Source organism: Hevea brasiliensis, chromosome 18, assembly GCF_030052815.1.
Source record: "Hevea brasiliensis isolate MT/VB/25A 57/8 chromosome 18, ASM3005281v1, whole genome shotgun sequence".
Lineage (NCBI taxonomy): Eukaryota > Viridiplantae > Streptophyta > Magnoliopsida > Malpighiales > Euphorbiaceae > Hevea > Hevea brasiliensis.
This window is the reverse complement of record NC_079510.1, coordinates 51,028,503-51,089,450: the sequence shown is the minus strand read 5'-3', so window position 1 is coordinate 51,089,450 and position 60,948 is coordinate 51,028,503. Positions and strand designations below refer to the sequence as shown.

Here is a 60,948-nt window from a genome sequence, read left to right as displayed (position 1 = left end):
TTATCACCAATATGACAAGGAATGGAAAACACACCCGGATCTTTGAGTTTGTGAGGTAACTTCTTCTGAATTATAGCACTACATTGCTCTCCCAAGTTGATTGTGTCATAATCTTCTAGCCTTCTCTTGTTGGAAAGAATCTCCTTCAAAAACTTGGTATAACTTGGCATTTGGGATAGTGCCTCAGTGAATGGCACATTGATATACAATTTCTTTAGCACTTCAAGGAATTTGCCAAATTGTTTGTCTAGCTTGTGCTTGATGAATCTTTGAGGGTAGGGAAGGGTGGGCTTGTAAGGTTCAGGTGGGATGTATGGTTTCTCTCCCTCATCTTGCTCACTTTTGCTTTCCTCTTCTTTTTCATTTTTCTTGCTCTCAACTGAATTTTCTTCTTTTATGCTCTCTTTTTCTTCTCTCTTGTTTTCACTCTCTTGACCAACTTTTTTACCACTTCTCAAGGTTACAACCTTACATTGTTCATGAGGGTTTTGTGGTTGGCTAGGTAGTTTCCCATAGGAATTGCTTCTTGATGAGCTTGCTTGTTGCGCCAATTGAGTCTCCAACATGCGGTTGTGGACTTGTAATTGATCCATGGTTTGTCTCATGTGTTGCATTTCTTCCTCCAATTTGCTATTCATCTTGCTTTGTTCAGCAAAAAATTTCTCCATCATGCTTTCCAAGGTTGGTTTCGGTTCATGAGGTGGAAGGGATTGTTGTGCTCTTGCTTGATATCCAGCTTGTGGTTGCCTTGTGGACTGAAATTGAGGCCTATTTTGCTGCATAAACTGCTGGTTATGAGCATGATTTGAGCTTTGGCCTTGTTGAGCAAAAGTTGCTTGTGGCCTCCATGTTGAGTTGTTCACATTAGAATAAGCATTTCCCATAGGTTTCTATTGATAACCTCCTGCATAAGCAGCTTGTTCTTGCAAATAATCATCATCATAAGAAGAGTAATCAACTCCACAACTTTGGGTTCCATCTGTGAAGGCAACTTGTTGCATAGTTGTAGGAGTTGAGTTTGTTGCCTTTGTGCAAAAATCACTAAGAAGCTGAGTCAACTGATCAAATCTTGCGTTCATGTAGCTAACTGAGTCAAGTTCATAAATCCCGGCTTTCTTTGGCTCAAGTGCTCTAGGATTTCCCCACAAATGGGTATTATGAGCAATCTTCTCTAATAGATCATAGCATTCTTCACTTGTCATTCTCATGAAATCTCCTCCTGCTTGTGAATCAATTGTGTTTCTTATGGTCGAGTAACTCGTGTAGAAATTCTGAACAATCATCCATTTGGGTATTTCATGATGAGGACATTGCCTTTCAAGCTCCTTAAATCTCATCCAAGATTCATACAAAGTTTCATCATCTCTTGGTTTAAAAGCTACCATCAAATTCCTCAAATGAGTGGTTTTCCCAGGTGGGAAAAATTGAGACAGAAAAGCTTGAGATAGCTGCTCCCAAGTAGCTATAATAGCTTGTGGAAGTGAGTCATACCACTCCAATGCTGAATCCCGAAGAGAGAATGGAAATAAGGTGAGCCGAATAACTTCATCTGAAACTCCAGGTTGTCTTTGTGTACCACATATCATCAAAAATTTCTTCAAATGAGAATGAGGATTTTCAAGTGGACTACCTCCAAATTGTGAATTCTGAACCATTTGAATGAGACCAGTCTTTAACTCAAATTGATTAGCTCCAATAATAGGTCTGTTATCTCTCACATCTGCACATCTAGGAAAAGCATAATCCAACATGGATCTTCTTTGAGGATCATTTTGATTAGCAACTGCATTTTGCCCGTTTTGCTCATTTCCTCCATTGTCTCCACCAATAGCTCTATTTTGATTCTCCATATTTTCAATTGTCACCTCTTGCTCAAATCTTTGTTGTTCTTCTTTTTCTGCTTCTTTTCTTCTTTTGTATTCCTTTTTGTTGGCTCGACAGAATTTTTCAATTTCAGGATTGAACAACAATTCAGTATCACTTGTGCTTTTCGATCGTCTCATAAACAAGAAAAGTACCTGAAAAACACAAGGAACAATAGTGAAAATAAAAGAAAATAAAAATTCTAATTAGCTTAAAACAATTAAAATCCAACTTAAAAACAAACAATTCCCCGGCAACGGCGTCAAAAACTTGATACGGTGATTTCCGCAAGTGCACGGGTCACAGTAGTATAGTTTTAAAAAAATGATATCGATCCCACAGGGAATTGTGCTTAAATTGGAAATAAAAGTATAAGCTAATTAGAATGACAAAAATTAAAGATGTAAAATGAAATTTCAAATTAAGACAAAAATTAAAAATGTAAAATGAAATTTGGAATTAAAATTGGTATTTGAGAAATTAAAACTAAATCAAACAATTAACTAAAATTAATTAAACTAGATTACCAAAAATTAATGTGGAATTTCTATTTATGAAATTTGAGAGGAATTAAATCTAAATTCAATAAAAATTAAAGTGATTCTAGAGATTGGATTTAAATTGTATTTAAATTTAAATTGGATTTAAATTGAAATTGCTATTTAAATGATTTGGAGGATTTAAATCTAAATTCAATGAAAATTAAATTGATTCTAGAGATTGAATTTTCAATATTGTTTGCATGTGGTTTATCCCTAATTTAGCCAAACACATGAGAATTGCAATTTTGAGGGAAATCAATTCTTAAATTTTTGAAACATTTTTCAAGCATTTCAAAGTTGGTTTTCATTAAATCAAACCCTGTTTTCACGGTATTTCAAACCTAACAAAAACCCATTTAAAGCTCTAATTGATTTTTGGAAAGTTCCCCTTAATCTTCTTAGCTTATCTCTAATACCAAGAAAATAAAGTTTATTGCAAGATTATCTATCCCTAATATTCACTTTTCAGTCCATTTATTAAGGATTAAAGCTTAACTTAATGAGGGCCCATTCATCAAGCAAGGCAACAAGCTCACAAGCAATAAATCAAAATGTAACAAATCCCATTTAAATGGCTAAATCAGTTCAAAACCACAATACAAATCAATATTTACAAACCCATCTCTAGAATCTCAATCAACTACTCACAAATCATTGTTTAATGACAAACCCAAATGTATAAATGAAGAAATAATGGAAATATACGCTCAAGGGTAGAAAAACCCAGAAATATGCAGCAGAATCTGCTGCAGAAAAGTGCAGAAACGTGATCTGCAGCTGCTGGAAAAAAAATGCAGAAAGTGCTCCCTCCTTCTCTTTCTAATCTTGCCAAAAATGCCTCTCTTGCTCTCTATGGAAAGAAAATGATAAAATGAGGCTTTATATAGGCTAAGGGTCTGCCCTAGAATGGGTAAAAGGGGGAAGGTTCCAGAGAAAGTGAGGTAAAAAGCTGGAGTAACGGAAATGCCACGTCAATTATTTCCAGTAAAAATGACATAAGCCGAGTCAGTTGTGTCGTGGGTTGTGTTGCGGGTTGTGTCGCCCTCGGCCTGAATATCTGACGATCGACACAACCTGCGACATAAGCTAACTCTTTGCCGCAGTTGTGTCGCTCTACCATTTTACTCAACTTCAAAATTTTTGCAATTCGACTTTAATCTCCTCCAAATGGCTACTCTGATCAAAATACATCAAATTTCTCCAAATTTAACCTACAAAACAAATAAATTCCAAAAATTAAACTAAGAAGTGTGAAAATTGTAAAGTTGACTAAATATATACTAATATCTATAATAATAATAATGAACAAGGGTAAATTATGTGCAAAAATTACTCCTAAATGATGATATTAAATGCATGCATCAATACATCTTTTGGGCTTCAAGCAAAAGTTTGAATTCTCTGAGCCAGAGTTCGAATCACATCTTTTTTGGCTTGCCCTTCCAATGCTGTCCCTAGCCTGACTTTCTTTCCTTCTTCAAATTCCACTATTGACACTGCGTCGGCTGGTTCGGGAGATACTTTTTCTAGTTGCTCCAATAACTTGATGGGCAAAGTCATTTGACCGACCAACTTTATTGATTGTCTATAGCATTTCTGTGGGGACTTTTGACTTCCTCTGCAAATGGCTATACCTCTAGCTGCAAGTAATTTAAGACATAACATCCCCCGTGTTGATTGTTATTCCATAATCACTTATTATTGGTCTATTGAGGCTGGCATTGTAAGAGAATGGGATGTTCACTATAACAAATTCAGCATACAATTCCCTCTTATGCTTCTTGTCTCCCAGGACTATTGTAATATTGGCCATCTCTACCACTGGTATTGATTTATCTTCCAAACCGACTAAAGGGTAAGGGACCTTGGATAGATTTTTTACTTGAAGCCCTAACTTCTCATACACATCCAAGGTGAGAAGGTTAACCGAGCTTTCAATGTCCACCAAGTCTCATCTCACTCATGTGGGCGACTAACCTTATCATCTTCAAGACCAAATATGATGGGAGATTGGCATAATTGTTCAACTACGCATCGAAAGTCTAGTCTCTCTTTTTCTCTTCTTTGATCACGAAAGGGCTACTAGTTATCATGTTTATTACGTCGATTAGGTCTTCATTATTAGATTTATTCCTCTCCCTCATTTGGTCTTGCTGTCTTTTGGACTTGCTTTTGTCCTTATGGTTGCATCTCCTATCCTCAGGGCTAAAATATCGGTCATCGTGCCTTGCAAAACACTTAAGTGTACCATCCTTTACCTTCCTTTTAATTTCATCTTTCAACTATCTACATTCATTCGTGGTGTGCCCATAGTCATCATGAAATCTACAAAACTTGATTTGATCTCTTGATTTAGAATGGCAAGGTTCTAATTTTCCAAGCCATCTTACCGACTCCCCATTCTTCTGGATCTACATCAGTACTCTGGATCAAGATTCATTCAGGGGGTATAGTTTTTGAACCTCTCCCTTCCCTTGTTAGTTTAGTGAGACCAACTCTCAGAGATATTCCTCTTTTCCTCAGCCGGATCCTTGCCCTTATCAGGTTTTTGGTCTGCCTCTCTCTCTACCTTTCATCATCGAGGTGGATGTATCTTTGAGCCCTTTCTATCAACTGGTAGTATGTCCGTACAAGGTTTTTTTTATCAAAGAGTCGACAAACTTAACATTGTTGGAACCTTTTTTCAGGACTTCACAAGCAGTCTCATGGTTTAGTTTTTCCACCTATATGGCTTTGTAATTGAATTAGTTTATGTAACTCCTGAGGCTTTCCCCTTCTTTTTGCTAGATCTTTTGTAAGTCAAAATATAGTTTTTTAGGTGGGATGCAAGTGATAAATTTCTATTTAAAGTCACTTGCTAGTTGATTAAAGTTTTGGATGGAATTTGTTGGGAGGTGTTGGTATCATCTTTGTGCTATACCAGTTAAGGTAGACGGCTGCAGAGGACGAAATCATTAACATTCTGGAGTTGCATGGTAGTTTAAAAATTGGCAAGGTGGCTACGAGGATCAGTTTTTTAGTCATATTTGTCCAAACTCGAGAGTTTGAATTTTGCAAGAAATGGCTCAGCTAGAATTTTCTCTGTCAAAGGGGAGTAGTCACTAACCCCAAAATCGTCCTCCTGAGTAATCTCCTTTTGTCCTTTCAATAGCCTAGACCAATCTCTAATCAAGACCTTTCTTGGCTGAATTAACTTCTGAGTCCTCCTTATCCTTTCTCTTTGAATCAGAATTTGGCCTTTCATTGACTCGAACTGTTGCATTGTTTTTTGGGGCCCTAAAATTATCTAGTTATGGCCTGATTTTTTAGGCCTAAATTTCCAACTTTTAATTCTTTGATTCACTATAGCATCTGTTCTAGTGTAAGTTGCACTAAGACATTGTTTGCAACTATAGCACCATTGGTTGTGCCATTGCTGGTGGGTGGTGTTTCAACAATTGGTAGTTCAGTTGGTAGATCTAAAGCCATGATTTGGTGGAGATGATAGCAATCACAAAAAATTATTTGGTGGTATCCCACAGACAGTGCCAATGATGCTGTAAAAGGAATCTCCACGGATATAGATTTGCAAAACAGGAAAGCACTGGGTGGGTTAGTTGACCATCGCTTTGATACCTAAGTCAGTATTGAGAATTTGGAGAATGAAAGTAGAGTTGAGAGAATAAAGGTTAGCCCTCCTCTACTTGCTAATCTTCATATATATGTATATAAGTACTAGTTAGACTCCTATTAGGATTAGGAGTGTTGAGTCATGATAGAGGTTGATCTCCGAATATTTCAATCCACCATGGTGATAGAGTTCTGATTGATTTGGGAGTCATTCTCTTATTGGGATTCTAACTCCTCATGCGAGCACTTCGAATTTCTATCTTTTGGAGAGGGAAGTCTCCTTTGTCTGAGTGTCCTTAGATCAACTGGGTGAGCATAGTCTGTGGACGAGTATTGTCTATGGGGGAGCGCCCTTTTTCCTGCTAAATGGGCAAACGCCCCGTGGGAATGACTCATGGGCCAGAGCCCTTATACTGATTGGAAGAGCGAACGCCCCATAGTCAAGTAGCATCAGAAAAGTTCTTGCATAATTGCATATTACATTCCAAACCTCAATAATTTTAGGTTTAAGATGTTATTGGTAGTCCTTAATCATAGATTTTACCTAAATTTTCGTAATGAGTAAATAATTAAGGAGATAATTACTAATGAAATTAAACGCTAAAGCTAGGAAACATCTCCATCGATCTTCATCACATTTCTCTTGAATACAGCTAGTTGTTGAAGTTTTCCCTTATCATTCTGCAGTCTTATGGCCATCAATGTAATGTTCTCTTGCAAATTTCAAGTGGGTGTGTAGGCAGAAAATTAGTTTGTGTGCTTAAAAGCATTAACACCCTGTTTGGATCATGGTAAGCCATGGTTTATTAATGTAGGGTACGGTTCTCAATTGTGTTTGGGAAGAATAGTAAATCATGGTCATGATATTTCATGATTTTTCTATGGTTAAAAAATCATGAGATTTGTCAAGTTTTTGAAACTATCAAATCAGTGGGTAAGTATAATTTCACTCATTTTTATTTCAAAATTGCTCATATATAATTAATAAAATTATCTCTTTGTCCCATACATAATTAACAAATATAAATTATCAAGTTTAATAAATTATAATTTTAATGACTATTATAAGCAATTCTTTATAAATTAATATTTTTTAAAAAAATATATATTCTAAATTATTTATATATTTAAAACAGTTAAAGAGTATTTTAATAATCTTTCTGTTTTACTTTACCATACTACATTATCGAATTAAATAAAAAAATATTATTAAAATATACTGCAACATATCATCTTTTCAAACATATTAAAAATAATTATTATATTATGCCATACAACATCATATAACACCATATTTTAGTAAACTATTTTACACTCAATTCAAAGGGAGAGTAAGCATCATATACTTTATATTGTAATTTATAACTTATCGTATAGCGCTTTACCAGGTATGGAAGGCACAAATCTGAGACCAAATCAATTTACACAAACAATTTACAAGCAGACATCCAGCATTCCGCATGACAGTGAACAGGGTGGCATGGCCTTGCCGACGGGATATGTGCCACGCGTTAGCCGTATGTGCTAAAAATGAAAAGGGAAGGATCTTTCGGGTTCGGCTTCGGTTAATGATTGAGTGCTGAGAAATTAAACACACGAAATGATCTTCCAATCATCAACAGCCTCAAACAATGACATACCTACTAAGTTAATCCCACCACTCGCTTTGATCCCATTGAACCCATCATTGATCCCATCAAATTTTACCCACTCCTTTTATGACAGGCGTGATTACCAAACTAGAATCTCATTTAGTGCTTTCCATCTTCCAAATATCCATCAATTATTATGAGTTCATTCGTTGATCTCAATCCACAGCCGCCAATGATGCCAGATAAAACCACAATAATTCGTCTACCTTCTATGTTAGATTAATTAATTAATTAATTATTTATTTATTTAATTAAATTTAATTCACTCATCTTTAAAAAAAATCACAGAAGTAAAAAAAAAATTAGTAAAAAAAAGACTGAATATACTCTTGTATTTTTCAGTTAAGTACTAAACAAATTTAAAATTAAGTTTGGTGTTAAATAAACCCTATATACTTTCTAATTAAGATCAAATAAATTCTTATCTAATAAAATATAATTTTTTAAATTTTAAAAATTATTTATCATTTTTAATTAAAATAAAATTTAAAAATAAAAAGAAATTGAATGATATGATTAACAAAAATTATTTAATATTAAAATTATTATTTTTAATATTTTATTATTAAAAAAATAATTTTTTTATTATTTGAGGATTTATTCAACTTTAATTAAAAAATACAAGAATTTATTTAGCTCAAAAGTTTATTTTGAATTTATTTGACCTTCAACTGAAAATATATGAACCATTTGATTTTTCTTTTCCAAAAAAAATTACCATAATTGATCACTTGGAGGGCAAATTCCAATATACATTTTTTAGTGCACTTGTTATTCTCACAAATTTAGTTTTTTCATAAAATTTGAAAAGTTAAACTCACATTAATGTGAGTAACGTATACATACATAGAAAACACACAATAATTTCTTGAAGGAAAAATACATACCTTACGGGCAACTCAACTAATGGTCCATTTCCACCGAAAAGATATGCAACACCACCAACATAGGCCTTCAGCATTATTAAATTTTGAGCTTCCTTCTAACTACTTGTCAAACTTACACCATCCAACCTACTTAGAGTGCGGTGTGTTTGATTGTAGATTTGAAAGGAAACAAAAAATAAATCTTAGTTCTAGGCCAAGTGGGTATTTTCTTAAGTTGTTCGTTCCACATTGGGCCAGACCGGCACTAGGACCTGGGCCAGTTTAAAGCCCCCGAGACCCGTAGTAAGCCTAACTATTCCTCAAATTCATAACCAGGCCCATAATTTAGGCCCAATATGCACATAAAATAATTTAAATTAAACTGTTATACTCATATTTCGGGCCAACTTAGCCCAAAAATTATCAGAAACAAAAATTTGGGGAGCCCAGCTCAACCCTGTTACCTCATTTATAACCATTTAAAACTCATAAAAATTTTTTTCTTTTCATTTATTAATACGAAAACTTGAATTCATACAGTCTCTGACAGGCTTAATGCTACTACTAGCACATGCGGAGTCCTAAATTACAAATTTAGAGAATAATAATACAATTAAGTAATATTTTCATAACCTGAGAGAAAAGGAACAGGTTATTCAAAAAAATGTTTCCTCCTGTAGCCTGGAAAAAAAATATGTTGAACAGGAGTGAGCGTTCGATTCAGAGAGTAAAATATCAATTTTAACCATAATCTCTATAACTATCTAAAGCTAATGCACCCTGTAGAGTGAAATGCAACATCAACAACAATTGCACATCATAACATCAAAAAGGTAATTTTGAGCACTCACACACCCTGTAATATCAATCATAATATATGGGAGCTGATCCCCTATACAGCTGCTCTCTTAAATCCAACTTGGTGCCAGCGAAGAACTCAAGCCGGACTTTCGCTTAATAAACCAAATCGGGGGTCCCAGCGAAGAACTCAAGCCGTGACTACCCCCCGAAGGATCGGGTCCCAGCGAAGAACTCAAGCCGTGACTACCCGTCCTATCCATAGTCCACACTACATCACACGCACGCCAACGCACGCACACTGCTCCAAATTACCACAACAACATATATGGCACTTTCACAGTTATGAATGCAACATAAATCGTGCCTAAAGTTTATCTACATAGATATATGCATATAAGTGATGCATGGGCATGCTTGAACATATAATAATATTGAAATTACAATTAAAATTAATATTTTACTCACAAGATAATCGATGACTATTGTGGCTGCTGGATGCAGGAAAATAGCTGACCTCGATCACCTAATAATTAAATTATAAATTTATTAGTACTAAGTTAAGACAAAACTCTAAAGAGACAATAGACAACCTAATTCATGCCGGAAATCCGGCAGAATTTCCCCTATACCTGGAACCTACCCAACCTGCAAAAAGGCTCAAATAACACTTCTAAATTCTCAATTTCCACAATCACATCTCATCAATATCACATGGCCCCTCCTGGGCCCTCCAAATCAGACAATACTCAAAATCTTAAAAATTACGTTTTAGTCCCTATAATTGACATTTTTCAAAAATCCACTCAAACAAGCTCTAAAAATTCTAAAATTTTGCCCCGCGGTCCTTAATAATATTATAAGGCTATTGCAAAATGAATTGTAATTTTCTAATCACCCATGAATATTTTATTCAAGAATTTTACTCAATTTCCTAAGTTTTCAACAACTAACATATCCTTAATTCAACCCAATTTAATATTCACATATTTAAACCTCCATCCTCAAGCTTCAATCAATCATATAAAATTTAAACATCTTAATTTCAAATAATCTTATATGCCCATATGCTAAAAATCTAACTAAAATCCATCCATATTTCTCAAAAATATTCTACAATCACTCAAAAATTCAACTAACACCATAGAATATCTCCAAATAATTTTACTTTCATCATATATTTTTCTTAGAATTTTTCTCCAATTTTTCCTGTTTAAGAAACACTGTATTTATGCTCCACAGACAGCGAAATAATGTAAATAGTCTTACCCGAAGATTATCTGTGTCTCAAAAATTTCAAAAATTTACGAGGAAGCCTCTGAAAGTTGAATTATCTCCATAGCCCACCGGAGCCACCGCCGGAACCACCGCGCACGGTGGCTGGCTGCCGATCGTCGGCGACATTTGGCGGATCTGATCATACCACCATGTTCCTCTCCTCTTCCTTAGTCCATATGTGGTCTCGGATCGTCGATCCAACGGTCGGATCGTCGTAGATCTGATGAAAAAGCTTGAAAAACCCGAAACTTCTTTCCTCCATATCTCACTCATCCGACCTCCATTTGCTTTAAAATTGGTGTCAAAAGAAAGCTTTCGGAACAAGCTTTCCAACGCCACCGGAATCGCCTCGATCGGACGTCGGACGAAGCCGGAATCTCGCCGAAAAGTCGCTGCCCACTGTGCGCGCGTTTTCTCTCTTTTCTCCCTCTCTTGCCGCCATTTCTGGTGGTCTGGCGGTCGCCGGAGGGTCGCCGGCCGGTGGGGAGCCGCTTCGGAGGTCGCCGGCCGGTCACCGGAGAAAGGAAGAAGAAGAAGAGGGGGAGAAGAGAAGAGAAGGGAGAATGGGGGGGGGGGGGTTCCTCCTCCTGTTTTTGAATATTTTTTTTTTTAATTAAAAAGGCTGCTGTGACAGTGGGAAACCCATTGTCACACGCCAAATCCCATCATTCAATTTTTTTTTTTTTCTTTTCCTGGATGTTACAACACGAGTGAGATTATATAGATTAACATGATTTGATAAAATTATTATAATTTTATCAAGTAGTGTGTTTGCACATTAAAAAAAAAAAACAAAACCTGCTTAAAGTTGGCGTTACAACGGTGTAAAGTCCTTTGAACTTGTCGGTTCATATCTACATAAGGTTTTTTTTTTTTTTTAATAAGCTTTGGCCAATAATTTTGAAAATATATTATAGCTGGGGCTTGGGTTTTTTTTTTTTTTTTTTAAATTTGTATTGATGTTATCATATTTCTCTTATAATGAACTTAGAGTTATATCTTAAGTCTGTTCTCTAATAAATTATCTATTTAAAAAAAAAAACCTGCTTAGTAATTATATGATTGCTGTTATTATTGTTTGTTCTAAAAAGTACTAATATATAGACATTGCCAGAAGGCCATGTTGCCTAATTGAAAAAGTTGTGCGTTATATGAAAAAACGGAGGATTTTTCGTTGTCGATGAAAAGGGAGTAAAGAAGATATTATATCCTTAGAATGATGATACCCGTGTCCTTTCTCCTCAATGCACATGCATTCCCCCCCTTAATTGCCCTTTAAGGTCAACAATGACAAATCTTTGACGTAAAAATTTAGCATGCATAGGACTCTAGTTGCTGCCACGTATGTGCCGACATGGATTCAGCAGTTACAGTTCTTAATGCGGCTGGGGGTAGTACTAATCATGTGCCTTGTTTCTCAGATTTCATTTCACAGTGACACGTTGATACCAATTGGTGTGTATTGAACCAGTCTTTTATTAATTTTACCCAAATTCTTACCATTCATTTAAATCTTACGAGAGAATTTCAATTTCGCCCACTTAAAAAGCTCATTGGTACCCAAAATTCTTTTGTTCAATACAAATATCATTTGGTTCTCATACTTCCAAGTCCGGAGATCATTCATTATCTTTGAATGATGATCTTTGTCTAATTAATATGCTTAAAGAAAGTAAAACGGGTTGATCTTTCACTAGAAGTACGTGTGCTCTTCTCTTAATTAGAAACTCCTTCCTCATTATCCTTTCCCTTAGTCCCTTACATTATTACTCATCATAATAATTATTGATGGGATTGCTTTCTTTTTTTACCTATAAAAGTATCTTCTCTCCAGACTTGACAATACAAGAATCCTCTCTCTCTCTCTCTCTCTCTCTCTCTCTCTCTCAGTTGCCCTCTCTCTCTCTCATTCATGTAAGTAACGATAATTATATTTTCTTCACAATTTATTCTCCATGTATGCTGCTCTGCTCTTCTGCATTTGCATTACAGTTGTATAATATTTTAATTTGCTGCTTTGAAACCCTTCCTCATTTGGAAAGCTTTTTTCTTCTTTCCTATTTTAGGCCGATAGTAATTTTGGTGTGCAAGTTGGGTCATTATTGCATTTCCCATGTCCTAATCTTTTCATTCGTTTTCATGCTTTTGTTTCTCTCCCACCATATATAGCTTTCAATATATATATATATATAGCTTTCAACATGACATTTCCGTGCATCGCTATGCAAACAATTATCTTTTAATTATGTTTCATTCAGTTAATTATGTATAAAATATCTATAAGCTCTGTCACCTCCAAAGTGAAGTGCCATATCAATTACAATAACCATGTTTTAATTTCATTTTTTTAGGGAAAATAAATATTAATTGATTTTCGCTTAATTTTCTTGAGAATTAATGCAGAAGTGAAACCCACCACGAAAAGATCTACATATACATATAGCTGCGAGCCCACGTTCAAAAGAAAAGCATAAATGGTGGAATATAAGCTCAGGGCCAATAAAAACCAGGTAAGAAAATGCATGTGGATGCATATAGATCATGGTTAATTAAAGTGACCATATGCGAACATATGTCCCATCCCATACATTCATATTATCTGTTCTTGATTTTTTTTTCCTCTCCAATACATTGACTGTAGCTTGTATATTTTGCTCCCTGTACTTTTTTTTTTTTTTTAAGAATATGCTCCCTGCATTTTCTTCCATTTTATAGGTATGGCCTTGGCCCCTTTTTTTTCTCATATTTTCTTTATTAACATATCTAAGTCTCACATATATGAAATTTTGCTCCGGTTTCCATGGAATAATTTCTAAGATAAATATTACTTTGTTTCCTTCTGGTTGAAGTTATACCCTTTTCTTAATCTGTTTTCTTGTAATTAATTTTGGTCGACTTAATAAGTTGATTTCAGTTGGAAGATTTTAATATTTTCTCTGCTAGTGGAAATTAGATACTAATTGATTAAGATTGGGTGGGTGGTCTATTATCATGCATATGCTAGCAGTGCTGATGCAAAGAACACAGTCTTGTTTTGTTCTGCTATTAATTTCAAGACCTCAGAAGTAGAACGAAATGGTTTTGGCTTTTGCAAACATCAGGAGACCAAATGATTTCAGTGGGACAAGTTCATGTTGGCCATATGTTTGGACAATACATGAGACAATTCAAAACTGTCCCCCCTCCCCCTTCCTCTATATTATATATTTTTTAGTAATTAAATTCATATATTAAAGTTTAAAATTTCACCGATGAGTTTTAATTAAGTAGTATTGAAGTTGTCTTCAAACTTATAAGATCTTGAGATTAAATTTCAATGGGAACCAATTATAAAAGAAAAAAAAAATTGAATATCAATTTTATAATTTTAAAGATAATATCAATTTATCGAATAAAAATTTATGAATTCATATATATTTTATATGAAATATTGCATGTGTTTGAAAATGCTAAAATACTAAATAGGTTGTTAACAAGAGAATTTGATTTTAAGTAGCAATTGAATGATCCCATATACAAAAGAAGGCAAAAAGAAGAGAATTATACCATCAACTTTAATTATGACGATAATTGTGATGCGAATTTCTTCATCAACAGTCATATTCCAATCAAAGCATGATCGATAAGTTGACATTAAGAGTCCCATAATTACATAATGACTATATATATCCCCATGGATTTGCTCAACTTATTAAATTAACTCATTAAATTAATTGTTTTGATTACCATGCGAAGATGCTCTCTCTGTTAAAAACAAAAGGAATGGGTCTTCCATATGAAGGTTCTGTCGTCGTTTATTAGATTTTATTTAGAGGAACTTAGAATTGTTCACAATATATACTAGTGTTAATTAAGTGCAGCAATTAACTTAGGGCAGCATTAACAAAGCAGATTTTGATGCTCTTAGTTTCCTAACAAGCTGTGATTTCATTTTAAAGATATTTCCATAGTATAACAAGAAAAACAACAACTACCAAAACGAAATTAAGGAGAGAAAAAGGGAGAAGACATTCTCTACTCTTTGAACAAAAAGACAGGCAATCAACTTTTACTCCAATGTCCAAAACGTGAAAGAAAACGCCGTAGCGTTTTCATCGAAGACGAAGGAAGCAAAACCAAAATAGAAAAGGTAAACATCAAAATAGTTTGCTATTGCAGCATTTTCTTCTTTGTCCTTTCCCTTCCAAAAATACCCACTAAGGATTTTCTTTTCTTTTTAAACCCCTTCTCTGCTCTTTATTTATCCCTTTTAACATCTTTCTCTCTTCTCATCTCCATTCAGCAGCCTGTAAGCCTGGACATGGACCCACCTTTCCGTGAGATCTACAAGACCCTTCTAGAAAACACCATCGTCGATGAATCAGAAACCAAGACTAGTTTGGTTGACGAATGTGAGCTTCCTTTTATTGACCTTGGTCGTTTAAGCCTAGATGAATCTGATGAGAAAGACAAGTGCGAGCAAGAGATAGCTAGGGCTTCACAGGAGTGGGGATTCTTTCAGGTTGTGAATCATGGGATTTCACGTGAGATTTTGGAGAATATGAGAAGAGAACAAGTGAAGCTTTTTAAACAACCTTTCGATAAAAAGAGCAAAGAAGACAAGTTCTTGAATTTCTCTTCTGGAACCTATCGCTGGGGGACTCCTACAGCTACTTGCCTCAGTCAATTGTCATGGTCCGAAGCTTTTCACATTCCCATGACTGATATTTCTGCTTCCAATGGATTCACTAGTCTCAGGTAATTTCATTTCCTGTCTTTTTAAACATTTCTTTTTAATCCTTTACCTCTATTTGGTAATTTGGTAGATTCGAAACCTCAACTCTTAAGTTATTATAAGAGTGCCATGGTCTAGGATGGCAACGGGTCGAGTTTTAATTTATGGGTACCGAATCCAACAGAATTTTAATAGGATAGATTTGGGTAATATATAATCGGATTTGGGATGGATTCGGATTTAAGTTTTAATACTCGTGATGGATTCGAGTCGTGTTCGGGTTTTATATAAATATTTAATTAAATAAAAAATATATATTTTTTATAATAATATTTATAAAATTTTATATATTTTATTCTATATAAAATAAAATTGAAATATTTTATGAAATTATTAAATTTTTAAAATATAAATTACTAATAAAAATAATTTTTTATATAAATTATTAATTAAAATATATAAAATTAAATGAGTTCAGGTATTTTTTGGCTAATAACAATTGGATTTAGGATGAGATCAGATAGTTGAGAATAAATTTTAATTGGATTTGTGACGGATTCAAGTTCAAATAGAGTAATTTTCGTGAGTACTCTACTCATTATCATCATCACTGAATTATACCCATACTGACGCCATTCCATTCTATAATTAATGGTATGAGAGAAATTATATACATGTATATATGGCTATATTAGCTCGCGTAAGGAAAATAATGTTGATTTATAAATTTATATTTTTAATTAATTCATGATGTTTATTGTATTTAAGCTAACAATTCAATCAAAATTGATAAATTTTAGATTCTAATTTCATTTATCTAAGTGGACCCCAAATGAATATTATATATATACGCAAATAGTAAAATGAAATCTATCTATTAATTAGATATAAATTTTATATTAATTATTTAATTTGACTTAGTACCAACGAACTTTATATATAATTACTAATGGAATGTTAGGAGAAAACATATTAGATGCAAGTAGTAGAAGTTTCAAATCATCCTTCTTTTCAATTTGAAAGAAACAACAGAAATTGAGGAATCCATTAAGTGGCAAAATTCATTTGCTGAACACAAGAAGCCATTTGATATTTGTCTTGTCAAATCAGGCTTAATCTGTCAATTTGATTTAAGTAAAAAGGGAAAGAATACCATGTAATACTATTTATCTATCTACTTTTAAACCACCATTAATGCTTAACTAAAGGCAATTTACAAAGATTAAGGGGAAATTCTCACGCTAAAATGACTAAAGACAGACGCATTGTTTCTCGCGCAAGACACAACAAATTAACCAAAATAATGCTGGTTTTTATAAATCAAGTGGTCTGGGTGGTGTAGTTGGTTATCACGCTAGTCTCACACACTAGAGGTCCCCGGTTCGAACCCGGGCTCAGACATTTGTACATTTTTTGAAAAAAGTGCATACTTCACGGTGCTTTAGGAGCCACGCCCTGAAAGCTGCTTCCCTTCTTTATCTCCTAGTCTCATGTGTGTTTGAACAATTTTCCCTGCACAAAACCACAGCCTTGGATACAGAAATTAATTAACCTACCTAGTGCTGCAAAAACTTTTACCAAATCAGTTCATGTACGTGTAATTTTGCATGCATGGTCTGGTATTTTCCTCGATCAGATTCTATATACTGCTTTTAATTGTATGAACTTTAAGGCTTAGCCAGTACTTCTCTGCAACTCTATCTTGGTGTGTGGCCTCAGATTAACCTACATGCATGCCATGCCCTCCCTATAGTTGGGACATTAGAGATTGATATATATATATATATATATATATATATATATATATATATTTCAATTGCCAATTTCAAGTGTTTAATGGATTAATTATTGTTAATTATGGACATTTCCAGTTCAACAATCGAACAGTTTGCTACGAGAGTTGCCAGTCTAGCACAAAAATTAGCTGAAATTTTGGCAGATAAATTGGGCCGCAAATCAACTTTCTTTCAAGAAAATTGTGTGCCAAGCACTTGCTATCTTCGACTGAATCGATACCCTCCATGTCCAATCCCTGCAGAAGTATTTGGTCTCATACCACACACTGATAGCGACTTCCTCACAATTCTGCATCAAGATCAAGTTGGAGGATTGCAATTAATTAAAGATGGGAAATGGTTCGCTGTTAAACCTAATCCTGAAGCTCTAATAATAAATGTCGGGGACTTGTTTCAGGTAAATCTATCTAAAAAAAAGAAAACTGAAATTTTTTATGGAGGTTCTTTAGTCTTGATCCTTTGTATATGTAAATGTGAAGTAGGCATGGAGCAACGATGTTTATAAGAGCGTTCAACATCGAGTTGTGACGAATCCTCGAGTGGAAAGATTTTCAACAGCATATTTCTTCTGCCCATCTTATGATACAGAGATAGAAAGTGGGTGCGAGCCTTCAGTTTATGAGAAGTTTAGCTTTAAAGAGTACAGAGAGCAGGTGCAGAAGGATGTCCAACTATTAGGGCGCAAAGTAGGCCTCCCTAGATTTGTTTTATAATTTTCACTGCTACGCCATTTTTGCTATATGGATAAACTAAACTAGGTTTCTGTTTTTTTTTTTTTTTTTTTTTTTTTTTTTTTTTATATATATTATAGTCTTTGTTCATTTGGAGAATGAAATAGTAAAAATAGCAGTTTCCAGTATATTAGAAAACTCTTTTAACTTAGATGATAGATCAGTCAGTGATTTAATTACGTTTTTTTGATAATTAAGCAGTGATTTAACCAAATTAATCGTAGTTTATAGAAGATCAGAAGGTATCTTTGGCAATTAATGGCCAATGGGGGTGGGGATGATAATACTGTTTGATTGCACTGCTCGATTCGTTATCACTTGTTAGATATCTACTAGACCAGTGGGATTCTAGCAAGTAATTAAATTTTTACTCTTTTTTTTCTCTTTTTAAATATATAGTTGATAAAAATTTTAAAATATCAAAAGAAAATTTAAGTGAAATTAAGATAATTAGCTTTCGTTTTATAATTTATTAATTTTTATTTGATTTATTGATAGCTTTTATTTAAAAAAAATTGTGTTTCACAAGTGCTAGCCCAACCCCACCCAAAAAAAAAATCATATATATATATATATATGTTTCAATATCAAAAAATTCTTGTTATGGGTAAGAAATTTCAACGAGGATTAATTAGGGTGAGATAAAAAATTGAAAAAAAAAAGTAGAGGATTTTTTCAATTTCTCTATATTATTATTATTTTTTCATTAATTTTATATAAACTTTGACATCAATATTTAATTTAATTATTTTTAATCTATTTTTATATGAGATCACTTCATATTAGATGGACACATTGATTGAAAAAAAAAATTAAAAAAACCGTAAAAAATGAGAAATGTGGTCCAAAAGTCCAAACTCTTAGATTTGGGGTTAAATTAGGCCGCAGCCCAGCCCAAGATTCGTAAGCTGCAATGTTTTAAGCTAGCAGGGCATTTACGTTTCGCCGTTTCGGTATCTCGGAAACTTGAAACGGTTTCAGTCTTCACCATCACAATCCAATTCGTAGAGGAGGATGACGCACGAGCAAAGATGATTTCTTTCTCCACCTTGAAGTCCCCGAGCCTCCGTCCAACGCCACCACCCTCTTCCCTAAATCAACCTCACCCTAATCTCAAATCTCTCCCTCTACCCACCACCACCACCCCCCAAGCCCTTTCCGCATCAGACCCCGAGCCTCAGCCTCGGAAGCTCAAGGGCAGCTCTCAGCTCAACCGTTGGTCCAGGGCTCGAACAGTCCGCTCTGGCCGTAAATTGGACCGCTTGGGTCTTCGGACCCAGGTTGCAGAGCTCAAGCTCCCATCTCAACAACCCAAAGAAAGCGAAGTGAACGAATATAGCTCTGTAACATCAGGCAACAGAGATGATGAAGCCGTGGAGTTGGAGGTCACTGGTGGGAAGTCCATTTACATGGTTTCTGACGGCACTGGATGGACGGTGGAGCACTCCGTTAACGCTGCCTTGGGGCAGTTCGAGCACTGCTTGGTCGATCGTGGTTGTCCTGTAAATACTCATCTGTTTTCAGGGGTAATTATGGTTTCCGTCCTTTCTTTACTCTTATTGTTTTCTTGATAGTTGCATTGCTATTAGGGAGTTATTTCTTATGAATCCTGCCTAATTGAGTTGCAGTGATGCTGTATTATGTGCGTTTGTTAGATAGATGATATAGAAAGCTTAATGGAGATAATAAAACAAGCAGCTAAAGAAGGTGCAATGGTAGTCTACACTCTAGCTGATCCTTCCATGGCTGAATCAGCTAGACAAGCCTGCAAGTTATGGGGAATACCATCTAATGACATACTGGGTCCAATAACAGAGGCAGTTGCTTCTCATCTGGGCGTCTCGCCCTCTGGTCTACCCCGTGGAGCTCCTGGCAGGAACTTTCCCCTTTCTGATGAATACTTTCGACGTATTGAAGCCATTGAATTCACCATCAAGCAAGATGACGGTGCCCTGCCCCAGAACTTGTACAAGGCTGACATTGTTCTTGCTGGTGTTTCTCGTACTGGAAAGACACCGTTGTCAATTTACCTAGCTCAGAAAGGATACAAAGTGGCAAATGTGCCTATTGTGATGGGTGTAGAATTGCCAAAGAGCCTCTTTGAGGTTGACTCAGAGAAGGTTTTTGGTCTTACCATTAATCCTGTGGTTTTACAGGCGATCAGAAAAGCAAGAGCTAGAAGTCTTGGGTTCAGCCAAGAAGTGAGGAGTAATTATTCTGAGATGGACTATGTGAGAGAGGAGTTGGAATGTGCTTGCAGGGTTTTTGCACAAAATCCTGTCTGGCCAGTAATCGGTAATGTGCTTCAATTTCAAATGTTTTCTATTGCCTTTGTATTATGTAGCAATGGCTTGTCTACTATCTAAAATGTTTAATATAGACATTGACATCCTACCAAAAAGTTTTGGGAATGGGGAAAAAGAAAGATATAATATGGGAAGTGATGTGCAATTGACTGAATCTTGGTCATACTGTTATTTGTTTGTCATATGCAGAAGTGACAGGGAAAGCAATAGAAGAAACTGCAGCAGTTATATTAAGGCTTTATCATGATCGAAAGCACAAATGTTCAATGCCGCGAATCTCCAAACTTTACTAGTATGGGAAGTCAGGTGTTCAGGGATGACTTGCTGAAACAGTGTAAGAGGAAGCTGTTATTGGACCTACCTCAAATTGTTAATAATCAAGGAATACAGTGCAGGAAGAGGGTACAGCTCTTCTGCTTAATGTTTATAATGTAAATATCATATTCCTACAATAATTCTCCTCCTTATTAGCCATATTATAAATCAATGTAAACAGCCATACAGTGCCTCTGCTGAAGACAGGTCTTTCTTTTGGATTCAACTGGATACATGAATTACTTAATGACATGTTAATCTGTAATGAACTTCGATACATTGGAGTTGCGTGTAATGAGATGATTCAGAAAATTATCCAAGAAAAACAGCTTTGATCAAGGCAAATATTAATTGCATCCATGAAAGGTGCATCATCACTATAGCCTTGCCTGTTGATTGCCGGAAGAGCCTGTGTACTTGCTTAGTCTTTGCTTCAGATATCGAAGTTTCATTTTTTATTTTATGAAATTTTTCTGCCTTGTCCCTAATCAATTATTCAGCGTGTGTTTGCTTTCTATGCTGAAACTTGGAAGATCTTCCTGCATTTTCTTTCTTTTCTTGTTTCTTTCTTTCTTTTATTTTATTTATTTATTTATTTTTGTAAAGTTAGTACAACATGACGTAGAAACATTACACATTTCTGAGGATTTAACCCAAAATCGTTCAGAATGTAGAAAGCGAATCCATATAGTCAATCTTAAATTTTTGAAATAATGACTTAATTGAATTGAGTATTTATTTTTGTAAAGTAAAGGTGAAAGGTAGAAGAGCGCATGCTTTGCGTGCGTGAATATAGTAGCATTATCCTCGTATTTGTCTAACTAGCAAGAAAGCCATTAAAGTCTATTCAAAGGGCCTAACTACATAAATGCAAGGCATGGATGGGAATGTAATAAAAAATAAACATGCAGAGAAGAAAGAAAGTGAAAGCCATTTTCAAAAAGAAAGGGACTATCTAGTCCTCCACTAAGATCTATACGATCGGTCGGAAGCACCATGTTTCTTCTGCCATAAATTTCAAAAAAGGTTCCTTTTCTTTGTCTCATCGGTCTTTGTTCTTGTCTACAACTCTAAATTTTATAATATTTCCCTGGAACATTTAAGCACTCCATAGTTGAAGCATCGATAGTGGATGGTCGGTTAGCTTTTTCCCATCTTCTTAATTGTCCATATTCTGAATTTTTCTCTGAAATTTTTCATCAGAAGAAGCCTATCCTTGAAAAAAAAAAGGACTTTCACCACATCTGATCACACTCTGCTCTGAAAGGTAAGCAATGGTTATTTTCTTTATCTGATAAGGTATACTACAGGCTGGCTTGCTGGTATCAATCGAGGGCACTGTCATCTGCACCAAGCTTGCCCACAGAAAGAGTGAAGTATATTAGCAACATTGTTCCCATGCTTGATCTGTCACATACAATATAATATATTTTAGCACTTCCAGTAACCATTATCTTGTAATTAATAGCAGAGCCTCACCTCATGAACCTTTATACATTCCCCTTAACTAATATGAACTTACAAGGTGGCAAAAAAGAAAAGAATTCTTTTGGGATCAATTGCCCATGAAGAAGGAGAACGTTTGAAACTGTTTCTCCTGATGGTGCATCTGCTTTCTGTGGAGGCATTCAGATTGCCAGTTGTAGTAGTAATGGTGATCTGGTGATGAACTTGTGAGTTGCTAGAATGATCAGTGGTCCCAACCGCCACCAACGAGGCTTTTTCAGACATGCTAGGCCCTAGTTGAAAGAAGCTGCAGATTAATGATCATAATAATAATAATAATAATATAATACGCCGGAACTATATGTTTTCAGCTAACTAGCATTACACCATTAATTTTCTAATAATGCAATTGCACATGCCTTCAACTAAGGTACACCAACAAAATGAATCATATTCTGTAACCTCTGTAACGTTAATTAAGCCTTAGGTTTCTGTGTTCTCCAAAGTTGACCCAGCGGTTTAGTACCATTTCACTCTCAGAACTGTAACTACCATTGGTCCCCAAGATGGGAAGTGTAAAATGGTTTGCTTTGGTATCATTAATACGAAAACTAATATTCCAACTTCCCTGTTTAACTTCTTTCTAAATATAAAAATTTTATTTTGAAAATCCTTAATCCTGAGATGATTATTTTCGAAATTTCATCCTCTAAAATTCTTGTTAGAAGATAGTAACATATATAATTATGGTTTTTCCAAGGAATTATAAAACAATAATAAGATAGCCGTAGGAATGTGCGAACATTGTTGAGTTGTCGCATAACAATTGGCACCAGCCAGCAAGGGTTGGTGATGAAAAAAAATTGTACTTTACTCTTTTAAGTGAGACAAAATATCAAGAAAAGGACATTCTTCATTCATTCACCATTGTTTACTAGTATTTTCAATATGCATCACTCTCTCTCTCTCTCTCTCTCTCTCTCTCTTCTCTTCCTGGAAGATTCACTTAAATGGAAGAAGAGTGATGATATCAATTGCTTAAAAAAAATAAAAAATAAAAAAGCACCTCTGGGTGAGGAGGAGGAAGCAGCAATAGTGTTTCTGTCATGAGGATCAGAATTAATATTCTTCTCGATGCAACCTCCGCCACTGCCACCGCGTAGAGATCCTTTTCTGGAATGGCTTCTCTGTAACTATTTTTATTCATTAAAACAAAAATAGCACATCGAGACTAAAGAACACCCTTTAATCACCATTTTATAAACACATGACTCGGACAAAAAAAATATATAAACACATGACTAATACAAAATGTTTAAAGAAGCACGTTTGCGTGTTCTTGAATGAAGCAAAAGAGAAATTATCCAAGAGAGGAAAAAAAAAGAAAACAAAGATTGAAAATTTGAAAGAGGGATTAAACTCACTGTGATTCTTGAATTTGGATTGATATCTTTATTGTTGCTGACATGGGAGAAGCTTTCCATATCCATAACAAAGCTATCAGATTTCTCCGTCGTGTATTGAAATCTATTTATGTGATCCAAAACAGAGATTTTCTGGGTTTCCATGTTTTCTTCTAATCCACCAGCCTTACAGCGACAAGAAGCCAAATCCTAATCAGAGAGAGAGAGAGAGAGAGAGAGAGAGAGTGAGAGAGAGAGAAACTGTTATTCCTTTAAAGAAATTAGTATAGATGAATCAGAAAATTACAAAAACGAAGCTCACCAATTTTGGATTTTCCGCCATTTCCATAACTTTCTAGGGAAATAGAAAAGAACAAACGGAAAGTTTATAGATGAGTAGATGACCACGAATCGCGTACGCAATGGGGCAATCGCTTTTCCACCGTCTGGTTGGAAGAAAATAAGGTCACCCTCATGAGTCAATGCTTAAGAGCTGAGAGCTACTGAAGCTAAACAAAGACTTTTTCTCCCCCTGCGACTGTGTCAATTCATTGAAAAAAAAGAAAGGGAAGAAAAGGAGCACAAACCTTAGCAGTTAGCAGATGAAAGAGCAAGCCAAGATAGGTTTTTGTTTTTTCTTATGAGTTGGTGTTGAATCTTCTTCCACCATAAATGAAATTATGGGTAGCACTAGTGATGGCTTTTCTGGTTACAACAGATGTTTGTGAATGACCTGACTTCTAACTACTCTGTTTTGTCTTGTTAAGAGAGGCTGGATTTTTTTTTTTTTCTTTTCTTTTTCCTGTTCTGTTGAATTTATTTGAGGATAGGAATTGAAGAAATGTTTAATTCTTTTCAATTGGAAACTCAAGAGAAAGAGAAAGGAAGCGAGGAGGTAAGGTGAGGGTGAGTGTGATATGGCGTTTACAAAAACAGAGGAATTAGAAACGAAGGGTGCTCCTTGGCTTCTTATACATGATAGTTGTTTAATGAGTTGTGATGGTTAGCATTTGGTAATTGTAATTATTTAAATTTAATCAATCTGAAAAAACAAATCCCATTAATTATATAAACAAGTTTGTTCATGCTAATGATTTTATTTATTGTTCATTAAAAAAATTATATCAAACATTAATTCGCCATAAACCTATATTAGAAATTTCTTTAATTTACAACTAAAAAATATCTCACTATTACATATTATTTATTTAAAATTTTTTATTTTAATATAATTAATATTAATAAAATTTAAATTTGAGATCTCATAATATTAGAGATAACTCTAATCATATCAGTGATTAACTCTAATCATATCAGTGATTATGATTTAATGATCATTACTAAGATAATGGCACATGCCTAGTTGGGTAAGTTATCAATCCAAGATAGAATTCCTAATGATTGCCTGTTTATGTATAAATTTTTTTTTATTATTATTTAAGAGCAAGATGTGGTTAAGTCACAGAATCAATGTGCAAGGTTTTTGAATAATTAGTAAACGCACAAAATGGAGACAACAAATCTTCATATTTCTTGAGGAAATGAAAGAAGGGTCATTATCAATTTTCGTAATATTGCTAAAGAATATGTTTGCTCTATAATTACATTTCATGATAGACTGAAAGAAAGAGACTCCCTTTGCCTTATCATTCGCATATATAATTATATCACAAATCCATTAAATTTCTGGTTAATAATTTATATAATAATTGATGAAAACCATTGCTGGTTGCGTGCAAAACCTAAAATTCTTGGGATAATACACATCTGGCAAGTGTGACTAAACGTTGATAGCTACATTTATCAGCTTTCAATTAGCACGATTTAATGTTCAAACTTCTTAATAATTCATGAAGCAATAAAATTAGTCCAATTGATAGCTTCTATTATTGAGTAAAGATCAATTTTATTAAAAATTATTTTAAAATTTCTAAATATATCAGACTCATAGCATTTCAGATATATACTTCATGTAAATATAAATCTGCCTTGCTGGTAATTAATTATATATATGGAATGTATGTTTGAACATAAATTAATGGCCAAACGACATAGAAAACTTTGCAGTCACATGATGAACATGAACACATCTTATTATTAATTAATTAATTGTTATCAATTAAGAAAATGAAGAAGGCCAGAGGAGGCTAAGCACTTGTCAAGGAAACAATTCTGCCTTAATTTTCTGTCTTCCTACGTTTCCAGAGACGTGCAAATCTGTTCTCCAACACAGAGAAATTAAGTGAGATAATATCTCTCCATAAAAAATTATAAAAAAAAGTTGAGATGGTAAAATTTGTTGCATTTGATTAAAAAAAATAAAGCATCAGATCGCACATGCTTGACAACTAGCTGCAAGGATCAACAGCACCATTCATGGTTACTGGTAATCCACATCATCATTTGACTCTGCTACTTCTATTTGATTTTATTATTATTTTTTAAATTATTAGTTAAAGCACGATCTCGACCATCCTTTATTATAAGAATAATCAGGTTATATATATATATATTTATTATGCAGGTCACCCTCTTTGTTTTGTGCTGCATGTTGCTCGGATTAGTTGTTGCATTGATCATGGTTTATGTAGCTGGTTTTTACACCTGGTTTTTTAGATATAGTTTTATTTTAATAAAATTATTCAATTTATAAAAAAAAAAATCGATTTGTTTTTTTATGTTGTTGTTTAGTATAAGACTTAAAAGGGTTTCTACACCTGGTTTTCACTGATAGGAACCATACAAAATGTTTATATTTGTTAATTACTCCAAGCAAGAAGATTAATTAATTAGATAAAATTGAAGGCACTATAAACTCTATTTCCAGAGCTTCCAATTCTAGGGATTAATGTAGGTTGAGGCTATAGCTCCTATCTCAAGTATCTGCTGATCTTGCTTTTCTCTTGAAAATTATACTTTGGTGGATGTTTATGCCAAGTTGTAACATGTGATGGATGATTTTGCTTTGTTTTGGAATTTATTTTGCTTTTGTACCATGTATTTCTCTAGATTTTTTTAACTGAGGATATGTATTCATTCTAAAAGAGATCTGATGATCGTTATAAATATACTAAGTTTTTCTGCTTAAAAAATAAAACATGTGATGAAGAAATGGACAACCTATATGCCTCTTTCCATTTCAAAAATAATGAACCAATTAAGCTCAGATAAAACAAATTAAGTGTTTTTCAACAGCTTATTAATTACCCTTCATGCACCTTGGCAGATGAATTTGGCGCTTTTGACAGACTGAGCAAATGTAGCATGGCCACAGATAATAATTAAATTGTATCTATACTATACGTCAATACTCCCTTTTGTTCTTATTTCTTGTTTCGTTTTCGGTCCCCTCATTGTTCTGTATGACTTAGCAGCTATCATGACTTAAAAGAGCACGATGAAAGTGGAATTTTCTGCATAGGGGCTGGAGAAAGATGATATATTTGTTGCATTCGCCTGTTTGGATCAAATATCTTAAAGGTTAAATTACAATTTCATTGTTGAAACATATGAAAAATTACATATCAATCCCTAAAATAGTTTTCTCTCTGTGCTTTATCCATATGGGTATGCTTTAAAATCTTTCTTCCAGGTTACGTGGTGCAAATGGACCAGAAAGCTGCACATATAGGAGATAAAGAAGCACACCCAAACACCACCGTAACAACTGCAAACATATATTATATATGATTATCTTCCAAACAACCAACTATACATAACAGCTTGATTGATTTTTCACCTTTAATATTAACTTAAAGATCATTCATCTTTATGATGATAAAAGAAGATAATTTTCTCAACTCTTTTGTGCGGTTCATAGATTATTATTTAATCTATTAAACCTTCATTAAATCTATGAAAAAAAATTACACATAATTAATGTGTTAATGCTGATTAATATATTCTCTCAAGTTTGGATAAATATGATTTATTATGTTGATATAGTTTCAACCACTTAATTCAAAATTATTTATCAGAATTTTATTTTTAACAAATAATTATCACTTTTTATTTTTTATTTTTTGTACAAAAATCTCAATTACCCATTTTATATTAAAGGTAGCTAGATGTCGTTCAAATAAACATGATAGGTTATAAACATGGGAAGATCTAAATTGGTGTGGTTATTGAAAAATATAGATGTTGGCCATTTTTCATATCACAACCAATAAAATTATATCAAGTGAGGTGCCGTACTGCAATTTTTCAATCAATGTTTGTACTTCCCTTGATTATCAGTCTACCAAACTAATATTTGTTACATTTTCTCAACTAGATAAAAGATAAAATCATGTTCTTCATTGTACATTTGTAGACAATAGTTAGCTCTATTTCTATTTAAACTCTTTCTTGTCTCTCCCTCTCACTTGCATTGCCAATAAAAAGAATCATGTTGAATATATGGCAAGGTTTGAAACTCGGACATATATGTATGCATTCATCCCAATTGATTTGATCGAAGAAAAACATCATGTTTGAAATATAATAAGAAGACATGTGAAAATTCAGCAACACAGCACACGCAAGACTTTGCAATTGTAATATTTTTAGGAGAGCCTCTATATGCGAAAGAGTTTGGCCTTGCCACTTTCCCTGCCAATGAAGGAATGCGGTGGAGTTTCTCTACGCTCTCAGCTCTTTCACCCTAAGAAAAGTCAATTATAGTCTCAAAAGAACATAATCTTCTATCTTCTCTGTGCATGGAAGTTCGAAGCCAGCCATGGTTTATCCATCCAAAGAATTACAAGGGAAATTTAGTTAATAATTTTTTTTTTTTTTAAATTGTGGTGAAATCACTGATGTTGTCTTTCCACACATTTGCACCCGGAGTTTCAAGAAAAGGTTAATTATGTATTTGAGGAAACCTTCTATTATATATATATATATATATATATATTTGTAAATTATTATCAATTTATCAAAATTAACTATTTAATATATATTTTTTTAAATTCAATTAATTTAAAATATCTTTATATTTTATAAAATCAAACTATATAATTCTTTTATCAAAGCAAACGTTAGTCAATTTAAACATTAATTAACTTATTTTAATCTTGAATATTTATATTATTTACTTCTTATAACTTTAACTGTTCAGACTGTTTAATTTTATAATTTTAAATGCTCAAGAACATGGTTGAAATAAGTTGATTAATGTTTTCTAGGATAGAAATCTAATAAAAGAACTTAAGAGTTTGATTTTTTTAAAATATGTTTTAATTATATTTTAAAGTAATAGAGACTAAATAATTAATTTTAACAAACCAAAGGATTGATAGTAATTTATTATTATTATTATTCGTTTTAATTTTAAGAAAAGGTTTGTGGTTAATTTGGCAGTGTTTGGGCTTCAGTGCGTATTATCCATGAGATGGCAATTCATTGGGCTTATTGGGCTTTCAAGAGCAACGCTGAGTGCCCACACTTGTTTTGGCTTAATTTCATAAGGTACATTTAAAAACTTAGCACGTGAGATTCTTGAGAGAAGTCAAAAAACAGTCTGGAGACCATTCAAAGTCTCATACAGCCGAGTTAAGAACTAAAACCCAAACATCACCAAACAAAGCCGAAACAGGGGCAAATGACCGTACTAAGGTAATTCAGAAACGAAAAATATCAGAATGGGCTAATAACTCCAAAAATTAAGAAGAGGGGGGCGGGTGGCAGTGGTCAGCGCCCCGGACGCTGTTCAAAATAGCGCCCGAACTCCGGACGCTGTTCAAAATAGCGTCTGAACAAGGGACGCTATTCATAATAGCATCCGAAGCTCGGACGCTATTTTGAATACGTCCGGATTGAGCCACCTGCAACAACCCTGCACGCGAGGAATATTACGTCCCATCTCGTCCCCATCTGTAACAAAGTAGCTCCGGATGCTAATTATATTAGCATCTTGTACCTCCGGACGCTAATATAATTAGCATCTTTGTGCATGGCGTGCAGATGTCCGGTCTCGTCCCAAGTCTGTCCCAAGTCCAATCTGCAGGCAGTGAATCTCCAGTGAATGGGGATGCTATTTTTATTAGCGTCCTGTATTCCCATTTCTACCGTTGCTCTCTCTCCCTGCGCTCTCATTTATGGCTTTCTCTCCCTGCGCTCTCATTTACGGCTTCCATTTCGCCCTCAAGCCCTCGCTCGTTCATTCCTCATCCATTGTCTCCCTCGCTCGTTCATTCCTCATCCATTGTCTCATTTTGGTGGAGTAGCTCGGGTGGAGCAAGAAGGAGAGGAGACAGGTACAGTTGCAGTGGTAGATCACAAAGAAAGAAAGAAGAAATTTGAAAAAAAATTATATTAAGGTATGTATTTTGACTGTTTAATAACTTTTAACATGTAATACATGAAATGCTTAGGTGATAATAATGTTTATTATTGTGAAAATAATGTAATTTTTTTTTGTGCATGTTTGTGAGAAACTTTTGGTGAGCAAATTGATATTTTTGTAAGCATCACTTAAGAAATAAATTTTCGTTATAATTTTTAACATGCAATATATAAAATGCTTGAGTGTTAATGTAATTATTATGCTGAAAATAATATATATATATTTTTTTATACATGCATGTTGGTATGTTTGTGAGCAAGTTGATATATATATAGTAATAGCATAATACTGATAAAATGAGTAAAAGTTATTGGAAAAAATAATACAAGAAATTATATTTTTAGTGTATAATAGTAAAGAAGGTAAAGAAAAAATAATATAAATTTGTAGTATTAAGAAAATGTTAGGAAAGAGAAAATAAAAATTATAAATGTAAATTATGTTACAAAATAAATTTTATATTAAGTCATATAATTTTTGTATCTCATAATATAATAGTTTAATAAGTTGAACAGAGAATATTAGTATAAAATAAAATAATAGTTTAAGTTTTTAAAAATTAGTAAAAGCTATAGAAGAAAGGGAAAAATTAATAGAAAATTGAGTTCATAATATATTATAGAAAAGGATGTAATAAAAATAAAATATAAATTTATATAAAATATTATTAAAAAATTAAAAATTAGTAATATAAAAAATTGCCAAAAAAAAAGTAGCATTTTAATTAAAATGTAATTATTAGAAATAAAATATTAATTTATTTTATTAATTAAAATTAAAAGAATAGAAAAATTAGTAATGTAAAATGTTGTTAAAAATAATTTCTTTATTAATAGAAAATTGAGTTCATAATATATTATAGGAAAGGATGTAATAAAAATAAAATATAAATTTATATAAAATATTATTAAAAAATGAAAAATTAGTAATATAAAAAATTGCCAAAAAAAATAAGTAGCATTTTAATTAAAATGTAATTAATAAAAATAAATTATAAAATTATATGATTTAGATAATATTAAAGAAATAAAAAATAGTAAAATAAAAAAAAATGCAATAAATCAATATAACAATTAATATGTAATTATTTAAAAAAATTAATATTATTAAAATATGATTAAAAAATTAAAACAATAGTAACATAAAAATTTGTCGAAATCATTGCATATTTAATTAAAATGTAATTATTATAAATAAAATATTATTTTATTTTATTAATTAAAATTAAAAAAAATAGAAAAATTAGTAATGTACAATGTAAAACGTATTGTCAACCAGACCGTTTATGCTGATAGTTGTTGCGATTTTTATTTTATCAGAAATGTCAATTCCAAGTTTTGCTACTTTATATTGGAATGGAGAAATCATTATGGATGATGAAGGCTATGAATATTATGGGGGTTCATCAACCGTCATTACTATTGGTAAACGTATGGATTTTGGTACTTTAGGAATGAAAATTGTCCGTGGAATTAATCTTAAAGGTGAACATGAATTTATATCGAAAATCTTATTCAGACAACCCATTGAAAAAAATGGCTCATTTAAATGGGATTGCATGGGTTTGGCAAACGATGACGATGTGAATATTATGTTTAATTTCATTGATGAAATTGGAGGTATGTCATCGATTGAATTATATATTGACATTTTTCGACCATCTGCAAATGTTGTTGATGAAGCGGGCCCATCAAATAGTTGTTACACTGAAGCACTTAAGTGTACGGATGATTTTGAACCCGCTAGCAATGATTATTGTCCTGATGATGATGAGGATGATGCGGAGTCTGATGAAGAATGGATTGATAGTGATGACTGGGACATGAATGAGGATGGTGGTCATCATAATGAGTTAGTAGTAGATTTACCTTTTTACTATAATACTCATGTTGCAAACCCAATAATGTCGCTTGTCCCTCCTCCGCCTTATAGTGAAATAGATTTTTCATTGCTAACGGTTGATCCATGGTCAACACCACAGTGTAGTTCAATGTGAGATCCATTAAAAGAGTTTGAATTAGGAATGATATTCTCATCTAGAGAGGATGTCCAAAAAGCTGCCAAAGAATATCATTTACATAGGCACCATGAGTTTTGTAATGAGGAGACAAAGAGTAGAACATATGCCATCAGGTGCAAAGGCACAAAGAGTAATTGTAAGTGGAGATTGCGTGCCTCACGAGGGATAGGAAGTGATATATGGAAAATTACGCCATATAATGGACCACATACATGTGTTAATCCATCACTGTCACAAGATCATAAGCAATTGGATAGCAAATTTATATCTGATTTCATTCTCGCCATTGTACGTGAACAACCCAATGTGAAGACAGGAGCGTTACAATCTGAAATAAAAAATAAGATTGGATATATGCCTAGTTATCGAAAGACCTGGAAGGCTAGGCACAATGCAATTATTAAGATCTTTGGTGATTGGGACGAATCTTACGGAAGGTTGCGACAATTTATGCTTGCTTTGTGCAAACAGAACCCTGAAAGTATGTTCTTCATTGAAGATGATCATTTTTTTGTTAATAATAGATTAGATCCTGCTTATCGGGTTTTCGATAGAATGTTTTGGGCATATAAACAAACAATAGAAGGATTCAAGAACTGTCGACCGGTTATATTCATAGACTCAACTTTTTTATATGGAAAGTACAAATGATGTTTATTTTGTGCAACAACACTTGATGGTAATAACCATATTTTCCCAATTGCGTGGGCAATAGTCGACAGTGAAAATACAAGGAACTGGGATTGGTTTATGTCTTGTTTGAGGGTGTTTGTGACAAATCGTAAAGGAATATGTGTTATATCAGATAGACATATTGCCATAAAAAAGGCAATGAATCAAGATTGGTGGCAGCCTCCTGATGGGCATCATCGATACTGCTTAAGACATATCATCAGCAATTACAACACAAAGTTTAAGAATACTAATATGAAAGAAGCTCTCCGAAAGGCAGGTTAGTTTTCTAAGTTGACAAGTTATTGTTACAGTAATCTAAATATAAATTTGACATGTGTATCCAACAAATAACATGGCTTTTTTATTTTTACAACACAACAATTGGAAAAAAAAAATTTTATGAGGCCATGAACACAATCAAGAATGAGCATCCTGATACATTTGAATGGGCTACAAAGATACCTTTGGAAAAATGGACACGTTCTCATGATGGAGGGAAACGTTATGGCTCCATGACAACTAATACTGTTGAGTCTGTTAATGGAATACTCAAAGGGATCCGTGCTTTACCCATAACTGCAATGGTAGAAAAAATATTTTTCCAGTGTGTTGATTATTTTGACACACACCACACGACCCTCCGTGAGCAACTGCAAATGGGCTTCAAATTTACACCAGCATGTCGTCAAATATTACTTGACAATTTAAATGAAGCAAACTCATATAATGTCCGAATCTTTAACCGCGATTGTGGTGAATTTGAAGTTTGGAAGGGAAGATCTGAAACGAAGCATGTGGTCAAACTTGATGAAAGGATATGCACATGCAAGAAGTTTGAAGAAATACGCGTTCCATGTTCTCATGTGATTGCCGCATGCCAAGCAATGTCAATTAATTATGAGCAATACGTTTCAAATTATTACACGTTGGAGCGAACACTTAAGTGCTATGAGTGGCAGTTTCATGCTCTTGGACATCCTGATGATTGGCCAACAAATAATTATCCAGTTCTTCTACCTGACCCAACCCAGAAAAGGTGTAAAGGACGACCAAATTCGTCAAGGAAGAAGAATGAAATGGATTGGAGTGTAAATCATTGTTTGCTATGTCATGGACAAGGACACACAAAAAAAAGTTGTCACATGCGAAGGAACAACATAACTTAATTATGTTAATATGTATCATTATTATAAATTGTTGCGGACTGTTTTTATTTTTATATTTTAATTTTATTTTTGTAAATGTAACATGTATTATTATCAAGTACATTATCTCCCATAATGTTTGCATTATCATGTGATTCTTATTTATTTATTTGTGCTCCATTTTGTTTATGTCGTAGATAATATAATGGCTCGTATAATGCGCACTCCAAAAAGGATTGTCAATCAACAACAAAGAGCAAGGGTACATGGTCTAATTAAGAATTTGATTAATCTACCAATGGAAATAACACCCTCAACTACAGGGAATTACCTACTCTGCATTATTAAGCATATGATAAGGGTCAACGGGCTCATTCAACAAATCATATGGGAAGGAGAGCTATTAATAGATAAACCTAGATATTTGGCTTTAAGGTCAGCTTTTAGCTGTATCTACGACAAGGGTATACTTGACCGTGTATGGCAAAAATTAGAAGCTAACCGTACCCCATCATATTTACTGCTAATTAAGGGATTCGCAAAAGAATATGCTAGTTGGGTCGCTACGCGGACAATGAGTCGGTCAACTGGAAAAGAAAATTCGTGATAGTAACAAACATACTCTGTTGAAGCCCATGTTACCTAAAATCAACTACACATTGGACAAAGACCTTTATGATGAGCTAATTAGATCATGTCCTGTGAATCAAATAGTCAGGGTGACCTAATTAGTTCTAATATTTATATGTGTTGTTCATGTATATTAATATGTTTTGATGATGTACTCAACAATATTGTACTTTGAAGTAATGTATTGACTATGTTTATTTATATAATTTAATTCCTTCATTATATGTTTTTGTTACCATTCGTGTATTAATTAATGTACAAGAAACATATGTTCATTGTTTTACCTATCAAAAGATCCATTGAAAATGTATATTTTGTAATACTAAATAGGTATGACTACACAACAAAAAAGAAGAGATTACATTGTGCCTGGTCCAATTGATAAAGAGCTTCTTCGACTCCAGCTACAACACCGTTCTGAAGGGATTTGGAATGGTACAGTTGAGCATGAAGTGGTTACATGCAGGAGGCAGGGGCTAATATTACATATTGACATTGATGACCGAATTGTTCCTCATCTTCGCGATTCTGGATTTATTAGTATTGCTAGACTAGGGTTTTTTTCTCTTGATTGGCACCTCATCAGTGCCTTTGTAGAGCGATGGCGACCGGAAACCCATACGTTTATGATGCCAATTGGTGAGTGCACAATCACTCTTCAGGATGTCAGCATTATTTCCGGTTTGCCAGTACATGGGTCTGCTGTAACTGGAATGTCACGGGCCGACTGGCCAGAAGTTTGTGAGACATTATTGGGAGCTAGACCACCCCCATAAATGATCCGAGGACATACACTAAAATTATCGTGGCTAGCTGATGAGTTTGGAGATATTCCACATCAGGCTGATGATTTAACCGTATTATGGCATGCAAGAGCATTCATATTACGACTCATTAGTTCGATATTTCTTGAAAAGACAAACTCACGTGTCAACTTGATGTTTCTACCCCTTCTAGAAGACTTGAGGGAAGCTGCGACATACAGTTGGGGTAGAGCTTGCTTAGCCTTCCTTTATCGTGAGCTATGCCGTGTTGTTGTTACCGAAACAAAGGAGATTTCAGGACCACTATTCATTTTGCAGATCTGGGCTTGGGAGAGATTTAAAATAATCTCTCCATCAATAAGGGATCCATCAGCACCTCATGATGCACCTCTAGGTGCTAGGTATGTCATTAAATTTATATTTTTATCCATTAAGCAATGAATAAATTGCCTTTTATTGTATTATATTTTTAATTTTCTTATCAACTAACAGGTGGAGTAGAGCTCGACAAATCACTGAAATAACAACCCATGTACTGCCACAAATTCGGTACAACCTTGACCGGATGCGACCTGAAGATGTAATAATATGACATAAAATTCCATACATAAGTCAAAATTCCATAAATCTGACAATAAATAATATGTTATATTTTTCCGTACATTTATAATCACTTCATGTTTTGCTAATATTCACTTGCAGATCACTTGGGAACCATATAGTGAGGAATTATTGGATGAGCTACCAGACATGTGTATCCAAGGTCGTCCCAGTTGGAAGACAGTGGTGCCATTAATTTGCTTTCATATTATTGAATGGCACCAACCTGACAGAGTGATGAGGCAGTTTGGTTTGGCCCAGCCTATTCCAGCACCACCGATGCAAACAGATGAGTTGCACGATATTACTCTCCGACTCAGTGAGAGTAATTGGGCACACCACCATGCAACATATATTCATCATTGGAATAGGCGAGAACAATATATTGTTCAAGGGCAACAAATGGGACAACCACTCCACCATCATTCTGAATATATGGAGTGGTACCGTCGAGCTGCTAGACGTTGGATCTCAATAAGTGGAGCTGCTATTGGTTGTGTGGTAATGATTAACAACATGTATTTTTTTCCATTATTAAATACTTATAATAATAATTTTATATTTTTTAACCTAAAATGTAACGTTATGTATATATTTTTTATTTTTACAGGAGGACGCAATTGAGGATTGTTTGATAAAATTACAAAATCCATCAACACAAAACGTGGCAGAAGTTAAGCGTACATTAAGAAAAATGATGATTGCTCTAGAACAAGAAAGTAGGCTTTGCCAAATGCCACCTCCTCAGTCTGCACCTCAAGCAGCAACTTTTAATGATGAATTGGAAGAGGACCAACCCATCAACTGATGCATGCATTTTAGATCATCATTTAGGAGTAATTTTTGCACATAATTTACCCTTATTCATAGCTATTATTTTAGATATTAGTATATATTTAGTCAATTTTGCAATTTTCACTTTTCTTAGTTTAATTTTTGGAATTCATTTGTTTTGTAGGATAAATTTGGAGAAATTTGATGTATTTTGATCAGAGTAGCCATTTGGAGGAGATTAAAATCGAATTGCAAAAATTTTGAAGTTGAGTTAAAAATGGACGAGAGCGACACAACTGCGGCTGACAACCGAATTAGCTTATGTCGCAGTTGTGTCGATCGTCGATATTCACGCCGAGAGCGACACAACCCGCGACACAACTGACTCGGCTTATGTCGTTTTTACTGGAAAATTGTTGACGTGGCATTTCCGTTACTCCAGCCTTTTTACCTCACTTTCTCTGGATCCTTCCCCCTTTTACCCATTCTAGAACAGTCCCCTTGCCTATATAAAGTGCCCTTTATCACTTTCTTTCCATAGAGAGCAAGGGAGGCATTTTTAGAAAGATAGAAAGAGGGAAAGGGAGGAGCATCTTCTGCATCTTCTTCCAAAGCAGCAGAAGGATCACGTTTACGCACTTTTCTGCAGAGATCCTGCTGCAAATCTGTGAGTTTTTCTACCCTTTTTAGCTTACATTTCCATTATTTCTTCATTTCTTCATTTGGGTTTGTCTTTAAACAATGATTTGTGAGTAGTTGATTGAGATTCTAGAGATGGGTTTGTAAATATTGATTTGTTTTGTGGTTTTAGATTTAGCCATTTAAATGAAGATTGTTATATTTTGATTTATTGCTTGTGTGCTTATTTCCTTGCTTGATGAATGGGCCCTCATTAAGTTAAGTTTTAATCCTTAATAGATGGACTGAAAAGTGAATATTGGGGATGGATAATCTTGCAATAAACTTTATTTTCTTGGTGTTAGAAATAAGCTAAGAAGATTAAGGGGAACTTTCCAAAAATCAATTAGAGCATTAATTGGGTTTTTGTTAGATTTGAAATACCGTGAAAACAGGGTTTGATTTAATGAAAACCAATTTTGAGATGCTTGAAAAATGTTTCAAAAATTTAAGAATTGATTTCCCTCAAAATTGCAATTCTCATGTGTTTGGCTAAATTAGGGAAAAATCACATGCAAACAATATTGAAAATCCAATCTCTAGAATCAATTTATTTTTCATTGAAATTAGGTATAAATCCTCCAAACCTCATGAATAGCAATTTCAATTTAAATCCAATTTAAATTTAATTCCAATTTAAATCCAATATCTAGAATTACTTTATTTTTTTTTAGATTTAATTCTTCTTAATTTCATAAATAGAAATTTCAAATTAATTTTTGGTAATCTAGTTTAATTAATTTTAGTTAATTGATTGATCTAGTTTTAATTCCTCAAATACCAATTTTAATTCCAAATTTCATTTTACATCTTTAATTTTTGTCTTAATTTTAATTTTTAGATTTTATTTTTAATATCTTTTAATTTTTGTCATTCTAATTAGCTTATACTTTTATTTCCAATTTAAGCACAATTCCCTGTGGGATAGATATCAATTTTAAAACTATACTCATGACCGTGCACTTGCGGACACACCGTACCAAGTTTTTGGCGCCGGTGCCGGGGAATTATTTGTTTTAAGTTGGATTTTAATTGTTTTAAGCTAATTAGAATTTTTATTTTCTTTTATTTTCACTATTGTTCCTTGTGTTTTTCAGGTACTTTTCTTGTTTATGAGACGATCGAAAAGCATAGCGACAATTGTTGTTCAATCCTCAAATTGAAAAATTACACGAGCTAACAAAAAAGAATACAAGAGAAGAAAAGAAGCAGAAAAAGAAGAACAACAAATATTTGAGCAAGAGGAGACAATAGAAAATATGGAGAATCAAAATAGAGCTATTGGTGGAGACAATGGAGGAAATGAGCAAAACGGGCAAAATGCTGTGGTTAATCAAAATGATCCTCAAAGAAGATCCATGTTAGACTATGCTTTTCCTAGATGTACTGATGTGAGAGATACTGCACCTATTATTGGAGCTAATCAATTTGAATTAAAAACTGGTCTTATTCAAATGGTTCAGAATTCACAATTTGGAGGTAGCCCACTTGAAAATCCTCATTCTCATTTGAAGAAATTTTTAATGATATGTGGTACACAAAGACAACCTGGAGTTTCTGATGAAGTTATTCGGCTCACATTATTTCCATTTTCTCTTCGGGATTCAGCATTGGAGTGGTATGACTCACTTCCACAAGCTATTATAGCTACTTGGGAGCAGCTATCTCAAGCTTTTCTATCTCAATTTTTCCCACCTGGGAAAACTACTCATTTGAGGAATTTGATGGTAACTTTTAAACCAAGGGATGATGAAACTTTGTATGAATCTTGGATGAGATTTAAGGAGCTTGAAAGGCAATGTCCTCATCATGAAATACCCAAATGGATGATTGTTCAGAATTTCTACACCAGAGTTACTCCAGCCATAAGAAACACAATTGATTCACAAGCAGGAGGAGATTTCATGAGAATGACAAGTGAAGAATGCTATGATCTATTAGAGAAGATTGCTCATAATACCCATTTGTGGGGAAATCCTAGAGCACTTGAGCCAAAGAAAGCTGGGATCTATGAACTTGACTCAGTTAACTACATGAATGCAAGATTTGATCAGTTGACTCAGCTTCTTAGTGATTTTTGCACAAAGGCAACAACCTCAACTCCTACAACTATGCAACAAGTTGCCTTCACAAATGGAACTCAAAGTTGTGGAGTTGATTATTCTTCTTATGGTGATGATTATTTGCAAGAGCAAGCTGCTTATGCAGGAAGTTATCAACAAAAACCTATGGGAAATTCTTATTCTAATATGAACAACTCAACATGGAGACCACAAGCAACTTTTGCTCAACAAGGCCAAAGCTCAAATTATCCTCATAACCAGCAGTTTATGCAGCAGAACAAGCCTCAATTTCAGCCCATAAGACAACCACCACCTGGATATCAAGCAAGAGCACAACAATCCCTTCCACCTCATGAACCGAAGCCATCCTTGGAGAACATGATGGAGAAATTTTTTGCTGAACAAAGCAAGATGAATAGCAAATTGGAGGAAGAAATGCAACACATGAGACAAACCATGGATCAATTACAAGTCCACAACCGCATGTTGGAGACTCAATTGGCGCAACAAGCAAGCTCATCAGGAAGCAATTCCTATGGGAAACTACCTAGCCAACCACAAAACCCTCATGAACAATGTAAAGGTAACCTTGAGAAGTGGTAAAAAGTTGGTCAAGAGAGTGAAAACAAGAGAGAAGAAAAGAGAGCACAAAAGAAGAAAATTCAATGAGAGCAAGAAAAATGAAAAAGAAGAAGAAAGCAAAAGTGAGCAAGATGAAGGAGAGAAACCATACATCCCACAGACCTTACAAACCCACCCTTCCCTACCCTCAAAGATTCATCAAGCATAAACTAGACAAACAATTTGGCAAATTCCTTGAAGTGCTAAAGAAGTTGTATATCAATGTGCCATTCATTGAGGCACTATCCCAAATGCCAAGTTATGCCAAGTTTTTGAAGGAGATTCTTTCCAACAAGAGAAGGCTAGAAGATTATGACACCATCAACTTGGGAGAGCAATGCGAGGCTATAATTCGAAAAAGTTACCTCCCAAACTCAAAGATCCGGTGTGTTTTCCATCCCTTGTCATATTGGTGATAATTGTGTGGCAAATGCTTTATGTGACCTTGGAGCTAGCGTCGACCTAATGCCTCTTTCAATATATGAGAAGTTGAATATGGGAGAATTGAAGCCCACAAACATGTATCTTTCATTAGTGACTGCTCAATTAAGTATCCGAAAGGCATTCTTGAAAATGTGCCTATCAAGGTTGGGAAATTCTACATTCCGGTGGATTTTGTCATTTTAGATATGGAAGAAGACACAAAAGTTCCTATCTTATTGGGAAGACCCTTTTTGGCAACAGCTGGTGCATTAATTGATGTAAAGGGTGGGCAATTGACACTTAGAGTGGGAGATGATCAAATGATATTCAACATCAATCCAGCCATGAAAAGGAAACATGAAGAAGTTGAGTCTTGTTTGCGGGTAGACATTATTGATGAGATTGTTCAAGAGCATTTCAGACAAAGCTATCCACAAGACCCACTTGAAAATTGCTTAGTCCATGGTGGGAGCATTGATGATGATAATCATAACATAACTGCTTTTGCACAACACTTGGAGAGCTCTCCACCACATCCTGAAGCCACAATTTTTCAACTTGAAGGAGTGCAAAATTTGGAGATCAAACCACCATCATTAAAGGTAGAGGATGCCCCAAAGGTAGATCTTAAACCTCTTCCTTCCAACCTCAGGTATGCTTTTCTTGGACCAAATGAAACATATCCTGTTATAATTAATGCATCATTGACTAATATTGAGATTGACAAATTGTTGAGAGTTTTGAGAGAATATAGAAGAGTTTTGGGTTATGCAATTGATGATATAAAGGGAATTAGTCCAACAGTTTGTATGCATAGGATTTTCCTTGAGCCAAATAGTAAACCTTCCATTGAACACCAAAGAAGATTGAATCCTACAATGAAGGATGTTGTGAAAAAGGAAATCCTAAAATTACTAGTCTGGAATTATTTACCCCATTTCTCGATGAGTGGGTTAGTCTGTGCATGTTGTACCAAAGAAAGGTGGGGTGATTGTTAAAAATGAGAATAATGAATTGATACCCACTAGAACTGTTACAGGTTGGAGAATGTGCATAGACTATAGGAAGTTGAACAATGCCACAAGAAAAGACCATTTTCCCCTTCCTTTTATGGATCAAATGTTAGAGAGATTAGCCAAGCATTCATTCTTTTGTTACTTAGATGGATATTCTGGTTTCTTTTAAATTCCAATACATCCTGATGACCAAGAGAAAACTACCTTTACCTGTCCCTATGGCACCTTTGCCTATCGAAGGATGCCATTCGGATTGTGTAATGCGCCTGGCACATTTCAAAGGTGCATGATGGCCATTTTTTCTGATTTTATTGAAGAAATTATGGAGGTCTTCATGGATGACTTTTCAGTATATGGCACTAATTTTGATTCATGCTTGACTAATTTGTCTAAAATCTTGCAGAGATGTGCTGATAATGATTTGGTGTTGAATTGGGAGAAATGCCACTTTATGGTCCAAGAGGGAATCGTTTTAGGGCATTTAATCTCAAAAAGGGGAATTGAAGTGGATAGAGCCAAAATAGAAATTATTGAAAAAATGCCCCCTCCAACCACTGTCAAAGGAGTGCGAAGTTTCCTTGGACATGCCGGGTTTTACCGGCGATTTATTCAAGATTTTTCTAAACTTGCTAAACCCTTAACAAATCTTTTGAATCATGATGTTAAATTTGATTTTAATCAAAATTGTATGGTTTCTTTTTGCAGGTTAAAGACGGCCTTAACAACAGCTCCTATCATGCAACCCCTGGATTGGACTTTGCCATTCGAAATTATGTGTGATGCAAGCGAGTTTCTTTGTTGGAGCCTTGCCAGCGTGAAAAGATAGAAAACCTTATGCCATTTACTATGCAAGCCGAACCCTTGATGAAGCTCAAGTCAATTACGCCACAACTGAAAAGGAGTTCCTTGCGGTAGTATTTGCACTCAATAAATTTCGTTCTTATTTGGTCAACTCAAAGGTAATTGTTTTCACTGATCATGCAGCAATAAAGTATTTAATGAGCAAGAAAGAAGCTAAATCTAGGTTGATTAGATGGATATTGTTACTTCAAGAATTTGATTTGGAAATAAGAGATAAAAAGGGTGTTGAGAATGTGGTGGCTGATCACCTTTTTAGGATGAAAACTGAAAATAAAGATGATGAAATTGTGCCAATTGATGAGTTTTTCATGAATGAGCAATTGTATGTGTTGAATTCTGCACTTCCATGGTTTGCTGATATTGTGAATTTCTTGTCTTGTGGTGTCTTGCCACCTGATTTATCTTGGCAGCAAAAGAAAAGATTCTTGCATGATGTTAAATTTTATTCTTGGGAAGAACCTCTTTTGTTTAGAAGATGTAATGATGGAATAATTAGAAGATGTATACCAGAGGAAGAAATTCATGATGTTATTTACCATTGTCATTCCTCTGAATATGGTGGTCATTTTAGTGTCTCAAAAACTGTTGAAAAAGTCTTGACATCAGGTTTCTATTGGCCTAATATGTTTAAACATGTGAGAGACTTTGTAAGCAAGTGTGATAGGTGCCAAAGGGTAGGTAACATTTCCAAGAGAGATGAGATGCCCCAACAGTCCATATTAGAAGTTGAATTATTTGATGTGTGGGGAATTGATTTCATGGGGCCATTTCCATCTTCTTATGGAAATAAATATATCTTGGTAGGGGTGGACTATGTATCTAAATGGGTAGAAGCTATTGCTACACCTACCAATGATGCAAAAGTTGTGATAAAATTTCTGAAAAAATTTGTTTTAACCAGATTTGGTGCCCCACGTGCCATAATCAGTGATGGTGGTAGCCATTTTTGCAACCACCAATTTGAAAAATTGATGAGAAAATATGGGGTAAAGCATAGGATTGCCACACCATATCACCCTCAAACAAATGGCCAAGTAGAAATCACAAATAGAGAAATCAAGCAAATCTTGGAGAAAGCACAATAAGTCCAAAAGATTGGTCCCTTAAATTAGATGACACTCTTTGGGCATATAGAAAGCATTTAAAACCCCATAGGAACTACACCTTATAGGTTAGTTTTGGGAAATCATGCCATTTGCCGTAGAATTAGAACACAAAGCTTATTGGGCCATTAGAGCAATCAATTTTGATTTACAAGTCTTTGGACACGTAAGACTTTTGCAACTTGATGAATTAGAAGAATTGAGACTTGATGCTTATGAAAATGCTAGGATCTATAAAGAAAGAACTAAAAAATGGCATGATAAGCATATCAAGAAAAAGGACTTTAAAGAAGGAGATTTGGTTCTCTTATTCAATTCAAGGTTAAAATTTTTCCAGAAAATTAAAATCAAGGTGGTCAGGTCCATTCAAAATTGTGAAAGTTTTACCTCATGGTGCTGTGGAAATTTTTGGTGAAAAATCTGGTAATTTCAAGGTAAATGGACAAAGGTTGATGCATTATTTAGCTGGTGAGCCAATTGAGAAAATAGCAACTTGCTATCTTTCTCATTCTCCATAAAATTTTGAGTAAGTATGGTTAAGCTAAAGACCTAAACTTAGCATTTTTGTGCATAACTCCCAATTTTTCTTTCATTTGTTTTAAGTTTTTTTTCTATACTCCTTATTCAGAGTTTAACATTGTTCTAATTTCCTTGTGCAGATGGGATACAATGCATTGCAAGCAAATGAGCATTAAAAAAAAAAAAAAAAAAGAAAAAAAAAAAAACATTTCATGTCTTTATTTTAGTTGCTTAATTCATTAGTGTTTTTAACTTGTTTAGTTAATATTCTGCTTGTGTTGTTTTTCCTTTACTTGAACCATTTACTTATTCAGTTTTTTTTTTTTAGTTCCTCATAACGTACATTTTTCTTTTATATCTTTAGTACATTGCTCACTTGCTTTTGATTTGCTACTTCGGATTTACACTTGATGGCTATATTTTTGAGCTTAACCTCTTTATTCCAACTTTTTGAGTTTAATTGATTTAATGGATTCCATTGCACTGTTTCTTTTGCAATGAGTGCAGCAGCTGTCCAAATTTTACTTAATTAAATTGGCTGCACTTCAATGAGGTAACAATTCTCATCTCAGCTTGTGTCACTGTCAACACAAGTTGTGCTATCGCTTATGCAACAGGGTAATAATTCTTTATGCACATATGAGCCACCCATTTTCTGCACATATAGCCAAATTATCCCATTCTTTGCACTCTTTTAACATTGAGGACAATGTTCATTCTGAGTATGGGGGAGAGGGTAAATTTTTTGCAAAAATTATTTTTCCTTTTTCATTTGCATATAGTGACACACTCATTACTTCATACTTGTACATATTCACATATATACACTGCATATAGCTTCATATATACTTAGTACTTAGTTGCATATAGGTTGACTATACATTTATACACTCATGCATTTCATTCATTCATTCACAATTTTTGGATTTTTAAACCAGTCTTTGGATTCCATAAGCCACTTATTCAAGCAATCCAACTTGCCTTTAGATGGTTAGTGGAATGAAAGTTCCAGCTGGGTACAAAGTCTTAAGCATTATTCTTTCTCTTACTTAATAGCTGAAAATTAATACATTCATCTAGGTATACAGATTCTGATTAATTATTTTGAGTTTTGAGTGTCTGGATAAGCCTTTAAGAAAGAAAATGGTCATTGTCGTCTCACCATTCCTAGAACAAGCATCTTAGATCTTTCAAAGCGAAATTTTTAACTTGCATTTGATAAGAATATGATTTAGGCATTTATTCATATTTTAAACCTCGCATTTAGCCTTAACCTACCTTAATCTCATTTTAACCCTTGCAAACCCCCTTGAACCTTAATTCCCTAATTTCTTTGGAACCCAAATCATTTACCTAGCCATTAAACCTAAACACTACCACCTATCTATGAGAATAGTATTGTAGCAATTAAGTGCATAAAAAAATATATAAAAAAAAATTTAAAAAAAAAAGAAAAAAACTTGGAGGATTGAAACATCTTGAAAAGTGCTAGAGTAATTGTCAAAAGTTGAAAAGGTCACCAAAATATCCCAAAGGTAATTTTGGGTGTGACATGAAATAGGGACACATACAAAATCAAAATAAAATAAAATAAAATAAGCATAAAAAAAAAAGTAGTCCCTTTGTATAATCATTGTGATAGCACTTGAGATTCATTGTGAATTTCTTTCCTCTTGATTAAAAAAAAAAAAAAATTTGGATGCACTTTGAGTTTCATGATTAATATTATTCTCATATTTTGTTTACCTTATTCCCTTTCTTTGTTAACCACAATTTTACCCTATTTGACCCCATTACAACCCTTAAAAAGACCTAATGATTCTTTGAAAGATGCTTGTTACATTAGTAGAGTTAGATCTTTTATGCTTGCATATGGGTTTGGCAATATAATCTTCCATACATTACTCACCATCCATTTGAGACATATTGGCTATCTATTTCATTTAGGTTTGTTTTGGCACAATTGACTCTTGTAGTTGGTTGGTATTTGTTGCTTGGGTTGATTGGTTAATTCTTAGCTATTCTGTAATAGTTGAGAGTGCTTGCTTCATTCTTTGTGTTTTTGCTGGTGGGAATTTGGAATGTTGGTGGCTAGAGGTAAGTTGGTAGTTTGGATTAGTGAATTTTGTGTTCTCAAAGACTGATTCTATTCCCTTCCAAATGAGTTTTAATGAAATTTTGCTTGAGGACAAGCAAGAGTTTGAGTATGGGGGAATTTGATGCATGCATTTTAGATCATCATTTAGGAGTAATTTTTGCACATAATTTACCCTTATTCATAGCTATTATTTTAGATATTAGTATATATTTAGTCAATTTTGCAATTTTCACTTTTCTTAGTTTAATTTTTGGAATTCATTTGTTTTGTAGGATAAATTTGGAGAAATTTGATGTATTTTGATCAGAGTAGCCATTTGGAGGAGATTAAAATCGAATTACAAAAATTTTGAAGTTGAGTAAAAAAATGGCCGAGAGCGACACAACCTGCAGCACAATCGAATTAGCTTATGTCGCAGGTTGTGTCGATCGTCAGATATTCACGCCGAGAGCGACACAACCCGCGACAAAACTGACTCGGCTTATGTCGTTTTTACTGGAAAATTGTTGACGTGGCATTTCCGTTACTCCAGCCTTTTTACCTCACTTTCTCTGGATCCTTCCCCCTTTTACCCATTCTAGAACAGTCCCCTTGCCTATATAAAGTGCCCTTTATCACTTTCTTTCCATAGAGAGCAAGGGAGGCATTTTTAGAAAGATAGAAAGAGGGAAAGGGAGAAGCATCTTCTGCATCTTCTTCCAGCAGCAACAAGGATCACGTTTCTGCACTTTTCTGCAGAGATCCTGCTGCAAATCTGCTGGGTTTTTCTACCCCTTTTAGCTTACATTTCCATTATTTCTTCATTTCTTCATTTGGGTTTGTCTTTAAATAATGATTTGTGAGTAGTTGATTGAGATTCTAGAGATGGGTTTGTAAATATTGATTTGTTTTGTGGTTTTAAACTGATTTAGCCATTTAAATGAAGATTGTTATATTTTGATTTATTGCTTGTGTGCTTATTTCCTTGCTTGATGAATGGGCCCTCATTAAGTTAAGTTTTAATCCTTAATAGATGGACTGAAAAGTGAATATTGGGGATGGATAATCTTGCAATAAACTTTATTTTCTTGGTGTTAGAAATAAGCTAAGAAGATTAAGGGGAACTTTCCAAAAATCAATTAGAGCATTAATTGGGTTTTTGTTAGATTTGAAATACCGTGAAAACAGGGTTTGATTTAATGAAAACCAATTTTGAGATGCTTGAAAAAGGTTTCAAAAATTTAAGAATTGATTTCCCTCAAAATTGCAATTCTCATGTGTTTGGCTAAATTAGGGAAAAATCACATGCAAACAATATTGAAAATCCAATCTCTAGAATCAATTTATTTTTCATTGAAATTAGGTATAAATCCTCCAAACCTCATGAATAGCAATTTCAATTTAAATCCAATTTAAATTTAATTCCAATTTAAATCCAATATCTAGAATTACTTTATTTTTTTTTTAGATTTAATTCTTCTTAATTTCATAAATAGAAATTTCAAATTAATTTTTGGTAATCTAGTTTAATTAATTTTAGTTAATTGATTGATCTAGTTTTAATTCCTCAAATACCAATTTTAATTCCAAATTTCATTTTACATCTTTAATTTTTGTCTTAATTTTAATTTTTAGATTTTATTTTTAATATCTTTTAATTTTTGTCATTCTAATTAGCTTATACTTTTATTTCCAATTTAAGCACAATTCCCTGTGGGATCGATATCAATTTTTAAAACTATACTACTGTGACCCGTGCACTTGCGGACACACCGTATCATCAACCAACCTGGGCCCTCACGTAGACCAGCACGACGTCAATCACGTCCTCCTCGATGTCGTCAACATCAAATGCGTCAATCCTCTCCACCTGATGATGTTATGCCCCCACCTGTCGCATTTCACCCTTTCTGCATGGCATCAGCGCCTGGTCCTATTCCCTTAGCTCCTGCACCGTCTCATCCTAGTCCATCCACAGTATTCTAACCATATTCAGAAACTATCCCCCCATGATGCATACATTTTGCATAGTCATTTAGGTCTAATTTCATAGCTATTTTATTTTATTATTAGTCATTTTTAGCTAATTTCATTAGTTATTTAGTTAGTTTTTCATAATTGTCAATTTTAGATTAATTTGTAATTTTTATTTTATTTTGTAGGAAAAATGGTGTTTTTGAAGGACTGAAGAGAAATTTTGCCATTGAGGAGTGACTTCTACAGCCAAAGATGTCAAAAACAAGTTTTCAAGCTGAAATGTGCATTGACCAAATTGTGCATAACTTGCCGCATAAGCTATGCAGATCTGCATAAGGAGAAAAATCACTGTTCCAATACCTGCCGAAATGTGCATAAGAAGACTGCATAGCTTATGCACATTCACGCCTCCCTTATGCACTCTCACGGAATTGTGCATAACCTATGCACCAAGTCATGCAGTTTCGCATAAGTGACCCAGAAACAGCCGAAAACTGCATAAGGGACTGCATGACTTATGCAGTCCACTTATGCAGTCCCATAAAGAGTTCATTAATGAGCTGGCAGATGATTTCCTCAGAAAATCCCTCCTCAAACACATTATTTTAGGGCTCCATGTCAGAAAATGTTATAAATAGTCCCATTTCCCATTTTAGACAAGGGGGAGAAAAAGAGAGAAGGAGCAGAAAAGGAAAGGGGGAGGAGAGGCAGAATTTGAAGAGTCACTTTCACCTTCCACACCATTTTCAACAAAGATTAGCAGATTTCTTTCTTTCCTTATATTTTTCCTACATTTCTAGTGTTTAATTTCTTGTTTCTTAGCTTAGATTGAAGCTTATTTTCATATAAACTCAGATTTTCTTGTAAGGATTATGGGTAGTGAGTAGTTTACCTTTGATTCTGGAGTAAGGGTTGTAATATTTGAGATATTTTGTGGATTTTGATTGGGTAATCCATATTTTGTGGTCTTAATGAGTTTTATTCATTTCTTGTGTGCTTAATGACATGCTTAGTGTAGGATCCCATTAAGTGATGTTCTTAATCCATGGTTGAGGCACCGAAAGGAGAAGGCCTTGTGATAGATAATCAAGGAATTGGACTTAATTAACTTAGATCTAAAAATAGACTAAGGATTAAGAGGATTCACAGATTAATTAAAGAACTTAATGGGTCTTAATTAATTCTAACTCCACGAAAGTAGGATTAGTTTGATTAAGGCACTCTTTGTCTCACTCGAAAGGGTATTCGAAGGATTTAAGAATTAATCTCCTTAAAACCATAAGTTTCACAAGATTGGATAACCAATTTAAAATCCCAAAATAGCTCGAATATGAAATCCCGAACTCCGGAATCGCCTTTTTATTATTGCTAATTTTCAATTGAATTTAATTGCTTGCCATTTTAAATCCTGCCATATTTGAACTTGCTTATTTTAATTTGATGCAATTTTAGTTTAATTAATACATTGTTAGATAGATTATTAATTTTGCACATATAGATTTCATACTCCAATACCCATTCAATCTATTGTTTTAATTTTGAAATTAGTTCAATTTAGTCAACTTTTTATATCAAAAATTCAATCACTAACACAACTCCTCGTGGGAACGATATCTTTCTTCAGACATTTGTACGACCCGTGCACTTGCGGTTGGGCCACATCAAGTTTTTGGCGCCGTTGCCGGGGAGTTGTTTGTTTAAGATTGAATTCTTGATTATTTTAGTTGTTTATAGTTTTATTTTTGTTATCTTTTCATTTTTTGTGTTTGTTTGTTCTTTTTCAGGTACTTTTAATCTTTTATGAGAAGAGCTAGAAGCACAAGTGACACATCCTTATTTTTCAATCCTGAAATTTAGAAATTTTGTAAAGCCAACAAGAAAGAAACCAAGAAAAGAAAAGAAGCTCTGAGAGAAACTGAATTAGAAGAAGTCATGGCTGATGAAAGAATGAGAATTTGTGTTAATGCTGGAAATGATCGAAACAATGAAAATGCAGCCCAAGGTGAAGAGATTATAAATGCTAATGTGCCTAGGGAAAGTATGATGGATCATGCTTTTCCTCATTTTGATGATTTAAGAGAGAGCATAGCAAGACCAAGAATTGATGCAAATAGCTACAAGATGGATTTTGGAGTTCTTCAAATGATTCAAAATTCCCAATTCGGGGGACATCCTTCTGAAAATCCACACACACATCTGAAGAAGTTTGCTATGATCTGTGACATGCAAAAACAACCTGGAGTGTCTGATGATGCAGCAAGATTGAAGTTATTCCCATTCTCTTTGAAAGATAGAGCATTGGATTGGCTTGACTCTTTACCTCACAACTCCATCACAAATTGGGAGCAACTCACTGATGCATTTCTTGCACAATATTTTCCACCTGGAAAAACTCAAGAATTGAGGAATCAAATGACAGCTTTCAGACCAAGAGAAGATGAAACTCTCTATGAGTCATGGATGAGATGGAAGGAATTAGAGAGACAATGCCCACATCATGCCATTCCAAAATGGATGATAAATCAGAATTTTTACACCAATGTTACTCCTGCAATCAGAGGGATAATTGATGCTCAAACAGGAGGAGAATTTATTATAAAGCATGAAGATGAAGCTTATGAGCTATTGGAGAAGATTGCAAAGAATACTCATCTTTGGAGTAGTCCAAGAGGACCAGCTCCATCTCAAAAGAGGCAAGCTGCTGGAATGTATGATCTTGATCCGTTCAACATGATTAATGCAAAGTTCGATGCACTTACAAATGTTTTGGCTAAGAAGATAGAAGATTTGAGTATGTTGGTTAGTTCATCATCATCATCTGGAAGTTCACAACAAGTGGCTTATGCAGAGGGAACTACCAGCTGTGGAGTAGACTATGGAGAGCAAGCAGCATATGTTGGTAATTATGGAAACAAACAAATGGGAAATTCTTATTCTCAAACTTATAATTCAACTTGGAGGAATCATCCCAACTTTTCATGGGGAAATCAGCAAAATCAAGTCCCAAATCAGAATTTTTAACCACAACAGCAACAAGGAATTCCATATCAGCAAAATAGGCAACCATTGCCTAATTTTCAGCAGAAAAATATGAATCCTCCACCAAAACAGCAAGAACAAAGTTCCACCACTGAAGCTTTATTATAACAGATTCTTGCCAACCAAAATAAGCATGATGAGGAGATGAGAGAGATGAAAGCAAGGCTAGAACAGATGCAGACACATAACAGAATGCTGGAAAATCAGATTGCACAACAAGCATCTTCCTCAGGTACCAAGTCTTTTGGAAAACTTCCAAGTCAACTAGAAAACCCAAGAGAGCAGTGTCAAGCTATTACTTTAAGAAGTGGGAAAGTTGTAAATAATGAGAAGAGTGAAAAAAAATGAGAAAAGTGAAAATAGTGAGAAGAGGGAAAATGAGAAAGAAACTGATGAGAGTGAAAAACAAGAGAGTGCAGAAAAAGGTAAAGAGGAGGTTGAAGAGAAGGAAGAGAAATATATACCTCCTGAGCCCTACAAGCCACAACTTCCTTTCCCACAAAGATTTCACAAAGCCAAGCTTGATAAGCAATTTGGGAAGTTCTTAGAGGTTTTGAAGAAGCTATACATAAATGTGCCTTTTGTTGATGCTCTTTCACAAATGCCCTCTTATGCAAAATTCTTGAAAGAAATTCTCTCAAACAAGAGGAAACTTGAAGATGATGAAACTGTAGCTTTGACAGAAGAATGTAGTGCTATCCTCCAAAGGAAACTTCCTCCAAAGCTCAAGGATCCAGGGAGTTTTTCAATTTCATGCCACATTGGGGAATCATGTTCTACAAAAGCTTTATGTGATTTAGGGGCTAGTGTTAGCCTTATGCCCCTCTCCATTTATGAGAAGCTCAATATGGGAGATCTTAAGCCAACCCACATTTCTCTTCAGTTAGCTGACAGATCAATTAAGTATCCTGAAGGGATTTTGGAGAATGTGCCTCTAAAGGTTGGGAAGTTCTATATACCTGTTGACTTTGTCATCTTGGACATGGAGGAGGATTCTAATATTCCAATTATCTTGGGGAGACCCTTTCTAGCTACAGCAGGAGCATTGATTGATGTTAAGGGAGAAATTTGACTCTTAGAGTTGGTGAAGAGCAATTGGTTTTCAATATTAATAACACTATGAAGAAGTATCATTCTGAAGCTGATACTTGCTTGAGAGTTGATATCATTGATGAGCTGGTTGAAGAACACTTCAGAAAAAGATATCCGGAAGATCCACTTGAAAATTGTTTGGTTCATGGAGGAGGTATAGACTATGACAACCCTCATGTGGCTGCATATGCTCAACATCTAGAGGGAAGTCCACTATTCATTTCTGCTCCAGTTTTTCAACTCACACAAAAGGAAAAAGTCGAATTTAAGCAACCATCATTCAAGGAAGAAGATGCACCTAAGGTAGAACTTAAGCAACTTCCTTCTCAGCTCAGGTATGAATTTCTTGGCATTAATAACACTTATCCAGTAATTGTAAATGCAAACTTGAGTACCTTAGAGGCTGATAAGTTGTTAAGAGTGTTGAGACAATTTAGGAAAGTTTTAGGATACACTATAGATGACATTAAGGGAATAAGCCCACACTTTTGCATGCATAGAATTATTTTGGAAGAAAATTGTAAGCCATCTATTGAACATCAGAGAAGGTTGAACCCAAATATGAAAGAAGTTGTTAAAAAGGAAATTTTGAAGTTGCTTGATGCAGGGATCATATATCCTATCTCAGACAGTACTTGGGTGAGCCCAGTACATGTTGTCCCAAAAAAGGGTGGAATGACAGTGGTCAAAAATGAAAATAATGAATTAATTCCCACCAGAACAGTGACTAGTTGGCGAATGTGCATAGATTACAGAAAATTAAATTTAGCCACTAGAAAAGATCATTTTCCACTTCCCTTCATTGATCAAATGTTAGAAAGACTGGCTAGGCATTCTTATTTTTGCTATTTAGATGGATATTCAGGTTTTTTTCAAATCCCTATCCATCCAAATGATCAAGAGAAAACCACTTTCACTTGTCCATATGGAACCTTTGCTTATAGAAGGATGCCATTTGGGTTGTGTAATGCACCAGCCACTTTTCAAAGGTGCATGATGGCAATCTTCTCAGATTTCATTGAAGATATAATGGAGGTTTTTATGGATGACTTTTCTGTATATGGATCTTCATTTGACATATGCTTGGCTAACATTTCTAAAGTTTTGCAGCGATGTGCGGATACTGACCTTGTGTTAAACTGGGAAAAGTGTCATTTCATGGTTCAGGAAGGGATAGTGCTTGGACATCTGGTGTCCAACAGAGGAATAGAGGTTGATAAAGCCAAGGTTGAAGTGATAGAGAAGATGGCTCCTCCTACCAATGTCAAGGGAATTCGAAGTTTTCTAGGACATGCCGGGTTCTATAGACGCTTTATCAAGGATTTTTCTAAAATAGCCAAACCTTTGTCTAATTTGTTAAGTAATGACACACCATTTGTATTTGACCAAGAGTGTTTGGATGCCTTTTGCAGGTTGAAGCAAGCTCTTATCACTGCACCAATCATGCAACCTCCCGATTGGAGCCTACCTTTTGAAATTATGTGTGATGCTAGCAACTATGCAATTGGAGCTGTTCTTGGTCAAAGAAAGGACAAAAAGGCTTATGCTATTTATTATGCTAGTAGAACACTGGATGAGGCTCAAACAAATTATGCAACAACTGAAAAGGAATTTCTAGCAATTGTCTTTGCATTGGAAAAGTTCAGACCTTACATTATTGACTCAAAGGTGGTTATATTTTCAGATCATGCAGCCATCAGGTATTTACTCCGTAAAAAAGAGGCTAAACCTAGGCTCATTAGGTGGATTCTGATGCTACAAGAGTTTGACTTGGAGATTAGAGATAAGAAGGGAGCTGAAAATGTAGTTGCTGATAATCTTAGTAGGTTGAAATTGGATGATGAAGAATTGGATGAAATCCCTATTGATGAGTTTTTCTTGGATGAACAACTTTTCTCTCTTGTTGCTAAATTACCTTGGTATGCAGACTTTGTGAATTATCTATCTTGTGGAGTCTTACCTCTAGGAATGACATGGCAACAAAAGAAAAAGTTTTTACATGAGGTGAAGTTTTATAGATGGGATGATCCTTTACTCTTTAGGAGATGTTGTGATGGTTTAATAAGGAGATGTATTCCTGATGAAGAGATACAGAGTATTATGCATCATTGCCATGCTTCTGATTATGGAGGACATTTTGGAATCTCTAAAACAGCTAGTAAAATTTTGCAAGCTGGTTTCTTTTGGCCAAATCTTTTTAAGGATGTGAGGAAATTTGTGTTAGAATGTGATAAATGTCAAAGGAGTGGAAATTTGTCAAAAAGAGATCAAATGCCCCTAAATGATATTCTTGAAGTGGAATTATTTGATGTCTAGGGAATAGATTTTATGGGGCCATTCCCTCCTTCATTTGATAATAAATACATTCTAGTTGGAATTGACTATGTGTCAAAGTGGGTGAAAGCTATTGCAACTCCAACTAATGATGCTAGAGTGGTAGTGAAATTCCTGAAGAAATTTGTCTTGAGTAGATTTGGAGCTCCTAGGGCTATAATTAGTGATGGGGGTTCCCATTTTTGTAATAAGCAATTTGAGAGCTTAATGAGGAAGTATGGTGTAGTGCACAAGATAGCTACCCCATACCACCCTCAAACTTCAGGACAAGTTGAAATTTCTAACAGAGAGCTCAAGCATATCTTGGAGAAAATAGTGAACAATTCTCGAAAAGATTGGTCTATCAAACTAGATGATGCTTTATGGGCATATAGGACGGCCTACAAAACCCCTATAGGAACTACTCCCTTTAGGTTGGTGTATGGTAAGTCTTGTCATTTACCTGTGGAGCTAGAACATAGAGCATATTGGGCCATTCAGACCTTGAATTTTGATCTTAAGCAAACTGGTGAAAAAAGACTATTACAACTTAATGAGCTTGAAGAACTGAGGATGGATGCTTATGAAAGTGCCCATATTTACAAAGAAAGAACTAAAGTTTGGCATGATAAGCACCTTAGAAAAAAGGAATTCAAAGAAGGTGATTCAGTTTTATTGTTCAACTCAAGATTGAAATTGTTCCCTGGAAAACTTAAATCAAGGTGGACTGGTCCATATAGAGTTTCTAAGGTTTTCCCTTATGGAGCAATTGAAATTTGGAGTGAAAAATCTGGGAATTTTAAGGTCAATGGGCATAGATTGAAACATTACATAACTGGAGACCCAATAAAAGGAGCAAGCTGTTATAAGCTCTCCAATCCCTCACCTCTTTTTCACTGAAATTCATGAAGAGTCCAGCTAAGGACTATAAATTAGCCCTCTTGGGAGGCATCCCAAGTCCTTTTATTTTGCTTTTGCTGATTTACTTTTACTTTCATTACTTTTGTTTTTATCTGAAATTTCCCCAAATTCAATTTTTGACATTGTTGAATTTTGTCCCTTGTAGATGTATTTCAATGGAGGAAGGCTGGTGAACTGTTGGGGAGTGATTCTTAACTTGAAAATTTTGTCTTTCAAACTCTCCCAAAAACTGATTGGTTTTTGCTGCATAACCTGTGCAGGGTCTGCTACCTAGTTTATGCAGAGAGGAAAAATGAAATTCTGCAGCAAAGAGGGTGTCTGCAGCAGATGGCTTATGTTCTTGGTGAGGTTGGGTGTGTAACTTTTAAGTATTTGTGCTTATAATGTTTATATGGTGGTGAGTGGGTCATCTTTGTAATTTTGAGCTTACTTGGGTTGTGGATTCAAGGTGGACAAATTGCATTTTCTTGGCATGACTTAGGGAGTTAATCATTTGTGAATAGATGCAACTTTATGCAGGTTTTATTGAGTTTTTAATGTGCCAAAAGTTGATTTGCAGAATTTAAGTCAAAATGGCATGGGTCACAAATGCCTTTTATGCAGGATTTACTTTTACATGCTTGTGTGATGAAATTTTGATGGATTTTGTATGTATTGATGTGTTTTTGGTGAAAATTTCTCATGGTTTATGCTTCATGGAATTATATTTCTTCATTCTAGGGTATTTTTCACACTTGCAAATCATTTTCCATTGCAATCTCAATCTTGTTGAATTGTGCATAAGCAACTGCATAGCTTATGTAATCCTGCATAACCACAATTCTTGCCATTTTTCACCTTTATTGCAAGTGCATAAGGAGAGTGCATAGCCTATGCAATTCTGCATAACCTCATTTTGTCAAATTTCATATCTGTCAAAACTTGCATAAGGTGAGTGCATGACTTATGCACATTTGCATAACTTCAAATTCTGCATTTTCTCTCTCTGCCGAGGGATGCATAAGGAGAGTGCATGACTTATGCACTTCCGCATAACCAAAAACTCTGATTTTCTCTCTCTGCCAAAGTCTGCATAAGGAGAGTGCATGACTTATGCACTTCCGCATAACCAAAAACCCTGAATCTCCAAACTTGCCGAGGGGTGCATAAGCAGAGTGCATGACCTATGCACTTCTGCATAACCACTTTCCACAAAAATCAAAACCCACCGAGGAGTGCATAAGCAGAGTGCATAGCTTATGCACACCTGCATGACCACCAACCCAAAATTTCAAAAGTTGCCGAGAGGTGCATAGCTTATGCACTTCTGCATGACCACTCTCCCTGAAGGTCAAAACTTGCCGAACAGTGCATAAGGACAGTGCATGACTTATGCACTTGTGCATGAGCTATTTCTTTGAAGTCCAAAACAAGCCGAGACATGCATAAGTAGGGTGCATAAGTTATGCACACCCATTAATCCCTTTATGCAGTCTTACACAACCAAATCCAAAAATTTTCATCGGCACCCATTTCTCCCACCTCCCGTATTTTCTGTTCCCGACCGTCCGTTCCCCTCCATTTCTCCCGACATTTTCCTCCTTTCCTTCTTCTCCACACCTATTGCCGCCGCCCTAGCCCTAACTACCCCGACCATATTTTCTTTTCCCCTCACCTTCACCATCGGCAATGGAGTCGCCTCCCCATTCCCGTCCAGTTTCCCCTCTCCAGGTTTCACCATTGTCAACGATACCTCCTAACCCTAATTTCCCTCCATAAGCGACACCCCCACCACCCTCCACAACCACATATAAACGAAAAATCAGGTCGAAATCCACTAGGCCCATGTCCTCTGCACCTCCTCTCTCAAAGCGCAATGAACCACCCACCATCCCAAGGTCAGAGCCTCCACCCAAAAAGCCAAAGACTTCAGCCTCCACAGCCTCTTCCAGTAAAAAGCAATTGTCAGCAACCTCACAAGTCTCAAAACTTCCTTGGTCCCTTTCTGATGCAACTCACAAAGCAACATTTAAACGACTTAAGGAAAGGAAGGTGCAACCCACTAGGTATATTTCTGTGGACTCTCTTTAGTCACTTGGTTTATTTGACAATGTGGTTGACTATCTAGATGGTATGGGTTGGATGGAATTTGTGCATAAGCAAGAAATTGTTTACCCAGCTTTAGTTTTGGAGTTTATTTCCTCATTCTCTGCCACCCTGAAATTGCATGATGTAGATTTTAAGCGAACTATGAAATTTAGATGTTTGGGGCAAAATAGAGAGTTATCACTGGATCAATTTCATAGCATTCTTGGTTTTGAAACTGATGGGTTATTTAGAGTGCCATATACAGGGGTAGAGGTAGCAAACAAGGGTATTTGGAATGCTGCCCAATTTTGGAGAATTATCACAAACCAACCTCAGACTTTTTCTGCTGGTAGATCAAAAACCTCTCAAATACTTGACCCTGCACTTAGGTTTATTCATAGACTGATTGCTAGCACTATTTTGGGCGAGAGGACTAGTTCAGTCTTTGTGGGGAACTCTGAATTATTTATGTTATGGTGTGCAATTCACAAGTGCAAGCGTTCTCCGGGGTATTTCTTTTGTGAGCATCTGCTGCATCTTGCCCCCACATCCAGAGGTGAACTTGTTTGGGGTGGGCTCATAATCACATAGCCAAGCATTTTGGTTTTAATCTGAAGAGCACCCAATACCAGACTTGTGGACACCTTATATTTTGATCTTTGCACACCTATCCAAAAGCAGGTTCAATTTGCCACATTTTGATCTTGACACCCAAGCAGCGGTGAACCATTGCACAACCAGAAGCCCAACCTGCCCAATCAGTCCCACAGCACTCTACTGAACCTACCCCACCCCCTCAAACTGCACAGGACACCCCAGCAGCTTCTGCACAGCCCACACCTCCTACAGCTGAACCCTCCTCATCCACAGCCCCTCCTGCATTCAACACTAAAGCCTTATTCACCTATCTTGAAAGGCTTAGTGATGATATATACTTTGTGGATAGGAAGCTTGACACTGGTCTTGATACCCTCAAGGATCGTCATGATCACCTATTTGACCTTGTCATGGAAACCAGAGATAAGCAGAAAGAATTGAAGGAGATGATGAAGCAGCTCATGATTTTTCTGGGAATGCCACCTCCACCTCCATCACCTCCTCCAGCACCATCATTTCGACAGCAGCCAAATGCAACCAGCCCTTTAGCAACATCAATGGACAAGGGCAAAACAATAGAACTGGATTAGTTTTTGTTTTGCTTTTGTTCAAACTTGTAGGACTTTTCCTTTGTAAATAAGTTCAAACATTTATAGTTTGTTTTGAATTCTGTTAGTTTCTTTTGAATTACTTTGTTTTGAATTCTGTTTTTATTACAGTTCTATTGGATAGCCATTACATTAGTTTTTCATTAATTTTTATTGCTTATTGCCCTTTTTTGTGCATATTTGTCCATACTCTGTCTATATTTGCATGCTTCTACGGGTGGTTGCACATTTGTCCTTGCTCAGCATCATGCAGCAGCTTTTGCACATACTGCACAGGCTGTGAATTCCTTTATGCAATTATCTTGCATAGCCTGTGCAGCCCTTTATGCCACTTATGCAGATCTGCACAGGCAGTCATTCCCTCATGCAAATGTTCTGCATAGCCTGTGCAGTCCTTATTGCCACTCATGCAGAACCGCACAGCTTATGCAACTTCCTTATGCACTTGTTCTGGACAGCACTTTATTATGCATAACCTGTGCAGCTTCTTATGCATTCCTATTATCTCTTGAATTCTCATCTTCTCTATACCAGGTAACCTTTTCTTTTTGCTCTTAACATTTCACAATTCCTGGTAATTACTATTTGCTTTGAGTTTTGATAATGCATTGCTTGAGACATTGAGGGCAATGTCTAATTTTGAGTTTGGGGGTGCACATTTTGATTTTTGCTTCATTTTTCACATTTTGAGTATAGGAGCATCTCATCCCATTCCATTTACATATATTGTAAATATTTTACATATACATCCTTACAAACATATACATTACACATTTACACACACATTTTACACAATTTAGAATTGTACACATTGCACGCAAATAGACAAATAGATTTCCTTCATTTAGTTAATGCATTACTCATTTTTAGGAATCATACATCATGCATTAAAATCTTTTGCCAAATCCCTTGAGTTTTGAAAAGTTGCCTATGAGAGTAATTTGACTCACCCTTTAGTTGGGTTTGTGGATTGAAAGTTTCCTAAGAGATGCAAGGTTTTGAAGTGTCTATCCCTTGCCTATATCTTCTTAGCCAAAAAGCCACCCAACTAGTCATTTGGAGATGGAAGTGTTTAGAGGGAATTATTGGATATAAGGTAGTCAAATGATGTCTCACTAATCCTAGAACAAATTTTCTAAACCTTTCAAGGCGAAATACCAGCTTGTACTTAAAGAGAGAGATGATTAGGCATTCTTTGATTGAAACCTTCTCATTTTAAACCTTTGGCTCTTTTTCCCAATTACAATTTACCCTTGCAAACCCCTTTGAGCCTTTTTATCCCTAATTTTCCTTGACATCCTTATTGTTACCTAGCCAATGAACCAAACACTCCAACCCTTTTCATGAGAATAATCATTTACAACATTAGGTACATATATATATATAAAAAAAGAAAAAAAATAAATACAATAAAAGGGAGAAGAAATGCTTTTCATCTTGTAAAAAGTGCTAGTATATGTGTTTTTCACCATTGTCATTCAAAATGAAAGAAATCCACCCAAAGTATTAAAAGAAAATGAGTTTGGGGGTGGCAAATTTTAGGGACAAGCATCAAAAGAAAATGCAAAATACAAGTTTAAAGTATCAAAATGTCCCTCCATTTTATGTGTTTTTGTAAAATATGCTAGCACTTGACAATCCTCATTGTGTATTTCTCTCTCCCACATATATATATATATATATATATATATATATATATATATATATATAAAATAAAGTGTACCTTATGTTTCAAAATTGAAATATTCTCATGCTTTGAATCCTTTTACCCATCTTTTTTCTTAGCCTCATTTTGAATCCCATGGCCCCATTACATCCCTAAAAAGACCTTTGATCTCTTGATAGTACGTGTTACATTAGTGGAGATAGGAGTAGGCAATTTGCCTATGGGATTGGAAAATTATCTATCCATTCATTTAATTCCATCATTTTATATAGAGACACTTTGCCTATTGATTGTCCTAGAATTCCTTTTAAGCATGACTTTCTCTTTTGATTTGTTGGTTTGGGGATTTTGAATGATAATTGACTTGATGGCTAAGCGGTGAAAGCTTGGATGAGCATTAAATTCTTTGCATTTTGAAGGATGGGTATATGGATTGCTGGTATGGCTGAAGGTGTGTTAAGTTACTTTAATAAGTGATTTTCATAGCTCTTTGGATAAGGCACCCCTAAAAATTTTTTGCGTCACATTTTAAAGTTTGCTTGAGGATAAGCAAAAGCTTGAGTTTGGGGGTATTTGATGCATACATTTTGCATAGTCATTTAGGTCTAATTTCATAGCTATTTTATTTTATTATTAGTCATTTTTAGCTAATTTCATTAGTTATTTAGTTAGTTTTTCATAATTGTCAATTTTAGATTAATTTGTAATTTTTATTTTGTTTTGTAGGAAAAATGGTATTTTTGAAGGACTGAAGAGAAATTTTGCCATTGAGGAGTGACTTCTACAGCCAAAGATGTCAAAAACAAGTTTTCAAGCTGAAATGTGCATTGACCAAATTGTGCATAACTTGCCGCATAAGCTATGCAGATCTGCATAAGGAGAAAAATCACTGTTCCAATACCTGCCGAAATGTGCATAAGAAGACTGCATAGCTTATGCACATTCACGCCTCCCTTATGCACTCTCACGGAATTGTGCATAACCTATGCACCAAGTCATGCAGTTTCGCATAAGTGACCCAGAAACAGCCGAAAACTGCATAAGGGACTGCA

General features: G+C 34.7%; 3 protein-coding genes and 4 non-coding genes across 10 annotated transcripts; 4 read left to right on the top strand and 3 right to left on the bottom strand.

Annotated features, from left to right (window-relative positions):
- Window positions 1–1,293: 1,293 nt before the first annotated feature.
- On the top strand, window positions 1,294–1,400 carry LOC131176160 (small nucleolar RNA R71). Its single transcript, XR_009146285.1, has one exon. It is a non-coding gene; the product is annotated as a small nucleolar RNA R71 (small nucleolar RNA).
- Window positions 1,401–11,962: 10,562 nt separating this feature from the next.
- LOC110636639 (gibberellin 2-beta-dioxygenase 8-like) lies at window positions 11,963–18,146 on the top strand. The gene is made up of 4 exons (XM_058140618.1): window positions 11,963–11,999; window positions 14,598–15,345; window positions 17,194–17,515; window positions 17,601–18,146. The coding sequence occupies exons 1-4, from the start codon at window positions 11,963–11,965 to the stop codon at window positions 17,829–17,831; spliced, it is 1,338 nt and encodes a 445-aa protein (XP_057996601.1). The 3' UTR covers window positions 17,832–18,146.
- On the top strand, window positions 16,650–16,723 carry TRNAV-CAC (transfer RNA valine (anticodon CAC)). The gene has a single exon. It is a non-coding gene; the product is annotated as a tRNA-Val (tRNA).
- Window positions 18,147–18,788: 642 nt separating the features above from the next.
- On the top strand, window positions 18,789–21,014 carry LOC110636619 (pyruvate, phosphate dikinase regulatory protein 1, chloroplastic). The gene is made up of 3 exons (XM_021786405.2): window positions 18,789–19,375; window positions 19,505–20,144; window positions 20,345–21,014. Exons 1-3 carry the CDS (start codon window positions 18,881–18,883, stop codon window positions 20,446–20,448), a joined length of 1,239 nt encoding a protein of 412 aa, XP_021642097.2. The 5' UTR covers window positions 18,789–18,880; the 3' UTR covers window positions 20,449–21,014.
- A 239-nt stretch (window positions 21,015–21,253) lies between these two features.
- On the bottom strand, window positions 21,254–24,305 carry LOC110636630 (uncharacterized). 4 transcript variants are annotated; one of them, XM_058140893.1, is made up of 6 exons: window positions 23,907–24,305; window positions 23,642–23,765; window positions 23,341–23,529; window positions 22,983–23,109; window positions 21,950–22,209; window positions 21,254–21,825 (listed from the first exon to the last, which is right to left on the bottom strand). In XM_058140893.1, exons 2-5 carry the CDS (start codon window positions 23,666–23,668, stop codon window positions 21,989–21,991), a joined length of 564 nt encoding a protein of 187 aa, XP_057996876.1. In that variant the 5' UTR covers window positions 23,669–23,765; window positions 23,907–24,305; the 3' UTR covers window positions 21,254–21,825; window positions 21,950–21,988. The 4 variants fall into 4 exon arrangements, with proteins under 4 accessions (XP_057996876.1, XP_021642116.2, XP_057996873.1 ...); XM_021786424.2 differs by having other exon boundaries at window positions 21,254–21,877; window positions 21,993–22,209; XM_058140890.1 differs by having other exon boundaries at window positions 21,993–22,209.
- Window positions 24,306–38,642: 14,337 nt separating this feature from the next.
- LOC131176172 (small nucleolar RNA R71) lies at window positions 38,643–38,749 on the bottom strand. The gene has a single exon (XR_009146297.1). It is a non-coding gene; the product is annotated as a small nucleolar RNA R71 (small nucleolar RNA).
- Window positions 38,750–49,990: 11,241 nt separating this feature from the next.
- Window positions 49,991–50,097, bottom strand: LOC131176107 (small nucleolar RNA R71). The gene has a single exon (XR_009146235.1). It is a non-coding gene; the product is annotated as a small nucleolar RNA R71 (small nucleolar RNA).
- Between the last annotated feature and the right edge of the window lie 10,851 nt (window positions 50,098–60,948).

Excerpts from the sequence above, each read along its gene's own strand:
- LOC110636639 (XM_058140618.1), top strand. The coding sequence starts at position 11,963 with ATGGATTCAGCAGTTACAGTTCTTAATGCGGCTGGGG. Across the intron at positions 15,346-17,193 it reads AATGGATTCACTAGTCTCAG|TTCAACAATCGAACAGTTTG; the intron begins GTAATTTCATTT and ends GGACATTTCCAG. Across the intron at positions 17,516-17,600 it reads ATGTCGGGGACTTGTTTCAG|GCATGGAGCAACGATGTTTA; the intron begins GTAAATCTATCT and ends AATGTGAAGTAG.
- LOC110636619 (XM_021786405.2), top strand. The coding sequence starts at position 18,881 with ATGATTTCTTTCTCCACCTTGAAGTCCCCGAGCCTCCGTCCAACGCCA. Across the intron at positions 19,376-19,504 it reads ATACTCATCTGTTTTCAGGG|ATAGATGATATAGAAAGCTT; the intron begins GTAATTATGGTT and ends TGCGTTTGTTAG. Across the intron at positions 20,145-20,344 it reads TCCTGTCTGGCCAGTAATCG|AAGTGACAGGGAAAGCAATA; the intron begins GTAATGTGCTTC and ends TGTCATATGCAG.
- LOC110636630 (XM_058140890.1), bottom strand. The coding sequence starts at position 23,668 with ATGGAAATGGCGGAAAATCCAAAATTG. Across the intron at positions 23,530-23,641 it reads TGGCGGAAAATCCAAAATTG|GATTTGGCTTCTTGTCGCTG; the intron begins GTGAGCTTCGTT and ends CTCTCTGATTAG. Across the intron at positions 23,110-23,340 it reads ATCCAAATTCAAGAATCACA|TTACAGAGAAGCCATTCCAG; the intron begins GTGAGTTTAATC and ends GAATAAAAATAG.